This window comes from Coptis chinensis, chromosome 5 (assembly GCF_015680905.1).
Source record: "Coptis chinensis isolate HL-2020 chromosome 5, ASM1568090v1, whole genome shotgun sequence".
NCBI lineage: Eukaryota > Viridiplantae > Streptophyta > Magnoliopsida > Ranunculales > Ranunculaceae > Coptis > Coptis chinensis.
The window spans coordinates 89,107,297-89,178,932 of NC_141460.1; the positions used below are offsets into that span (position 1 = coordinate 89,107,297).

Sequence of the window (71,636 nt, forward strand, 5' to 3'; positions counted from 1 at the left end):
AAGTTTCGTATCAGGTAACTAAACGTTGCCACTACACTCTCCGAACAGGTTTTGTACCTGTCAAATCCTATTGGAATGTTATCTTCAATGAAAGCATAAGAACGTTCATTTGTGTGGTTGCTGTTGTTGTATATGTCTAGACAAGGAATAAGCTGGCCGACATTTTGGGTATTGTTGGTGCAATTGTAGAAGAAGACAATAGCACTGTAATATTCATCGAAGTAGCGCAAGTACCGTGTGGATTGTAACGAGAAATTTCTTCGTGGTTGAGGACAATCTTTGTCTACTATATCCACGTCCACTATTGTTACAAACTTCTGCCTGTAATTTATCTCTCGCACAAGATAGTGGTGGTTGGAGATATTAATGACCGGATGGGAGTCTAAACATTTTATCACTAATCCTGGATATCCAGTATCATTGAAAGTACGCGCGGGATAGATAAACCCGTCATTTGCCACCATCTGGTCACCTGGATTAAGTCGAAACGGGTATCCAACATATAAACCGGATGTACAATTCTCCGAAGTGACTAGAAGAATTCCATTCAGGCCGATGAGAACTAGGACGAAAGTGAGGTACTGAAGCAATTGAAACATTATGACAACTCCAATCTCACACACACACACTATACTTCTTTTCATCGATCACCAAAGCGCCATCTGTTTACAACTCTTGAGCAGCTCAGTGGAACAACAGGGACAAGATTTTTAATAACATAGCTCATCTCCATAGACGACTTTGGTACACTAAATAATTGAGCTATGTTCCGGGTCATAATTGTTCCGGGTCCACCTGACTTTGGTACACTAAATAATTTGGGCGCAACTACGGCCTAGCACCCTAAAAACTTAAGAAGTCCAACCTGGCTAAAAAAAAAGAATGACGTGGCGAGAACTAAAAAACAGCGAGAAATTAAGATAACCAAAGACCCCGAGAACAACACAAGTCCACTTCTTCTTCTTCCTGATTTCTTTATCTTAATTTTTTATACTATATTTCTCCTTCAGTCAAAGAAAAGGAAGATCTAGAAATTTGAAGGATTGAACTAATAATAGGGTAATGTAACTCTCTTCTCTCTGGAAACAATCTTTGTATATTTTCCAGGGTTGTTATTACACATTGAAACAGAAATACACTCAGTCTTTGGTTATCTCATTTCAAACTACACACTTTGTTCTCCACAACAAAAATCCAGAACCCCAGACCCTTGTTTCTACACTTAGTTCAAAAACATCTTCATTTGAATCAAAACTTGACTCACTTAGTCAACTCAATAGACTTTGTAAAAAAAAGTCCGGTTTTTCGACAGAGAGTAATGGAGTATGGAGTTGTTTCTGCTGTTTTGAGCTGTGTTGGTTCGGAGAATGCGAGTTTGAAGGAATTGGCATTAGCCCTTTTGTTGAATTTGAGTTTAGATGATGATAATAAGGTTAGGCTAGTTGCCGAAGGCGCGATTGGACGAGTCGTTGGAGCTTTACGAGGTGGGAATTCAAGCTGTAGAGCATATGCAGCAACAATGTTAACAAGTTTAGCTATGGCGGAAGTGAATAAAGGGACAATTGGTTTGTGATAAGTTTCTCAAGGTAATAACGTGATAAGATAGAGAAATCAGGAAGAAGAAGTGGACTTGTGTTGTTCTCGTTCTTTGGTTATCTCAATTTCTCACTGTTTTTTAGTTCTCGCCCCATCATTCTTTTTTAGCCAATCAGGTTGGGCTTCGTAAGTTTTTAGGGTGCTGGACCATGTGTTGTAGTCGCGCCCAAATAATTTAGCCTAACAGGCACATTTTCAATGTGTTAGCACTTAGCAGTTTCTGGAATGGGTTGACGAGGGAACAAAATGTCCGTACTATGAAGGCCTTGGCTACAACATTTGCGATGTATGTGAAGGGAAAACACATATGCGTGCCTGATTAATGACTACAAAGTACAAACATCTGTATACATGCTAGATTTTAATATATTAATTCACATGGGTGTTATTATGAGGATATTTTTGTTGGGGTTTATACCAATACCAATCGATTCTCCTACTACACAGATAATTTGTATTTAAACTCAATTTAATTCCAGACAAATTATAAATATCAACTACAACCTATACTAATATGCCTAATTCGATAAACAATTATTAACAACATATAATAATGTTAAACAGAATTAAACGCATACCACAACACAAAAAGATATCACCGTGTTTATTGCGATAGTCTCTACTTCCACAAGAGCTAGTTAACATAAAGTGGGAAGGAAGATTACAATCACTCTTTTCTGATCTCACCCTTACTAGATCACTCTTATCTCTTTACAGGGTTGTCTCTCTGTAAATGTTATCTCTCAATCTTGATAGCTTTCAAGATTGGGTTTTCTCTGACTTTTGTGCTGCCTCTCGTGTGTTTGGTTTTGCCAAAAACCCAAAATATATAAGCCAAAACTCGCGACTCCGGAAAAATAAAATCCTGCCAAAATAGGCATGGGCGCGGGTCGTGCTCGCGGTAAGGCAAAGTCGAGCGCAGGGTGCGCTCACTCTTCTGGAGGTTCATCAAGGCACGCGCGCAAGTCGCGCTCCGAGCAAGACAAAATTGGGCGCAGGGTGCGCTCAAGCTTTCCCACGCAGGCTGAAATCCTTTCCTCCTCATGTGAGGGATTAAACCAACAATCTTACCTTATCACAGTAATTATGGTGGCATAGGAACAGTAATCCATGCATTACAATAAGATTTCGGATAGAGAAAATGGATGTATTTTTCAATAAAAACCACACCAAAGATGCTCTTATTTTGAAGCATGGTTATGTCCCCGTTTTGTTTTCAAGAATGGGAAATGGATTTGATGGAACCTCTCCAAAAGAAAGATTATTGTAAACCTCCTCTATTTCATGAGCCAATTTTTTCGTTGATTTGTTATGACTCATGAGATTGAATCCTTTGAAGTTGCAGTTACAGACTTACAACTAAAGTTTACCATGGACAGTTTTTATTTTTAAGTTTTAACTACAGATTTATAGTTTTGCATTCTTAAAATCACAAACGAAATCAACTCAAAGTTTGTACATAAAGAGTATGATCAACTCAGAGTTTAATTATTACAATCCAATCATTCCTCTTCATTACTTTCTACTAGTTTCTACTTTCTAGTTTCTACCCAGTACCCAGACTCTGGTGTGTTTGTTATGATGAAAACACTATGGAAAGGAAAGGAAAATAAGAGTGGTCCACCTTTTCCATAGTTTTTAAGCCGTTTGTTTACCCATGGAAAGGAAATGGGCTTTTCCATATGGAAACAAATGGAAAAGGTTTTGTGTCTTTAAATAACCCCCCGAAAATTTTGTGGAAAGGAAAGGAAAGGAAATAGATAAATAGGGACTTACTACTAATACACTCCACTCAACAATACAATTATTCCTTTCCATACTTTTGCAAAACAAACACGATTATTCCTTTCCCCAGGTTCTTTCCTTTCCCCAGGTTCACCAAACACATACCATTTAAAATTATTTCATTTCCATTCCATTCCATAGTGGGATTTTATTTCATTTTATTTTAAAAAACAAACACCGAGGAGGCAATATATATTTGCCGTCTCCGTGGCTTGTGCCTTGTCGGCTGGCACATAAAAGTCAACTATGCCCTCCTAATCTAATCCCCCTAGTGATGGACTTAATAATTTTCACTCTTAATCAATCAGATATTTTCTTGAATAAATAAACTTGTATAGAATATTTGTCTTCAAAGGCACAGCTCAGTGAGCGCACCAAGAGTTACAGATAGAATAACAATCAGTGACATATTTCTAGAGTGTAAAATTAGTTGAAAGAAAAAATTAACTAAAATCATAGTACCATGGAGGCACTTCTAATAAGAACAACACACCCATCACTTCCCAAACTCAACTTCAAAATAACCCAAAGACAACTCAAACTCAACACAATTCCCCGAACTCAATTCACAATTCCCCCAACTCAATTTCCAGCTTCATCACTTTCAATATTCCATACTCCATCTCTTTTCACAAAATTACCCCATGCCCATTCTCAAATCCGTTCTTCTTCATCTACTAGTACTAGTACTACTTCGGAACCAGTCAAGTTCTTGGGTGTGGAACTTGTTACATTGAAAAAGGTTATACCATTAGGACTTATGTTCTTTTGTATTCTGTTCAACTACACTATTCTGAGAGACACCAAAGATGTTTTAGTTGTTACAGCTAAAGGTAGCAGTGCTGAGATTATACCCTTCTTGAAAACTTGGGTAAATTTGCCTACTGCTATTGGTTTTATGATTGTTTATAACAAGTTGTCCAATGTGCTTTCGAAAGAGGCGCTTTTTTATGCTTGTATGGTACCATTTATCGCGTTTTTTGGTGCGTTTGCGTTTGTTTTGTATCCGAATGTTAATTTGATTCATCCGATTGGGTTTGCGGATCGGCTTCTGGAAATTCTTGGTCCTAATTTTCTTGGTCCAATTGCTATTTTGAGGATATGGAGTTTCTGCGTTTTCTATGTCATGGCTGAACTCTGGGGAAGTGTGGTGGTTTCTTTGCTATTCTGGGGATATGCTAATCAGGTGAGATATTGTCAAAGTTGCGTAGCTTATATGAGTTTGGTGAATATATGATTAATGTATTTTACCTCAAAGTGTACAATATTGTACAAGTGTATAACTGGAACTTACTACCTTTATTATTGAAGCTCCGTTGTTGTTAGTTTGGGATTGTAAAGCTCATGTAGTTTGCAATGCAGTTAGGATTGACAATATCTGTTGGTTTTATTGATTAATTTGTGATTTTTATACCCTAACTGATTTGGAACTTCTATGGATAGTAATGTCAAGGTCTTGTTTTCCAGATTTTAGATATGTTTATTGCTTGTGACTTACATATAGACTTTCTAACAAAAGGACTCATATATAGAACTTCTGTCTTAGCATATCCCCTTTTTTGTGTGTATATACACTTTGTCACAGCTATATGTAATTGTTTAATTCAATAGCAAAATTGTCTGTTTGGGTGCAGATTACTACTGTAGATGAAGCTTCTCAGTTTTATCCACTGTTTGGGCTGGGAGCAAATGTTGCACTTGTTTTTTCAGGAAGAACTGTGAAATATTTCTCCAACTTAAGGAAGAATTTAGGACCAGGAGTTGATGGATGGGCTGTATCTCTCAAAGGAATGCTGAGTATTGTGGTGGGGTTAGGGATTGTTATTTGTGGAATCTATTGGGGAATGAATCGGGCTATCAAGCCAGAAGGTGGTCGGAAGCAGAAGAAGAAGGTTGGTTAAACAAAATGCTTCAAGGTCTTGTATTTATATGATGCTAGCCATTTTCAGTTTGTGATGTTGAATATCTTTTTGTTTTGTCTAATAGGAAAAGACAAAGATGGGAACAATGGAAAGTCTTAAGTTTTTATTATCTTCAAGGTACATAAGGGATCTTGCAACCTTGGTCGTTGCTTATGGTATCAGTATTAATCTTGTTGAAGTTACATGGAAATCAAAGCTCAAGGCACAGGTAAAAGAAAATCCTGTTATTCACCTTGTCTTTGATTCTGTTGTTTTCATGTGTCAAGCAATGATAATATCATTATCATGTTTACGATACTGATCACAGTGATAAAATTATCATACTGACAGAAAAATAGAAATTCCGTTTTGTAGTTTCCAAGTCCGAATGAGTACTCTGCTTTCATGGGTGATTTCTCTTCCCTCACTGGAATTGCTACATTTTCAATGATGCTTCTTAGTCGAGTCATCTTTCGCAAATTCGGATGGGGTGTAGCCGCTGCAATAACACCAAGTGTTCTGCTAGTCACAGGAGTCGCTTTCTTTTCATTGGTTTTATTTAGTGATCCTCTGGCCCCGGTGTTTGGGACACTCGGTGTAACACCTCTTCTAGCGGCAGTTTATGTTGGGGCTTTGCAGAATATTTTTAGCAAGAGTGCCAAATACAGCTTATTTGATCCCTGCAAAGAGATGGCCTACATTCCGTTGGATGAAGACACAAAGGTGAACATCCTTTCCTTTCATAAAAGTTAATGCTTCAGATACGCAAAATTTTGTGGGGATTTTTTTTTAATCTTTTTACGCCTGCAATCTGAACAAATAGAAATTGAAGGTTAATGTTTTGTTTTGTATGATCTTTTAAAAATTGAGATTGACTCTGGTAATGTAGCCTGCTAATTGATCATTCCTTAATGTACCAGTTAAAAGGAAAAGCAGCAATTGATGTGGTCTGCAATCCGTTAGGGAAGTCAGGAGGTGCTTTGATCCAACAGTTCCTCATTTTAACTTTTGGTTCCCTTGCAAATTCAACACCCTATCTTGGAGGCATTTTGCTTATAATTGTGCTAGCGTGGTTGGCCGCTGCCAGATCGTTGGACAATCAGTTCACTCCCATGATAAAGAAAGACCTTAAGGACAAACTAATTGAGGGGAAGGTTTCGGCCGTAAACCCCAAGCTCACTGGAAACCTCCAACCGAAGCAGGGTATTACATACCGTTTTGTCAGCACCTTAAACCCTATGGGATTCATCGAGGGTAAGTATGTCCCACTGGTTGAGGACCTATCCTCTTCTGGGGGACATGAGCGTCTCACTGTAAGGAAGCTCAACAGAAATGATCAAGTTGAGGAGCCAATACTGGCTGTTAAAAAGCAAACACTGACTAGTGAAGCAGAAGCCACTGAGCTTGAAGGAAGTGCTGACGTAGCTGCAAAGGAGAATGGATTGCCTGATAAAACTCTTTGAGCTACATTTAAAGAAAGCTCAGATTGGCCTTGCACAATCAAAGTATGCCAATCCTGTTAGTTAGGGCTGTGGCAGGTGGTGATCGTGATTGCTGATGATAGTATGAGATGTTGAAAATGGCAACAATAATGCGATTGATCGAGATTGAGCACGTAAGTTGGAATATGTGGTTGTTGTAGCCATGAAGTTGAGGCATGAATAATGTTTTGTGCGGTATTAGTATTTAGTAGTATCAGTTTATTCTCTCATCGGTTTTGGATTCGAATAATATGTGTACGAAAGAAGAGAAATATATGAATGTACGATTTATTTATTTTCAAAGTCTCATATCTGTAGATGTTTTTCACACTTTAATTCATGAAACCAGTTCTGCTCTTGAATTACTTGGTTTTCCCCAAAAAAACGAAAAAAAACATAATGTTTGGTTTTAGTTTAGATACCATGAATTTAATCATGGCTATCTTTCTTCACCATAAGCATACACGTAAAGTGACTGAGTTTTGCTTCCAAGTTCCAACCATCTCTTACAAGTTACAACCCATTTTTTTCTTTATGAAAGCTGTCATTTTCGACAAGGAAGCTCTTAGAAGTTAGAAGTCAAGGATCATCATACACATCTACTATCTACTATCGGATTTTCTCTCCTATGTGTCACTCCCAATATGAGAGTTAGATTTTTCTCCTATCCTATGTGGCACTATAATATGAAAGATAGTATTTTCTAATACAAATTTCCAATCCTACCTACATTGAACCTCTTTGGAGAGTTTGAGTGTATTTCTAATTCTTATATTTGGAGCTCTTTGGAGAGTTTGAGTGTATTTCTAATTCTTATATTTGGAGAGTTTGAGTGTATTGTCAATTCTTATATATTTGATAAAATAAAAAAAAAAAAAAAAAATTAAAAAAAATAGGTGATTTGTAGAATGTAATTTCATATTACGAATCAAACACTTTTATTGTTCTAATTTTTATATATTTGATCAAATAAAAAAATTGCTAAAAAATAAGTGATTTGTAGAAACTAATTCCATATTACAAATCATACAATTTTAGTGTCTATGAGACTATGATAAAACACCGACTTATTTCGAATATATCTTTAACGCGTAACAATTATACTAAAAATAATATCACAAAATATATAATAGAAAATGAAAAAAAAATAATAACGACAAAGCAATAATGACAAATATTTTAAAATATGTATAATATTGAATGAAACTAACGTAAAAAAACAATTAATGGGGAACCAAAAACTAGATGCAAATGTATCGAACTAACCTCAAATAATATTTAACGGAAAATCGGAAACTGGATGCAAATACAAGCATTAAACTAATCTTAAAAATTAATTAATAGAAAATCGGAATATGGTTACAACTACATTAAACTAACCTCAAAGAATAATTAACAGAAAATCAAAACTTGGATGGAAATACATCAAACTAACATTAAAAAATAATTGTCATAAAATCGGAAACTGGATGCAAATACATTGAGCTAACCCTCAAAGATTAAATTAACAGGAAATCGGAAATTGAATACAACTGCATTGAACTAACCTCAAAGAAAAATTAATTATAAATTAGAAACATAATGCAAATGCGTGGAACTAATCTTAAAAAATAATTAACAGGAAATCGGAAACTATATGCAAATACAACTTTATCAAATAATAAACGAGAAATCAGAAACTGGATGCAAATACATTAAATTAATCTCACAGAATAATTAACGGGAAATCAAAAACTGGATGCAAATACATCGAACTGACCTTGAAGAACAATTAACAGGAAATTGGAAATTGGATGCAAATGTATTAAACTAACAAAAAAAAAAAAAAACGATAAATCAGAAACTGGATGCAACGGCATTGAATTGATCTCAAAAAATAAATAACGAGAATTGGAAATTGGATGCAACTGCATTAAACTAACCTCAAAATATAAATAACGGAAAATCATAAACTGGATGCAAATGCATTGAACTAACCTCAAAACATAGTTGGGTTATATGTTGTGGGAATGTCTCGATAAATATAGTTTTGTATTTAAAATGGTGTTTATCTTATCTCTTTTCATATTCAAGTAGCTTCAATATATATGAACTTCGCTTTATTAGGCAATCTCACAAAACATCAATCAAACTTCTATTATTAAACAACAAAATGAAGTTGAAGGATTTTATCAAATGCAAGTTTTTTTTAATGGAGAGTGAGGTTTTCACGTTATAAGAAATTTGGTTTAGTGATAAATATAATATTAATATATAATAGTTCTACATATTTGCAAATATTTTTCAGAATAATTAATATAACAACACCCGTTAAGTAGATAATCTTTGAAGATCGATTCCATATAGTGAGTCATGCATAATTTAAAGAATAATTAACGGAAATCGAAAACTGAATAATCTTCGATGATCCCACATAGTAAATTAAGCATAATTTACTTTTTATGTCATGTTTGCAATGACACTACAGATGGATTAGTAGAACTTGGTATTACACACCACATTAGATAATTATAAGGAAATCGAAAACTGGATTCAAATACATAACTGAGCTCAAAGAGTAATTAACGGGAAATTAGAAACTTTATACAAATTGCATTAAACTAACGACAGAGAATAATTAATGGAAAATTAGAAATTGGATACAAATCTTTGAAAAATATTTAACGAAAAGTCGGAAATAGTATACAAATACATCAAACAAATCTCAAATAATAATTAATGGGAAACCAAAAACTTGATGCAAATGCATTGAACTAAACTCAAAAAATAATAAACAAAAAATAAAAAACTAAATGCAACTGCATTGAACTAACCTCATAGAATAATTGGTGGGAAATTAGAAACTAAATGCAAATGCATTGAAATAACCTCAAAGAATAGTTAACGGGAAATCAGAAACCGGATATAATTGTATCGAACTAACCTCAAAGCATAAATAATCATAAACTAGATGCAGATGCATTGAACTAACCTTAAAGAGTTATTAATGGGAAATTGAAAACTAGATCCAAATGCAATGAAGTAATCTCAAAGACTAATTAACGAAACATTGAAAAATGGATGAAACCGCACTGAACTAACTTTAATGAATAATTAACGGGAAATTATAAATTTGATGTAACTGCATTGAACTAACCTCAAAAAATAATTAATGGGAAATCGAAAACTTGATGCAAATGCATTGAACTAATCTCAAAAAACAATTAACATAAAATCGGAAATCGGATGCAACTGCATTGAACTAACCTCAAAGAATAATTAACGGAAAACCAACAACTGGATGCAATTGCATTAAACTAAAATCAGAGATTAACTAATGGAAAATAAAAAATTGGATGCAAATGCATTGAAATAACTTCAAAAAATAGTTAACTAGAAATCGGAAGTCGGATGTAACTGCATCGCACTGACCTCAAAGCATAAATGTCCACTTTTTTTAGCCTTCTCACATGAATAATTACGAGTAATTAGGAACCCAAAATGAAAGTTAATTTATAAAAACAGACCCTTACATATATGTAAACTGTATAGAAATTGTAAACTATTAAACTAACCTAGAAAAACAATTAAAAGGAAATCAGAAACTGGATACAGATGTATTAAACTAACATCAAAGAGTAATTAACGGGAGATTGGAACATGGATGCAAATACAATGAACTAATCTCAAAGACTAATTAACGAAACATCGAAAATTGGATGCAACTGTACTGAATTAACCTTAATGAATAACTAACTGGAAATCATAAAGTGAATACAATTGCACTGAACTAACCTCAAATAATAATTAACAGAAAATTGGAAACTTAATGCAACTGCATTGAACTAGCCTTAAAGAATAATTAATGAAAAATTAGAAACTGGATGCAACGTACTACATTAAACTAATCTCAAAGAATATATAATTAATGGAAAATCAAAAACTTGATGCAAATGCATTGAACTAATAACCCTAAAACATATTTGTATTATATGTAGAGAGAATAAATGTCTCGACAAATATAGTTTTGCATTTTAAATAGTATTTATTATAATTTTTTTTTATTGTGATTGGGAATGTCTTGCTATTCAAGCAGCTTCAATATTATTTTGGCCACATTGGACATTCTCACAAAACTTTAATCAAACTTATATTATTAAACCTAACAATAAAAAGAAGTCGATGAGTTTTATCAAGGTTTGGTGCTTCCTTTTTATAGAGAATGGTGCAAGAAATTTAAATGAGTAATTAATATAATTTTTATTTTTTCATAGTTATGCATAGTTGCTAATATTTTTTAGAATAATTTAATATAATGACACCCGTTCATAGGACACGTTCATGTGATAAATCTTTTCAAATGAGAGTAGTGTATTTTTTGATGATATGAAAATAATCAATCTGTTTTAGTGATTTGTACACATTAGTACATAAGCTGAATGGTGATGATTTACAGCTAAATCACCATAAATCTAATAAAACTATTATACAAGCTAGATTAAGTTTAAGATGATTCTATTTGAAAATTATGGATTAATATTCTAAACCATAAAGTGAAAAGGTTATCTCAATTTAATTCCTTAGTTTCCAAGTACTTATACACCATAATCGCTGCTCATTAACATATTTCGGTTTATTTTCAATAAAAATATATTCTGATTCGAAAATTTGCCGCTAAATCACTATAAATCTAAGAAAACTATTATACAAGCTAGACCGAGTTTAAGATAATTCTATTTAAAAATTACGGATTAATATCCTAAACCACAAAGTGAATATGCTATCTCAATTTGATCCCTTAGTTTCCAAGTACTTTATGCACCATAATCACGCATTAACGATTTTGATTTATTTTAATAAAAATATATTCTGATTCGAAAATTTGTGTGAGACATTTTGTAAAAGCTTTTTCAAAGACACAAAAATATTTAATAGATCCGGTATGCCCGGTCCAAAATCTAGTCTATATACTAAAGCAGAGACCTCTAATTGAGGATTTTCTCTTTCCTATGTGGCACTCTAATATGAGAGAGTTAGTTTTTTCTCTTTCCTATGTGGCACTCTAATATGAAAGATAGTCTTTTCTAATAGCCTACAATCTCACATACATAGAACCTCTTAGGAGAGTTTGAGTGTATTTCTAATTATTATATTTGGAGAGTTTGAGTGTATTTCCAATTCTTACATATTTGATCAAATAAAAAAAATTGCTAAAAAATAGGTAATTTGTAAAAGGTAATTTCCTATTATCAATCAAACACTTTTAGTGTTCCAATTCTTATATATTTGATCAAATAAAAAAAAAAAAATAGGTAATTTGTAGAATTCCTTATTACAAATCATACAATTTTAGTGTCTATGATAAAACATCGACTTATTTCGAATATATTCTTAACACGGCCTCAAAACATAGTTAAAAACAATTATACAAAAAATAACATCACAAAATATATAATAGAAAATGAAAAAAAAAAAAAATAACGGCAAAGCAATAATGACAAATATTTTTAAAAATTGCTAAAAAAATAGGTGATTTGTAAAAAGTAATTTTCTATTACTTAATCAAACACTTTTAGTGTTCCAATTCTTATATATTTGATCAAATAAAAAAATTGCTAAAAAATATGTAATTTGTATAAACTAATTCCTTACTACAAATCATACAATTTTAGTGTCTATGATAAAACACCGACTTATTTCGAATATATTCTTAACATAGCCTCAAAACATAGTTAAAAACAATTATATAAAAAATAACATCACAAAATATATAATAGAAAATTAAAAAAAAAAAAAAAAAAAAAAAAAAAAAAAAAAAAAACGGCAAAGAAATAATGGCAAATATTTTAAAATATATATAATACTGAATGAAACTAACGTAAAAAAACAATTAATGGGGAACCGAAAACTGGATGCAAATGTATCGAACTAACCTCAAATAATATTTAACGGAAAATCGAACCGGATGCAAATGCAAACATTAAACTAATCTTAAAAAGTAATTAATAGAAAATTGGAATATATATGGATACAACTGTATTAAACTAACCTCAAAGAATAATTAATGGAAAATCAAAACTTGGATGCAAATACATCAAACTAACATAAAAAAAATAATTGTCGGCAAATCGGAAACTGGATGCAAATGCATTGAGCTAACCTTCAAAGATTAAATTAATAGAAAATCAGAAACTGGATGCAATTGCATTGAATTAACATCAAAGAAAAATTAATTATTAATTGGAAACATGATGCAAATGCATGGAACTAATATTAAAAAATAATTAATAGGAAATCGGAAACCGGATGGAACTGCACTGAACTAATCTCAAAAAATAAACTGGATGCAAATGCATTGAACTAACCTCAAGAAATAATTAATGGTAAATAGGAAACTAGATGCAAATTCATTGAACTAATCTCAAACAATAATTAATGAGAAATCGGAAACTAGATGCAAATGTAACTTTATCAAATAATAAACGAAAAATCAGAAATTGGATGCAAATGCATTAAACTAATCTCACAGAATAATTAATGGGAAATCATAAACTGGATGCAAATGTATTAAACTGACCTCAAAGAATAATTAACAGGGAATTGGAAATTAGATGCAAATGTATTGAACTAATCAAAAAGAATAATTAACGAGAAATCAGAAACTGGATGCAACTGCATTGAACTGATCTCAAAAAAATAAATAACGGGAATTGGAAATTGGATGCAACTGTATTGAACTAACCTCAAAATATAAATAACGAAAAATCAGAAACCGGATGCAAATACATTAAACTAACCTCAAAACATAGTTGGGTTATATGTTGTGGGAATGTCTCGGTAAGTATAGTTTTGCATTTAAAATGATGTTTATCTTATCTCTTTCCGTATGATTGGGAACTCTTTGCTATTCAAGTAGCTACAATATATATGAACTTCACCTTATTAGGCAATCTCACAAAACTTCAATCAAACTTCTATTATTAAACAACAAAATGAACTTGAAGGGTTTTATTAAAGGTACATGAGTTATTTTTTTTAATGGAGAATAAGGTTTTCACGTTATAAGAAATTTGGTTGAGTGATTAATATAATATTAATATATAAAAGTTTTGCATATTTACAAATATTTTTCAAAATAATTAATATAACAACACCCGTTCGTAGATAATCTTTGAAGATTCTACATAGTAAGTCATGCATAATTTAAAGAATAATTAATGGGAAATCGGGAACTGGTAATCTTCAATGATCCCACATAGTAAATCAAACATAATTTACTTTTTATGTCATGTTTGCAAGGACACTACAGATGGATCAGTAGAAGTTGGTATTATACACCACATTGGATAATTAAAAGGAAATCGGAAATTGGATTCAAATGCATAACTGAGCTCAAAGAGTAATTAATGGGAAATTGGAAACTTTATGCAAATGCAATAAACTAAACTAAAAAAGTAATTAACTAGAAATTGAAAACTGAGTGCAATTGCATTAAACTAACGTCAGATAATAACTAAAGGGAAATTAGAAATTGTATACAAATCATTGAAAAATATTTAATGGGAAATCGGAAACGGTATGCAAATACATCAAACAAACCTCAGATAATAATTAATAGGCCAAGAAATCAGAAACTGGATGCAAATATATTGAACTAAACTCAAAAAATAATTAACATAAAATAAAAAATCGAATGCAACTGCATTAAACTAACCTCATAGAATAATTGGTGGGAAATCGGAAACTAAATGCAAATGCATTGAAATAATCTCAAAAAATAATTAACGGGAAATCAGAAACCAGATATAATTCCATCAAACTAACCTCAAAGCATAAATAATCAGAGACTAGATGCAGATGTATTGAACTAACCTTAAAGAGTTATTAACGGGAAATCGAAAACTAGATCCAAATGCAATGAACTAATCTCAAAGACTAATTAACGAAACATTGAAAAGTGGATGAAACTACACTGAACTAACCTAAATGAATAATTATAGGGAAATTATAAATGTGATGTAACTGTATTAAACTAACCTCAAAAAATAATTAACGAGAAATCGAAAACTTGATGCAAATGCATTGAACTAACCTCAAAGAACAATTAACATAAATTCGGAAATTGGATGCAACTGCATTGAACTAACCTCAAAGAATAATTAACAAAAAACCAAAAACTAGATGCAACTGCATTAAACTAAAATAAGATATTAATTAACGGAAATCGAAATGGATGCAAATGCATTGAAATATCCTCAAAAATAGTTAACCGAAAATCGAAAGTCGAATGTAACTGCATCGATCGACCTCAAAGCATAAATGTCGGTTTTTTTAGCCTTCTCACATGAGTAATTACGAGTAATTAGGAACCCAAAATGAAAGTGAGTTTAAAAAAAACAGACTCTTACATGTATGCAAACTGTATAGAAATTGTAAACTATCGAACTAACCTAGAAAAACAATTAACAGGAAATCAGAAATTGAATGCAGATGTATTGAACTAACCTCAAAGAGTAATTAACGAGAGATTAGAACCCCGGATGCAAATTCAATAAACTAATCTCAAATACTAATTAACTAAACATAAAAACTGGATGCAATCAGATCTTGAATTAACCTTAATGAATAAGTAACGGGATATCATAAAATGGATGCAATTGCACCAACTAACCTTAAATAATAATTGATGGAAATCGGAAACTTGATGCAATCGCATTGAACTAACCTCAAAGAATAATTAATGAGAATTTGGAACCTGGATGCAACGTGCTACATTAAACTAACCTCAAAGAATAATTAATGAAAAATCATAAACTTGATGCAAATGCATTCAACTAATAACCCTAAAATATATTTGTATTATATGTAGGGGAATAAATGTCTCGACAAATATAGTTTTGCATTTTAAGTAATGTTTATCATACTTCTTTTATTGTGATTGGGAATGCCTTGCTATTCAAGTAGCTTCAATATTATCTTCACCAAATTGGACATTCTCAAAAACTTCAATCAAACTTCTATTGTTAAAACTAACAATGAAAAGAAGTCGATGAGTTTTATCAAAGTTTGATGCTTCCTTTTATATAGAGTGGTGCAAGAAATTTAATTGAGTAATTAATATAATTTTCATATCTCATAGCTATGCATAGTTGCTAATATTTTTAGAATAATTTAATATAACGGCACCCTCGTTAAGTAGGACACGCCTATGTGATAAATCTTTTCAAGTGGGAGTAGTGTATTCTTTGAAGATATGAAAATAATCAATCTATTTTAGTGATTTGTACACATTAGTACGTAAGCTGAGCGGTGATGATTTACCGATAAATCACCATAAATCTAATAAAACTATTATACAAGCTAGATCGAGTTTAAGATAATTTTATTTGAAAATTACGGATTAATATCCTAAACTACAAAGTGAAGAGGCTATCTCAATTTGATCCCTTAGTTTCCAAGTACTTATACACCATAATCACTTTCGGCTATCTCAATTTGATCCCTTAGTTTCCAAGATTCTTATGCACCATAATCGGCTTGCTTTCATTAACGATTTTGGGTTTATTTTCAATAAAAATATATTTTGATTCAAAAATTTTCGCTAAATCACCATAAATCTAAAAAACTATTATACAAGCTAGATCGAGTTTAAGATAATTTTATTTGAAAATTATGGATTAATATCCTAAACCATAAAAGTGAAGATGCTATCTCAATTTGATCTCTTAATTTCTAAGACTTATGCACCATAATCACTTCATTAACATATTTCGATTTATTTTCAATAAAAATATATTCTCGATTCGAAAATTTGTGTGAGACATTTTATAAAGTCTTTTCAGCACACAAAATATTTAATAGATCCCGGGCGTATGCCCGGGTCCAAAATCTAGTCTCTATCTAATAAAAGAGGTTGGTGTGGACCCCATAGCCCCCAACGGCTACAAATCATCCTCACAAATTATGACATAGACTTATATGGTATGTGTAGTTTATTATTTGGGCACAAAATTACTTAATCATTATTGATTTGGTTGGCTGGGCTGGGTTTTTATTTTTCAGTGGGTTAGAGTTCTTTGGGGCCTAATTTGAAACAGCCCACAAGTATAGGCTATATATTAGTAATTAAAACAATAATTTTCTAGTTTTACCTCCAGAATTTAGGCCAATTAGTTTTACCCCACTTCTTTTATCTAGAGATTTACCCCAAACATCATCAGTAGATTACCAAAAACAAAATTTAGCAAAAACACATCATTGTGTTTTAATTGAAACTTTTTGGTTCTCTAATACGGACAAACAAATAGACAACATTGTGTTTTAATTGAAACTTTTTGGTTCTCTAAAACATCATTGTGTTTTAATTAAAACTTTTTGGTTCTAGCTTTACCCCATAATTTTTGTCCGTTATTCCAAATACTTCCGCCGTTGTATGATTCTATATGGTATTTTACTTATATGTCATTCCCTTCTATTCCAAAACATTTCTTTTTTACTGAGAGGCTAGATCACTATAACTACATAATTGTTAGCGAAAACAAACAGAAATGCTAGTCAATGTAATAACAAACTTGGATCTAAAATAAGAGTGTCTTTGAATTGATTGTACAGAATGAAGGACCAATGGGGAATTATTCACCGCCATCGAAAACTTTCACCGCGGCACAACAACTCCCAGCTGAGTTGGTCAAAGTGCAGAGGTCTCAAGTTTGAGCTTCCACGGTAGCAAAAACATTATAAAAAGAGAGAAATTCATCAGTAATCCAGATGCTCGAATGTGATTCAGGCCATGGACCATGGTATGTGATTCAGGTTGGGCTTGGATCACAAACATGGTTCTTCATGAACTTTGATCCAAAATCCAAACCCGTCCATCAACATTTCAGTGCTTTCTAGCCACCTTCACGTGTTATGTATGTACTTGCGTGACGATAAAAATGTACGAGTTTTAACATCAAAATCAAGAAGAGAATCTTTGTGATTTCCTCTAAAAAAGGACGCGTATCCCACTGGCACAGAACCACAGACCAATCACCAATGCACACATTAGAGTCACGGCCCTAAAATCTTTTCTTTTTTGTTTTCTAGCACCACACCATCCCACTGTAATCAAGGTCCGGATGCTTTATTGGCATCTTTCGTCAAACCATTGACATTACATGCTAAAAATACGACCCTACCCTCCTCTCTTTCTTTCTTTTTCTTTATTTTTTCTTAAAACTCAAAACATAGTAATTTACTTCAACATACATTTAATTTGACACCTTGATATGATTTCATGTTTATTAATCAAGTGAGCGGAGAGAACATTCTAGGCAGAGAGAAACTATACGGACAAAAAGTCATTTGATTGGTTTATGTCTGTTTGTTTGTTATCATTTTTCTTCTCTCTTCTTCGTTTTTCTATCTTTTCCTCTCCAGAAGCCTCTCAATCTTTCTCTCTCTGTTCACGCTACTACTTCATAACAGTATGCTATAATTGGGCACAGTAAGCATGATTTTGGGCTATGATTTTAGTTATCATCATAATATTCGGACACCCAAGTATAGGATGGAGATAAGGACCTGTTTATTTAAAACATCAAGATTTGCATATTATCTACTTGTAAAAATCAAGATATAATTTTTGGATAAGCTTAAAATTACTTATTGCCTTATTGGCTACTCCACCTAATTCATATTATCCAAAAAAAACTAAGGCTATTTTTGGTATTACACGTCTTTTATAAACGTCTATTTATAACTGCAACTACACTTTCTTCCTTGAAAGTTTTGCAAATCACATAAATTTTTTTGATCAAGAGTAAAAAATGCTTGCAATATTCGACAAAAGCGTTGCCAAAAGTCCTGAAGGTTTAAAAGGCCCAGAGTCAAATTCAGTTCCATCAACGAAAGATGGATTTTTGGCGGAAGAATTTTCTTCTGTTCATCCTGGTTCTATCACTATTAATCTTGGTGAAGCAGTAGTGGCTTATTCACCAGAAAAACAGAACCCACTTCTCCCAAGGTATAACAACAATCACCCAGATCTGTAAATGTTTTCTTTTTCATTGATATGATTTGGAAGTTTCATTTTTATTAATGAGGTATGATCAAGGTGTTTATGGTGTGATAAAACTCAAAACTTGATGAATAGATTGATACTTGTTGCAAATATCGACATTATTACTCGATTGAGATTCATTCTACTCTATATAGATCCATATATTAAAACTGTATGTTTGCTTCTGGTTGATAGATATGCAAAATTTGTGCGCTATCGTCACATTGTCTAGGCTTTGCTTATTAATCCAATCTTTTTGTTTTAGAATATATTTTTGCTATAATTTTTTTCCGTCTGGATTTTCCTTAGTACAAATTTTGATTGGTATATTGATCTACCAAGATCTGAAGCATTTTGTCTTTATTTTATTTTTAGAGAAACAATTTATGGCTGCAGCAGGTGTATCTAGTACATCTGCGGTTGGAAATAATTTTTGAATTCCTACATTGTATATATCTCTTGTTTTGATCTAGCAAGAGATTAGCTCTCTTCAGTTCATATGCTTACTAGGCTCAAACTTTTGTGTTTTTATTCGATGGATCACCACTGTCCTACCTGAACTCATATTTAAAATAACTTATGCTGATTTAAACGGATCCCTTCTTGGTTATTAGATTGTTTGCTGTTGTGGACGGGATATTCTGCTTGTTCCAAGGTCATATCGAGAATGTTGCTCTTTTGAAACAACAATATGGATTGGGCAAGACCGCAAATGAAGTCATCATTGTTATAGAAGCATACCGAACTTTAAGAGACAGAGGGCCTTATCCTGCTGACCAAGTTGTGAGAGATATTCATGGAAAGTTTGCTTTCATTCTCTATGATAGCTCTTTGAAAGCCACCTTCGTTGCTGCTGTGAGTAAACCCTTGAACTAATCATATCTGAGTTTCATCTACGTTGTCTTAAGTAGTTTTGTAATAACATTTTCCAACTGTTTTACTGTGGGAACACTGGTGAATGAAGTAGTGGAACTTTCATTCTGATATGATTTACTATGTTATAATCCAGGATGCTGATGTGAGTGTTCCCTTTTTTTGGGGAACCGATTCGGATGACAATCTTATATTCTCAGATGATCTTGTGGTTCTTAGCAAGGGTTGCGGAAAATCTTCCGCCCCATTTCCAAAAGGTATGTTCTGCAAAATCTGGTGTCTATACTGGATGGTTACATTGACGGTGTTTGATTTTTGTAAGTGTAATTCTTCATTCTCTTATTGCGCGATTGATCTTTTCAGGGTGCTTCTTTACAACCTCTGGTGGCTTGCGGAGTTTTGAGCACCCTTTGAATGAAGTGAAGGCAATGCCAAGGGTTGACAGCTCAGGGGAGGTCTGTGGTGCTACATACAAGGTTGATGTGGATTCTAAGAAGGAAGCAGGCATGCCTAGAGTTGGGAGTGCTGCAAACTGGTCTTCACACTACTGACCCAACTCTTCACTGTATTCTGACATTAGTCTACCTTCAGTATTTTTCGTGCTTTTATTTTCCCATCTGGATGACATTGCTTCATTGGTGGGGTAATAGTTGCAGATTACAATATCTTTTGAGCTGTAATCTGTAACACAAATGTTTGAAGTGTTTCAGTGATATGCGGAAACTCTTTTATACTGTTTGAATAATGAAATGAGACCATTTATAGCATCTGCACAGCTTGAAAAGAGTTTTTCTTCAAAGCAAACTGTTTTCTTGGGCACTTGCTCGTGGATATGTGAAACAAGTGGTCTCTTATTTGTCTATTCGGTTCTAAGATTAGTTCTCATCATTTGACACGGGGTGTTATTAGTTCTCATCATTTGACACGGGATTGTTACAAACTACTATTTGGTCAGATACTGTCTGGCATCTCCACCCAACTGCCTTGTATAGTTGTACGTCCCTCTTCTACATGCGGCTACTTCAGCCGTTTATACAATTATGCAACAAACATAGGACACCAGCTTCCCCAAACAACTTTTTTTTTTTTTTTTTCTGTCTTAACATAATAAGTATTGCCAACAAGTAAAAGTTGTTAACTTAGTTCTAAGTCCCAATGTCCGCAGCCAACTGACTGTACCTCATCCAGTAGCAACTATTTCGATTTGCTTTTGTTCTTACAAGTTACAATAACTACTCATACTTTTGACCTTGATTCATTGGCCTACAAAGGTGAAATTAAGTTGGGAAACATTGCTTACAAAGAAAACAAGGGTTTTGAGAAACCAAATCTTCAATTCCTTCTGGCCAAAATGTTCATCGACCCTACATGTGACGTCTGGATGGCCAGTCCTTAATGGCTAACTACTTACCAGAAATCCTTTGATGCAGTTCATTGGCTGTTTTACACATGACTAACCACTAGCTTGTAGTTTTTTTTTTTACTCGTGATAATGCTTGTAGTTATTCGCTACAGCTTAATACTGAATATAATGGGAGTTTGAAGTCATCATCTACCGTTCCCAGCAAAATGAGCAGTAAAGCAATTCTACAGATATCCATCTTTTGAGTGTATATAACAAAATCTAACTGCTTTTGTATCATCAAAGGTCTAAACACTAGCTTAGTAGAGAATGAACAACAAAACATTTGGTATGCCTACTGAGTTCCACAGTTATCAGGACTTCAAAACAACAAATATTCAAATACAAGTTCCATACTCAAACAATTAAACATAAATGGGAAAGAGGGATTCCCATATTTCTCTGCTCTATCTGCATATACAGAAGATGAACTCCTACTTTCAGTCCTTTGCATCTGCAATGCCTCCTGCTGTTATCTGAAAGACGTGCTTCTGGTCAAGAAAAACATATCACAGAAGAATTTTCAGCTATACCCTGCACTGTTTCAGTCATGCAAGCCAAGAAATGGTATATCGATACAATTGGAGGGTTGGGAGTTAGTCTGAGAAAGTTATTGAAGATTATTATGTAATATAACTCTTAATACGCATGGTTAGATCATCCAATAGGATCACCAAGGCCACCACCTCTGAGTATGATGATTTCAATTAATACTTGCACCTGGTGTTCCTATTGGTCTGGTCATGATGGTAAGCTTATAAAATTTAGGATGAATAATGCAGGTCTGAGGATATAGCTTCAGACTCGGGCAAATTTGGAGAGTCAAACACCTTGCAGACACGTTGTTCACCCTTGCCCTTTCTAAACATTAACCTAACTGTGGCAGCATGAGCTAGGACGTGCCCCCCTGCTGGTTTCTTTGGGTCAGATATGAACATGCCACCGCCTGGATCAGCAATGACTGTAACCATTCAAAATGTAACACAAAGTCAGTAAGCATGAATTCCTGCAAACTAAGTTTCATGTTATGGAATAAGTAACACTATAAACCTTCAAAAAGACAGATAAATTTTAAGTACTGGAGATCAATAGACATCAAAGTTTTAGATTGATAGTGTTACCTTGGTTAGTCATGTAGACTGCAACGTTGAACTCCTCAGCTATCTTTGTTAAACGGGAGAGCATCTGTGCTAGCTTTTGCTGCAAATTTACGTGTACACAGAATGTAGTTAGAATAATATGCCAGCAATAAGAAATTAGCTAAGCAATAGTGGTTTATAAGCTAACCTGACGCTCTGCAAGCTCACCACGACCAGTGAAATCCACTCGAAAGAGAGCAATGACTGAGTCAACAATCTAGCACATAACCAGTTGCGAAGAAAATGTGTTACTTGAGATCATGACACCCAGTCGGTTTAATACATAGGGAATGGTAATCACTCACCAGTATTCTGAAAGGTTCCTCAGACATCTTCGCTGCCAAACCAAGAAGCAAGTTGTACTGATGTTCATACGTGTAAGCACGCGCATAGATGATCTTTAGAATAACAAAAATAAAAGTATCAGTCACAATTTATCTATTTGACTTTTCATCACATAACGAATGAGCAGTAATCGTATCTCGATACATTATGTTAAGCTGAAATACAACACCTACCATTTAATGCAGCAATTGATAAACTATGCAACTGAAACATTAGACCACTGTAGTACATCTTGCTCAGGTCTTACAGATAACAGGTTTGATATATCCCACACAGATTATGTAAGATTGACATGGAAAAGAAAACAGGTTTAGAGAAGAATCCTCATATTATGATCAAATGGCTATGATATGTGGGCCTGCAACCAACCTCAGCAAAAATCTATTCTCAAAGAACAGGGTTGGCTTATGTTTAAAAAACCAATTATATGACATAATAGAGATGAGACTTTAAAAGCACCTGTGCAACATCACATTACCATTTAGGAGTCCACATGAGGCATAGTTACATGAATTAACATCCAATATTGTTTAAGAGTCAAAACTAGGTAATAGAAACAAGTCCTGAGTGCTTACATTGTCAAGGACAGCTCCAGCATCCATGCCAAATCTCTCAGCAATAGGTACAATACGATCTGGTCGACTGTTAACGACAAAGTTAGGGAAGCAAACACACACAGCACTCACAGAGAATACAAATACCAACTATCCTGGACGCAATCTTAAACAACGCCAAGACACACAGACACACATGCACACAACTATTAAACAAAATTGGCAATCATTTTTCATGTTATACCAAATGCTAGCAAACACAGATACACAGACACAAGTGGCAACCAATTCCCATATTATAAAAACTGTCAACAGATAAAGGATACAAGGTGCCTTCTGTATCAATATAAGCCACTTTCCCATTCCCTCCTTTCATATTAACAGGAAGCTGCAAATACAAGTACATCAACAAAATCAATTCCACTACTTAACATTCCCAAATAAACTTCTCAACAAGATCAGAAAAAAAAAAGGCACCTGTGTAGTTACACAGAGAGTATGGGCAAGCTGAGTTTTCCCAGATCTAAAACACACAGAATTAGAGACATGAGAAATATTTCCACAGAGATTTCACTGAACAGTTAAAACTATACTAGTTACAAGTTAACAATTACCGGAATTCTCCAAAAGCTTCAGTAATGCACATAGTTTCAATTCCACCTTTACAAAATTCAAACACAGAAAAACATTTCAATTCACAACCAACCACCAAAACATAAGCATAATCAATGAGTTTATAGTAAAATTACCACCCAACAGATCATCTAGAGCTTGACTTCCAGTTGTGATTCTAACAACAGACTTCCTCTATAAACACACACACATACAAACAATTTAATTTTCAGATCCTTACCCAAAATTCACAAAACTATCAAACTTTCAAGAGATGTAATAAATTTCCACTTACTTTAAGCAGAACATCACTTCCAGTAACATAACCAAAATTCTGACAAAATGGAAACACAAATGAGATGGAAACAAACACAGATAAGAAACAGTGAAACTGATAATTGAGAATCAAAGTTCTAACCACTAGTTTCTCAGCTGCTTCACAGATCTTCTCAACTTTAGCCTCAGATAATCCCTTAATACCAGTTAAACTCTACAAACAGAGAATAAATTATCATAAAAAGCACAAAACTTCAACAATAGCAGCAAATTCGAGTTGTGAAGTAGTTTCACCTTCTTAGTTTGCATCATCAAGCCATTGCAGGTGTAGATACCTGCATCTTGAAGCTTCTTAACATCTCCAGCATTGATTCCTTGTGAAATCACTACAAACAAACAGAAACGTCAAAATTAGGTTGAAATAGTATTGTTTCTGTTTCATTGAGAACAATCAACAAATATTCTCAGATCTGAAGTTAATCAAACACAAGTTTCACTCCAATTAACGATGAAAACTGAAAAAACACTCAGTTATGAAGTGAAAAACAGCTAGAAATGAAATCCACAACAAGTGAAATCGATTAACAGATCATTAGTCAAGTGAACGATCTGAACTCATGTTGAGTTTTGATCTAAACATGCAAAACGAAATGAAAACAACTATAACAGATCCAATTCACATGGTTTCTCATTAGATTACACTTGAAACACAATAAACTCGAAACCAAAGCTAAAAAACATCAAATAATGAACAACACTCACGCTTATCAATCGCTTCAAACAGATCTTCTTCATCATCGATATCTTCACGTTCAATGAGCTGCATATGACTCACATCTTCGGATCTAATCACCATCACAGAACAACAACAACAAAAAACGATTTCAGTTCAAATAAATAAACAAATAACAACGAAGATTAACAAATGAGAAAGATGAATCGAGTTGATTACTTCATGTCGATCATTGTTTTTCGATCAAGTATTGAAGAGAGGGAAAATTTAGCGGTGTTTTTGAGTTTTGGGTTTTGAGGAGAAGAGATTTTGAAATTTGAAAGTTTGTTAGAAATGAAATGAAGAGTGTAAAGAAAGGCGGGATAGTGTAGTGGTGTTTATATAGAGGTTGGTGCCTCGGTGGAATGGTGAAAATGAGGATTCGTCATTTGTTTTTTTCTTGTTGGTCAGACCCACCGCCACGTGTATGGTTGAAAATGTTTGTGAGGACTTGAAGATGGGCCGGGTTACTGCTATCGGGTCGTGGGTTTAGCTTAGGACCTATAGTAGTGAGTAGTGACTGGTGAATGGGTGTTGGGTAATGGGTATCATGAATTGGATTTGGATGAGATCACGTCATCAAGGTACTTATTTAATTATTTTAGTCCATGGACTTAAATATTTTAGTGATAACAATTTTTAGCTTGTGATTATCCACGGGAGAGAAAGTAACTCTTAAATGACACTTTTTTTTTAATCACTTACAAAGACTAGGTAGATGAAAGGTCAAGTATACTCTTGACGTGAAATTAAAAACAATTCAGATAGATGAAATGTCAAGTATACTCTTAATGCGAAATAATAAGCGACCCAACCCAACCGAAACAACTCAGTGTATATAGTATGAACAATCATTATTCATACTTCATCATAAGCTATGAACAATTATTGTTCATACCTCATCATGAGCTATGAGCAATCATTGTTCATACCTATTTAGGGTTTGAACAATCACTGTTTGTATGAACATTCATTGTTCATACCTATTTGGGGCATAAACAATCACTATCCATACCTCAAGATAATATATGATCATTAAGAACACCTATTAAAGTATGATTGATTGTTTATACTGATGTTAGCTCTTTTTATGGTCTAATGGTTAATCTATTCTAAAAGTATGTTGCGGAACTGGAGGTGACTACAACTTTAGTTTGATGAGTATGTGCGGGATGGAAGGAGTTTTTGCATGTTCTGATCCAGATCAATATATAAATTGGGATGGAGTTCACTTGACAGAAAAAGCATATCAGAGTATGGTTGATTGGCTTATTAAAAGTCAAGTGTTCAAGTGCTTTGTTTAGGACTTCAAGTTACAAAGATTTAGTCCTTTGTTTATGGTTTTAGACAATATTTAATTTACTGTCGTGTTAGGTTTTAAGTAGGAGCTCGTAGTAGTTTGCTTCTGATTTAGGCAATGATGTTTCAACTCCTGCCTACTGATTTGTTAAGGATATTTAAGACCTTCAAATTGTTTGATCTATTTTAAGAATTGGTTTTACTTTATTATTAGTGATTTATATGATTTACATGAATGCATTAGTAACTCTTTATGATCTAAGAGGGGTAATTTTAATTGAATTAAGGAGATGAACTTTATGTTAGCAAGATTTCACAGATTCAAGAACACATTTCTTGACCATTCTACACAAAAGACGTTACTGCTTGATGCTTGGTATGAAGTCGCCAAAAGAGGTTCTTTGGTCCAAGTAGATATAATTAAGATGACATGCCTGATTTCATTGGGTGTGTGAATTAAGTTGATCTGTTCTTTTTAATATGTTGTGAAGTTGTCATGCAAGGAGCCAAACTGGTTAGGATGTTGCTGCCTACACATGCAATTGATATTAGTACTTTTGTCAGTATGTTGTTCACTAGGCTTTCTTTAAGTCATTAGTATAAGGTTTGGAAGAACTTTAGCCCTAGCCCTGCACTAGAAGGCCTTAGGGTCGGGTCGGCCCTTTCCTAAATTCTGTGAGGGTTTTAGTTGTGAGGGTTTTATAGGGCTTAGGGTCGGGTCGATCAGGGCCAGGTTAGGGTCGTTAGGGCCAAATTCCCACCCTTATTCCCAATCATATACTTGTTGAGACATTTCCACTGCACATAAAACAACAATGTTTTGAGGTTAGTTCAATGCATTAGCATTTAATTTATGATTTTCCGTTAAATATTTTTTGAGATCAGTTCATTGCATTTGTATTCCGTTTTTTATTTTCTGTTAATTCATCTTTGAGGTTAGTTCAATGCAATTACATCCAGTTTCTGATTTCCCATTTTTCAATTTTTGTTAATTATTCTTTGAAGTTAGTTCCATGAATTTGCACTTAGTTTTGGATTTCGCGTTAATAATTAACTCTATGAGGTTAGATCAATGCATTTGCATCCAATTTCTTATTTCAAGTTAATTATCATTTGAGTTTAATTAGTTCAATGCATTTGCATCCAGTTTTCGATTTCCCGTTAATTATTTTTTAGGTTAGTTTAATGCATTTGCATCTAGTTTTCGATTTCCAATTAATTATTCTTTGACGTTAGTTTGATTCATTCGCATCCAGTTTTCGATTACATCTGAATTATTCTTTGAGATTAGTTACATGCATTGGCATCTTGTTTCCGATTTGTCGTTAATTATTCATTGAGGTTAGTTCCATTCATTTGCATCTAGTTTCTGATTTCCAGTTAATTATTCTTTAAAGTTACTTCTTTGCAGTTGCATCCATTTTTCAATTTTCCGTTAATTATTCTTTGAGGTTAGTTTGAAGCAATTGCATCAACTTTCCGATTTTTTGTTAATTTTTCTTTGGGGTTAGTTTGATGCAGTTTCATGTTGTTTCCGATTACCCGTTAATTATTCTTTGAGGTTAGTTTGATGCATTTGTATCCAGTTTTCGAGTTTCCGTTAATTATTCTTTGAGGTTTATTGAATGCATTTGTATCCAGTTTTCGATTGTCTATCAATTATTCTTTGAGGTTAATTAGGTCAATACACTTGTATCCAGTTCCTGGTTTATCGTTAATTATTCTTTGAGGTTAGTTCATTGCAGTGTTATATCCAGTTTTCGATTTCCCGTTAATTATTTTATGAGGTTAGTTCATTGCAGTGTTACATCTAGTTTCCGATTTACCGTTAATTATTCTTTGAGGTTAGTTTATTACATTTGTATCCAATTTTCAATTTTCATCCCACTAATTATTTTTTTGATATTAGCTCAATGCATTTGTATTAAATTTCTTATTTTTCGTTAATTATTCTTTGAGATTAGTCGATGCATTTGCATCCGGTTTCCGATTTCCCATTAATTATTCTTTGAGGTTAGTTAGCTGTATTTGCATCCAGTTTTCGATGTCATATTAATTATTCTTTGGTTCAGTGCAGTTGCATCCATTTTCTAATTTTTCGTTAATTGTTCTTTGAGGTTAGTTAAATTCATTTGGATCTAGTTTCCAAATTCACGTCAATTATTCTTTGAGGATAGTTTGATGCGTTTGCATCCAATTTTTTATTTTCCGTTAATTATTTCTTTGAGGTTAGTTTATGCAGTTGCATCTAGTTTTTTATTTCCCGTTAATTATTCTTTGAGGTTAGTTCAATGCATTTTTATCCAGTTTTTTTATTTCTTGTTAACTTTTCTTTGGCGTTAGTTCAATACAGTTAAATCCAATTTCCAATTTTCCACTAATTATTCTTTGAGGTTATTTCGATGCATTTGCATCAAATTTTCGATTTACCGTTAATTATTCTTTTAGGTTAGTTCAATGCAATGTTGCATCCAATTTCCGATTTTTCGTTAACTATTCTTTGAGGTTTCTTCAATGCATTTGCATTAAGTTTATGATTTTCCATTAATATTCTTTGACGTTGGTGGTTCAATGCATTTGCATTCAATTTTCCAATTTTGCATTAATAACTCTTTGAGATTAGTTCGATGCATTTACATCCATCTCCTATTTCCGGTTTACCCTTTAATTATTCTTTTGAGATTAGTTCATTGCAGCGTTGTTGCATCCAAATCTCCAGATTTTCCATTAATTATCTTTTTTTTTTTTTTTTTTTCCGTTAAAAACATGTCTATATTCATTCACAAAGAAAAGAGGTACAAAGATACTTTCTAACAAACAAGTAGGCGAGAGTTCGATCCGGCTTCTAGATGCCCACTTGGCCGGATCATGAGCTTCCACATTTACTTGTCGTCTAATCCAACCGAACTTACAAAAGTTAAAAAGACTAGCATAACTCCCGAATATTACATCGATAGCATCGAATTTCCAGTTTATCAACTGCTTTGTTCATTCAAGTTCTCAGGCCCAAAATAACTTGTTTGTTGTCTCCTTCAACCAAAATAGATGTGCTTCCCTGTAGTCCTAGCTAGTTTAACCGCCACTTCTAGAGCCACCATTTCGCCTCTTCTCCCGCTTTAAAGTATCTTGTAGTCTGCGCACCACCATTCCTCCTTCCCTATCCCAAGCCAATGTTCCAAATTTGCCACTCTTGTTTTCCCTACAACAAGAGGCGCATCAAAATGAATTAGTATAGTATCTACTTCTACTATAGGAAAAATAGTATTGTTATTCTCATCCAAATGGGTTAAAAAGGTAAGAGTTTTGAAGGACTACTCCCCGAGGTTCTTTATATGCTTCCATGCTTCTATTCCACTGCATAAAGCTCTTCTCAAAGAAGCTATCTCTATTGGGTAATTTGCCCTCAAACTTAGCCTTATTTCTAACCTCCCAAATATCCTCAGAATATGATGAGCTAAGCGGCCCTTTTTCTCTCAAAGTCCTTGATCAAATTGTTTGTGTCCACCCTAGGAAGACATTCAGCCAGTCTCTTATGGTATGTTCAGCATATACTTCAACTCTAGCCCCCAACTCAGAGGCATACCAAACCATTTTGGTCCACTCACATTGGAAGAAAAGGTGGGTGGGTTCTTCAGGCTCCAACCAACATAGGGGGCAAGTGTGATCCCCTTGGATTTTTTGTCTTTCCATCACATCCCCAGTGGGAAGCATGTTCATATACAACTTCCACAGGAACAACTGTGTGTTAGCTGGTATTTGCAACCTCCACAGAGTTTTGATACTCTTAGTATTGAAAGAGGAGGTACCTCCTTGCCACTTGGTACTAGTGACAAAATTATAGGTTGATTTAACTGTTAGGAGACCATTATGGGTGTGCACCCATCTGATCTCATCCGAAGCTCTACTGTTAGGTCTGATCACTACTTGTTTGATCATAGTTGCTATCTCAGGTGGGAATAAAGATTCCACCTTATGATAGTTCCAACTAGACTCATCCCTTAGCATCAGATCACTAACTCTTAGATCCTCTAGCTCAGGTCTGGTATCCAATATCTCTTTCAGAGTTATAGGAACATTGTTTTGGAGGAGCCAAGGTTGTTTCAGAGCTAACACCTTGTCTCCTTTTCCAATACTCCATATCAACCCTGGGAGAATGTCCCGTGCTGTCTTGTGCACCCCTTTCCAGAACCACGAGGCCCAGGGTGGAGGTTCCTCTTTGTTATCAAACCACTGTTTACCATACACAGCTATAAAGGTCTTAGCCCAGATAGATGTATTATCCTTGACAGCTTTCCAAACCAGCTTAGCAAGCATAGCTTTGTTCATGTCCCCAGCTCTCCTCAACCCTAAGCCTCCCAAGGCTTTAGGCTTACATATGCCATCCCACCCCATGGTGTGGGGGCTTTTGCTATTTCCAGTTCCATGCCACCAGAATTGCCTGTATGCTCTATCCAACTTGTTGCATATGGATTTAGGTACTTTGTATATTGCCATAGCATAGAGAGGGGTAGCTTGAGCCACAGCTTGGATAAGAGTGTTCCTCCCAAATTCAAAAAACTTTTTGCTCTCCAAATCTTATTTTTCCATGGACTTTGTCTACAAGGTAGTCAAAGTATTCTTTTTGCTCCTCGATAATAAGACAATAGGCACTCCCAAGTATTTATCTTTTTTGTTAAAGATTCTCATTTTCCAGAATCTTTTTAGCATCATTTTATGCATTCTATGTACATTTTTGCTATAATGGATGCTAGACTTGTCAAAGTTAATCCTCTGACCAGAGGCTGCACAATACTCATCCAGAATGTGTTTTACCTTGCCCTCGACTTCACCAAACCGCTTTTTTTAACAAGATAAGGTCATCTGCATAAAGAAGATGAGAGATAGGAGGGGCATTCCTCCTTATCTTGATACCATGTATCTCCCCATTATTTTCAGCCCTAGCTATCATTCTAGAGAGAGCTTCTGAGGCTATGATGAACAGGTAAGGGGAGAGAGGGTCTCCCTGTCTAAGACCTCTACCAGGGCTGAAACTTTCGAGGGGGGAGCCATTCAACAGAACTTTGTAAGAGACAGTAGATAAGCATTGGGAGATGAGTTGTCTCCACTTAGCACTAAACCCCAGCTTATTGAAAATATTATCTATAAAAGACCACTCTATCCTATCATAGGCTTTTGCCATATCCATTTTTAAAGCAACAAACCCATGTTTTGTTTTCATGCTCTTCATATTGTGAAAGATTTCACTAGCAAGCCCAATATTATCCCCTATGCTTCTCCCTTTTATGAAAGCTCCTTGAAAAGGGGAGACAATCTTATTAATATGAGACTTAAGTCTATTAGCTAGGATCTTAGCAATAATCTTATAACAGAAGTTACATAGACTAATAGGTCTAAACTTAGACATATGATCAGGGTTAGAAACTTTAGGAATTAAAGCTAGAAAAGTTTCATTAAAGCTAGGGTTCATACAATTATTTACAAAGAAATCTTTAACACCATCTATAATAGCAGGGCCAACCACATCCCAGCAATTTTGATAGAAAGTACCTTGAAAACCATCAGGGCCAGGGGATTTCAGAGCCCCCATCTTCTTAACCACACTTGCCGATGTCCTCGCCGAGGGGCAGGTCAAAGAATCTCATTTTCTCTATTAGTGATGTAGGGGGAAAACAAGTTAAAGATATAATCATTGCTAGCAGGATTTTCAGAGGCATAAATATCACCAAAGTATTCTCTTACAGCATGCCCCACCCCTTGTCTCCCTTCTTGCCACACACCCTCACTATCTTTAATTTTATCAATGTTATTCTTTCTTCTCCTGTACACAGTGGACATGTGAAAGAACTTGGTATTTCTACCCCCTCCTTGATCCAATGTTGACTTGACTTCTGTTTCCAGAAAACTTCCTCTTTGTCATACCAATCAAACAATCTCGTCTTGAGAAGCTTTGCTTTTTCATGGTTCTGATAAGAGAAAGGTTTCTGGAGCACTCTATCAAGTTCTTTTTGTGTTTTTTTTATATTGTAGAAAATGTTACCAAAAGTTTTCTTATTCCAGATTTTCAGGCAGTGTTCAACATTCTTAAGCTTATGCACCACTCTCCAATCAGGAAGATCATGGGTGACCTCCTTCCAAGCCTGATCAATTACAGGCTTGCAGGACTTATCCTTCAGCCACATATCAAAAAACCTGAAAGGCCTTTCAGTAATATCCACATTGGGATTAAGATTTATCATAAGGGACAGATGATCCGAGGTAGCATTAACCACATGTTTTACTAGCATATTAGGAAAGAGACTTAGCCAGCCAAATACCAGCCATATAGCCCGATCTAGGCCGAGAATATTGTCTTTAACTTTCCTATTATTATTCCATGTAAATTTAGGTCCCCTATACCCCAGATCAACCAGGCCAAGCTCATCTATCAGATTGTTAAAATCAACCATGCACTTATTGAAAATAGATCGGCCCCCAATTTTTTCATCCAGGGATCTAATAGCATTAAAATCCCCAAACAAAGAAGGGCCCCGAATGTAAGGGAGCTTTCTCTTAACTCATTCCAGAACCTATGTCTACTGTTAGCATTGGGTTCACCATATATGAAACTGAAGAACCAAGGATTATTACTAAGATAATTTGAAAGTTTACCAGTGATTTGGTTTGCCGTGGCTCCCAGCACCTCCAGTTCAACTCCTTCTTTCCAGAACATAGCTAATCCACCACTTTGACCAGCAGCAGGAACACAAAAACAATTATCAAACTTTAACACTTTGCTTAACATGCTAATCTTACTCTCTCCCACTTTAGTTTCAGATAAACAGATGATGTCCGGTTGATGTTGCCTTACTAGATCCTTTAGATTTTGAACTGCCGTGGAGGAACCCATTCCCCGGCAGTTCCAGGCGTGTATCATTTCTGATGAGGCAGCTGTTTGGGGACAGCTACCGCGAACCCTGGAGGAGAACCCCACAGACCTCCACTGCTTGTCGACTTCCCACTTTCATCATCAGAACTTCTGTCTCCCCTCATCCCACTTGGAGAAACACTCTTCTTCCTCAAGCTTACCTCAGGACCCAGATGCTTTCCTTTTTTTGTTTGCTGTTGTTTCACAACCATAGAATCATCAACAGCCAGGGGCTTGGGTTGTATCAGTTGCAAGCTACTTTCCTCATAATCATCCTCACCCCCCTATGACTTCCCTTGATGAGAGGTCCAATGGCGATTCCCCACCGATACTTCCCTCCTCGAGAGTCTCCAGATTAAAACCACCATGTCCAAGTCCTCTTCTTCGAAAGTTCATCCTCTTCCTCATCGCTGAATGCATCCGATGGGATATCCTCCTCCTCGTATCTCTGGTCCCCATTGATCCGAAAGTGATCACTTTCGAGTTTCTTGATTGACTTGATAACGTTGGTTCTACCGAGCTCCCGAGTCATCGGATATGGGATGACTCGAAGCTTCCTGAATCAAAGAAATGTCCCTGCACTTTGCCCTTAAGTCATCCGCCTCTCTCTTAGCTTTCTTTGACATTCTTTCAGCCACCCTCAAACTATTTCTTCGCCAGTCATCGTCATCCATCTTTGCCTGTGCTCCTCCTAAGCTCAGCTGTTTTCTCTTGTTTCCCACACTTAAACCTTTCTCTCTTAGAGATCTGTTCTTTGCTCTACTCCTTTTAGTTCCTCGAGAGGCCAGAGATTTATATCTCCTACCACGTGTTGGTAGCCCCAGGAATCGAAAATTGGGATTTTCTTCCCCACCTTGTAAATAAGATTTGAACCTCCCATCAGACTCGTTTTTTTCAAGAAAAGGTATGATAGTCTGGGAAGAGTGTGAGCCAAAATACGGCGAGGCGTGCTCCTTTACCAGATCTTCCCTAGTTCCCAAAAACCCACCTCCAACAGCTATAGTCTCTAGCTTGCCAGCTTTGTACTCCACTGTTTCCAATATCGAAACCACATCTAGTATTTGTGCGGGTCCTTTTTCAGTATCCCTTGGGCCCCCATCTAGTTCCATACTTGCAGCCCCCCAAACTGGGGTCCAGACCACTAAAGAATTTCCATGGGCCTCGAGCCCACCCCTGTTATCCATACACAGGCTTTGTGAAACCATTTCTTGGTCTTTTTCCTTTCCATCCCCATTCTGTACTTTTCCTGGGCCCAAGGCCCCATCCCCATTTGAACCCTCAACGGTCACTGACTCGCCTACTCCCTGTTCTTTACTAGCCGTTCTGACTTCTGACTCAGAGGCTTCTCTTTCTTCCATACCCCAATTCCTGCCATTAACCACTTTTCCGACCGACGTTGTTTTGTCCGGAGTGGACAACAAGCCTGTTCCAGCCCAAAGACCTCTTACCGGAGAGCCCCTTTTCCTAGCTTGTAATAGGTCCGATCTTAGTTGTTTTGGAGATCCAGATATAGTTACAGATGCTGGCCCTGAGTTAACCACTCCATTGAAACAAACTGTCGCTCGTAACATGAACGAGAAGTTATTTTTAATGTCTCTGGGTGATCCTCCATATTTGCGCAGATCCATACTGTATTGCTCTCTCTTTTTACAGTAATGGATGTCATGCCCAATGCAGCCACAGAAATAGCAGAAAATTTCCAGCTTCTCATATTTGAAAGTGATTGGGAAAACTTCCCCCATTTTAGTCCGGAGGTCTAGACCTTTCAGCAACCGCTCTTTAATATCCATACGAACTCTAACTCTAGCTACTGGGTTTCTGAACTCTCATCTACAGCAGAGATCAACCTCCTTGAGTTTTCCAAGGTTTTGCCCCACACTCCTAACATTTTCCTCATTTATTCGATCTCTCGGGAGACCATGGATCTGTATCCAGAAATCCACTAGATCAAACTTTTGTGATGTAGCCCAATTCTGTAGGTGTCGTCCTTTCTTAACTGAGAAGATGAACCCTTGTATTAACCAAGGGCCATTTGCTTTGACATGCCTCAACTCTTCCATGTTCTCAAACTTCAATTTATAAAAACCTTTTGACATCAGTTCTACCTTTGTATTACCCCTCGTCTGCCATCCCCTGTGTAGTTCGTCCGCAAGGTCTTGTAAGGAGATCAGTTTACCACCATACAGCTTCCCCAGCAGCGTAGTACTGTCTCCTATATCTTCCATCATATTTTTACAGCCAATATCCACCATTTTCCTCTCTTTAGAACAGAAAAGATTTTGCATTTCAAGCTGGAGTTCCTCAATCTTCTCTCTAGTTGTTCCTCCTTGTACAGAAAGACTCGCCATATTCCCTTGTAGAGAACCTAAACCCTTTGAAAAGACACAAACTTGAAGTGGGGAGACTGTGAAAGGGAAGAGAAGAGATCTGCTTTAAGCTGCAGTAGAGCTGCCTTCCATTTGAGGTTAGTTCGATGCACTCACATCCATTTTCCGGTTACCCATTAATTTATATATATATATATATCCTAATATTAAAGCTCCCACAAAATTCCACGTCATCTCCTATTAAAACGGGAATTCCTCTTCTATTATAACGATAATTTTTATCTTATTAAAACAAATTCTAACACTTCTAATTAAAGCGGGAGTCATTCTCCTATTAAAACAAAATCTCTTTTTCAATTGAAAAAACAGGTTTTTAAAACTTAATTAAAACTTAATTTAAAACAATTTGTTAAAAAATTAAAACGGGTTAGCGACTAAAACGGTAGTCAACGGGTTAGAAAAAAAATCTAAATGTTTTCAAAAGAGCCGGTGCGTATGCACGGGCCTACAAGCTAGTCTTAATATTAAAGCTCCCACAAGGGGTATTTTTCGAGCTCTATTAAAATTCCACGTCATCGACTTAATAGTTAACTTAAAATAGGAAACTTTTTTCCTTTAAGAATCCAACTTCAAACGGGAATCTCCTTTCCTTTTAAAACCAAAACTCAAATAGTAGTATAAAAACTATTTATTTCCAAATTAAAATGGTATCCCTCCCCCAATTAAAAAATACGGGTTTTTAAAACACAATTAAAACAATTTGTTAAGAAATTAAAATAGGTTTTAAGACTTGATTAAAACAATTTGTTACGAAATTAAAATAGGTTAGCGACGAAAACAGGAATCACGATTTATTATGATTGTTGAGCAAATTTTTAAAAGAGCTGGTGCGTATGCACGGGTCTACTTTCTAGTCTTAATATTAAAGCTCCCACAAGGGGTATTTTTCGAACTCTATTAAAATTCAACGTCATCTTCTATTAAAACGGGAATTCATCTCATAGTATAACATAAATTCCTCTCCTATTAAAACAAATTATAACACTTCTAATTAAAGCGGGAATTATTCTCCTATTAAAACGGGAATTTCTCCCCTATTGAAAAGAGAAAATCTAGTATATCTAATTAAAACGGGAATTATTCTCCTATTAAAACAAGATATCTCTCCCAATTGAAAACGGGTTTTCAAAATTTAATTAAAACTTCATTTGAAACAATTTATTAGAAAATTAAGACAAGTTAGCGACTAAAATGGTAGTCCCAATTTTATAAAAAATATCTAAATGTTTTCAAAAGAGCAACTAAAATATCTAATTTTTAACATTGGCAAAAGATAATTGCAAAAACTATACATTTTTGGACCTTTATATATATTTTCAAAAGTGGAAAACAATTTTATCTAAGTTAGAGTATATCAAACGAGTTGAATTTTTGTAGAGATGTTATTTATGGTTAGTAGATCATATGCACAAAATATTAGGTTATAAATCATTTTGTAGGTGAAGTTGTGGGTGTTTTAGATTTGGTACTTATTTAAGGTCCTTTTAGGAGCCGGGCTGTATATATACTAGGGTATGCCCGTGTCGTACGGCATTGATAGAGTCGCCTGCGACGCTAACTTTGTAGAAGCAGCCTGAACTTGAACACACTCCCTCCCTCGTTTTGATTCTATTATACTGGCTATTGTTCCATTTATGGTCAAGAATGATTATTAGGCTGAGAAACTCGACATCACACTAACTTGAATTGAACCACCTGAGAGGTAATTTGGATAGAACCTCCCCATTATTTTATGACTTTCCAATGTTTTGGATCATGTTAAAAGGCTGCAAAGACAATTCTCATTCAATACATCCGGTAGTGATTTGCCAGATGCTCTAGACTCATTCATCTAAATGGACTTAAACATAGAAGAACACCAATTAAACCAAATGAAATAAGAACAATATGAGAAACAGATACATAATCAGACTCCCACAAGTGGTTTGAATGAGGACATCAAAACAGTACCAAAAAGAGCACCCACAAAAGTACGCCAAGTACAAAAAAAAGTAGCAAAAGTACAGATAACATTGTTGACAATCATAACTCTTCAAGAAACCCCATCCTCATTCGCCAATGTCAAGGTCATTATCATAAATCCCAAGCCTTAAGGAAACTTCATCGAAGAAATATGTAATTATCTGTTTTAAATTCGTTAAATATGGTGAGTAGGAAATACTATATATACTGAAGGGAAGAAGAAATTGACAATTTTTAGAAGTGATAAAATGAATGATTGTATTCACCTCTAGATTATTTTCTAGTTTTGGAACAAGCAAATATGTAACGCCCCAAAACTCAAACAATTACAAACCTATGACACGTGGTTTTTATAGTAAAATTTCGGCAGCATCTCATCTGTATTTTTGACATTTCATAAATATAAACCTGTCATAACCTGAAAATTGCAATCATATATTTCTCATTGGTTAATCCAGTTACTTAACCGTCTCGACAGATGCCAGAGCAGTCAAATAACTGGCTTACAAAAATGAGACTACTTCAACATTATGACTTAGTGCGCCAAAAGTATTTGAATGTTTCACTAATGCCGATCATCAAAGCACCTCGCATAAAAGTCATTACCAAAACACAAGTAAAATACATACATTAGAGTCCCATAACTATCAAAAGGTCTACACCCTTAACAAATGATATTTACAAAGTATACATATACCATATTTCCTAAAGTTTCCATTGGGTAGTTCCATAAATGCGACTTTCTGAACAACACTAATAAATCAAAGAACAAACAATAGCCACCAAATGCTACCTGCACTAAAATACCTATAAAAAGCAAAGAAACCAAATCAAAGCTCAAATCAATCAAAATTAATACTTTTCGACAAACCCAAAATCAAAAAATTAGAACCCTTAATAAATAAGCAAATAAATATATGTAACAACACCAGAAGAAGCTCAGACTAAACCTTTACATAGAAGGAAACAAATAATTCATCTCTGGCTAAACGATTTTAAAATGAATTGAATATTTACATGGAAAATCAAAGAGATTGAGTTATAAGAGAAGAGATGTTACCTGTTTCACTTGACCTGAGAATCAGCAGAGATCACTAAGTTATAGTGATTGGCCAAGGTCCCATCACCACGTTCATGGATGAAAAAATTAAACAACACAATAAGTAGAGAAAGACCAAGGAAGGAAAAATGAAAAAATGAAAAGGAACATACTTGAGAATCAGCAGAGATCACTAAGTTTGAAGATATGAGAATTGAAATTTCTTCAGCTAAATACCATATAAACAGACGCACCATTTAGTAGGAATTGAAATAGATTTGTATAGAACTATAAATTCAGGTGTTGTAAGATCAAAAAGAAGAAATTAGGGGGAAAAAAACTAACCAAGGTTCGCAAAAAGTTCTTCAACGCAATACTGACAAAATGTAATTACACACCAATTTGCAAAACCTACATAATTTGAATGAAGCAAATTAACCAAGTAAGAGCAAATACAAATGTATCAATTTGATGACTATAAATTCAATGAGTAACTACTCAACACGTGACTATAAATGAAAAGAACTTACGGATTATAGTAAGACTTCTGGGTAAACAAAGTTTGGGGTGTGACTTTCCGAATTTGGAGGGAGGAGAATACTGATTCTGTCTGAAGAAGTGCACCTTGATAGTGCGACATATAATTGACCGTGGCTGAAAACTTCGCGAAGGCGAAGGTCAATCCCCACATACTTCACCAATTGTCCTTGTGACTTATTTATAGTCATTGCATAAGCAACACGCATTATGAAACCGTTTTTTGTCATATGAAAAGGAAAATCAGAAGACGACGGTGACAAAGATATTCTTGGAATAAATGCATGATTACCTGCTTTTTCACCAGTCAAAATTCTTGTGAAAAGAACGTGAGGTCGATAGTGGACCACCATCAATCGGGTTCCATTGCATAATCCATCTTTGGGAGCAATATTTCGCAACAACATTATAGGACAACCGACTTTTAGGTTGAGACGAAACGGTGGTAGACCAGTTGGATCAAGTGAGTTTAGGTACTCATTTGGGTATTGATTAATATTGGCTGAATTCGTTGCATCCTCGTCTGCCATCTTGTCTGTAGCTAGAAAGAGAATACTTTCCCCTGGGAACATATTTAAAGCTGTTGCATTAATATCATTGACATCGCCATTAGCGTCTGATAGAATTGTGCTTCAATTAAATATTCCTGTAACCGTGGTAGGTTGATTTAGTCGGGATATGTAGTAGAAATGAGATCCCTAAGATTTGCACATCGATGAATTGTTGATGGTAGTTCAACTGTCTCATTGGGTCACTTCCTATCTAATTAACCAGAAAATAGTAATGAATATTAGTACCGAATAAAAATAGTACAAAGAATGATGCAAATGAATATCAATATTAAACAAAATAGTACAAAGAAAAATACACGCTTTGGTACCTCTATTAAGAAATTTCTTGACGCATATTTGCAGAGTTTCCATTTTCCAATCGCATGTTTTGGGCAAGAGTTAGAACATGAATGTGACTCCGGAGGAAGGAAGACCGTAAGGAAGCACGCCTTAACTGTTCTTGAACCCTTTGGGTATAACTGGAAGCCATTGACGGAAGTCACCACCAAGTACAACTGTTATTCCACCAAAAGGTTTATTATTGTCGTGAGTATCCCGAAGTGTGCGATCAACTGCCTCCGACCCAATTTAAATTCCCATGCCATACGACACTGTTTCAAAACCCAGCCCATCCGACCCAATTTAAATTCCAGCCCAACAGAAGCCCAACTCATATAGCAGTTTTTGTTGACTTTTGTTGCTTTTTGATCAACTACTCTTGTTGCTTCTTAATAACCTGTTCACTCCCCACCATCTTTTGGATTTGCCAAGTCATATTTTAGATCCAAAGATAAATAGATGGGTGTAGGGAGCCCACACCGTTATGTTTTATTAGATATAGTATATGCCTGTGCCGTACAACACTGATAAGCTCGACACGCGCTACATACTACATAGTACGTACAATCTCTTCGTGCGGCGGCACTAACTCTCTTAAAGCCAAAAATTGAAAAATAACCACCCCCACCCACCCCCACCAATTTTGATTGTTTTATTGGTTATTGGTTCCTGTCCCAAACTTTAGAATATAAAATGTTGCATAAAATTACCAACTTGATCTTCTCAATACCATGTATCATGTGAATATAAATTGGAGAAGAAAAACAAACTTCGAATTGAACTGAAGTATTCAAAGTATTTTAAAATTTCAGGTTGCAGTTTACCAACTAAAGAAATGGCTAAATATGCTATGATCCAATACCAGGTGGTCTAATTATACATCATATATATACATAATGGAAATTTCAAAATGAAAACAAAACTTATCCATGTGTTAGTTACCAGTTTCTACTGATAATTACATATCTGAAAAAAAATATTAAAAATGTGAACAATTGAGGCCATCGCCACGGTCAACACTGCTGGAGGGAATGGATGATTGTGCTGCCTTCGAAGGCTTTTATCAGCATTGTTCGGTCTTATGCAGATTATTAAACCTATATGCAACAAAGGTGTCAGATTTTTATCAAGTAATTCAATCCAGTTCTAGGATGCAGATATTTTACTTGTTCACGAACATGACACAACGCCGCCATGGGTCACCAACTCCAGTTAGCCATCTTTGCCTCGGACTTCCTCCATTGACATCCGCCAATAACCTGAAATCCATTACTTTGGATTATTTAGATAACAATAATAACATACACAAATGAATTATTACTTGCCACCGTGCTTTATAATGGCTCTAACGTGGATTTGAGCCCCCCTCATGGTGTGCATTCTATTGATACTATTACTAGCAGATTATTATGTGTGATAGCTATGTAGCTAATTGCTAGGTAGGAAGTGAATGGAAAACAATCAACATGTGGTCCTAAACTCAGTAAATTGAGTGCAACCAGGAATAAGGAAATAAAATGCTAATACAAAATATTCCAAAAGCAATCATTCATCATCATATGGAGGTTTCATACTGCATACAAAAATATAATTAAACTTAAAGAAACAATACATCAATAATAACAGTGTAAATCAGAGTTTTCAAACTAATACAATGTATATGTGTAACTTATTAAAAAGAGTTCTAGTGGAGACTCGAGCCTTCCTTATGACAGCTTGATTTGCACCCTTTGCACCATTTCAACCTTGTGAGCCATGATCAAGGCTTTCTACCTATTAGCAGTGAGTTTGAGTGATCATGGTATCGAGCCAAAATGACCTCAAGGATGACTTTTCCAAAAATATCAAGAAACAGTCAATAATGAGAACCCAATCAAAGTAATGCATCCGTCTGTTTATAAAAATAACAACAAAAAAGACATTATTATTTTATTAGATCAAGACTCAACAAAAGACAACAATTTCTTTTATTCCTTAACGAATGGACCAAATAATTCATAGACGTAGACCATGTACTTGGAAGAAGAATATCATCAAACCCTAGTGAAAGTCATTACATTCAATTAAATGCACAGAAAAATAAACTCGAAAGTCGAAACATCAATACTGCTGAGAATCTAAAATTGAATATTTAGAATTTGTTAAAATCTTTAGTAACCAACCCAACTTGATTTTTTATCATTATCACCAAACGAAAAAAAATATCAAACTTGTATCCACATTAATAAAAGTCCTAAACCTATAGTGTACAGTCTAAACTTGAAGCCACAATTATAGTCTAAACCTGCAGCCTACAATCTAAACTTGAATCCAACGGAGACTCACAAAGTGGTTTACTCGACACTTTTACATTGTCAAATGATGATGTTAAATGATCACGACTTCTACTCTCCGGGGTCAGTGATGGCACATAAGTTTATTTTCTAATGTAAGCAGCAGGGCCTAAATCCATTAACTGTCTAGGTACAACTAAAATTCCACCAACTTAGTGTCTTTTGTCTTGGAAGTTCCACAACATACCACCAATCAGTTAATAGGCCTTACATTTAAAGTGTAACCTACTTATCAAAGTTCTTGCTACTAAGTTGTATTAGAAATATAAATTATATACAACCAGTGTAATTTACCTCATTATGTAATTTATTTGGGTCACCAATTGCATCTGTAAAGTGTTGTAGGCTTTGCTCACTTCATGGTTCATTGGAGATTTGGAGCATGCAAAACTGACAGATGAATTATCAATTAAAAAAAATGTGTATTCTAAAAATCATTGGAAAAACAATTCCAACTAAAAGAGTACTTCATAATTTCAAATCATAAAAAGAAAAACTCAAATATAAACAACCAAACAAAGCTCAAATCAACGAAAACCTAATTATAAAACAAATGAAATTACATGTAGCAACATGAGACACAACATTTGCACCAAACCGACATTTCTCAAGCAGATTGTAGGTGCATTCATACATATTAATTTCTCAATTTCCATTTATCAATGCACAACCCACTAACGAGATCTCCCAATGGTTTAACCAAATTGATAACTAAGCATCCTTAGAGTATATACCACACAAAGTACAAAGTAATATGAATATAACCTTTACAATTCAATTAGTGAGGATATACAACACAATTACCTTCTCGGGGAAGAACACGTAATAGTTGCCAAAATTCCAACCGGATTAAATCTTCTCGCTACAAACGAAAAACAAACACCAAAGAAGGAAAATAAAACTCGGGCACAAAACAATAAAAACAATCATACCTTTTACTGGTATTAATGAAATAAAAAACAATCTTTATAGTGTTAAGAAAATGAAGACCGAGATGTTAGTGAAAAAGAAGAGAAAGATAACATGGGAGAAAGTAGCTATTAGAGAGAATCATACCCGATAGAGAGAGAGAGGCAGATTTGATCTCGTGGAGAATGAAGGAAATTTATCTCTTTACCCTAAATTAGAGGAAAAAGATACAATGAAACCGTTTGCAACTTAGAGATGCATCACACTATTTGAGGTCACTTGAAAGTGCCCCAACACAATAATAGCCATCGGATGGAGTGCCTCATGCCCCCACACTATTGCTTTTTATTAGACTAGGGTTTGCCCGTGCCCTCCGGCACGCATGAACCGGCCACACCTGTGGCACATTCTTCGAGCTTCTGATAGAGGGCTAGTGTACCACAACGTATCAAGTATAAAAACTTTGTTGAAATCTTTTATCAATTTCCAGAATTTTGGAGACACCTAGAAATTTATAAACCTTTCAGAAGATATAAATTTGAAAGAAAATTTGTAAACAAAAAATTACTGATCAGTGCAATAAAAATGGGTCATACTTGATTCAAAACCTGACTAACCCACAATTAAAGTTTCACGGAAATGGGTCGTCCTTCAACTGAACCTAAGGCTGTGATTGTTAACTTTGTGAATTTATTTCAGCTAAAACAGGGGATAATGGAAGGGCTTGTAGGTGTTCTACAATCAAAACCTCAGATCAAAGTATAAGTATATATATCCAAAGGAAACTTTTGGTGTTTATCCGAATTTGCATCTTCTTTCTAGAGATCTCCTTGTGACCAAAGAATCTACAAAGACAATACAGAAGAATAAGTAATGAGTTGAAACAAATAAATGAGAACCTGTTATGATCAGAGTCATAAGAACGAAAATAGCAAGTTGTTTCATTTTACCTTCGTGAGGAGGCTCTTAGTTTCTTCATGATTGGTTCTCAACTTCTCTCAAACGACCACAAATCCTCGACACTAAAAGCTTGTCATATAAAGCAGAATGCCCGGATCTCCTTAGCAAACACCATTTCAACTAAGTCAATCGTGGACTCAAGAATGGCCATTCAATGATATGGAAATTCTCGATGTCTCTTTCAATGATAATTTTAAAAGCAACCCCAAAACCAAGCCGCATTGGGAGATGAAACCTCGTCCGAGTCCATGCAAAAATCCACGGGATAGCACGAAGTGATTCAATTCCACCAATTGGCTTTCTCTTTGATGGATCTTAACTCCCAATGTTCATCCGACCATATTCCAACTCATCGTTTAGGAAAATAAATAAATACTCTTGGTTATCAAAAGCAATATTGGCATCATTAAAAATATGAATAGATAGTTTGGTCCGTCCTTGCAATGCAATACTTACACGACGGCGTGTATTCGACGAATCTTGGTTCTTGGAAGAATGAACTCTAGAGTGATTTTGCTAGGATAGGGGCATACATAGTTTGTTTGAAGAATAAGATCCAATAGATCCCAAAGCAGGGCATAAGGGAGCATACTCTTTGGGATTGGCTTATTTTGCCATGTCACAACTTAGAAAAGACAATGGTAACCACTGGATGGAGGCCTTGCGGGCCCCACACCATTGTGTTTTATTAGATAGATATATATATATATATATCACTAAAACAATAAAGGCTTCTATGAAATCAAATTAGAATATTTTGTGGCATTTTGTAATGTTGGTCAAACACTTTAACTTGCATGAAAAGCGAAATCAAACCTATCCACATCTAGAACTTAACCCACTATATGTTTGAAGGGTTTTTAAGTTCAAGAAATTGGTCCTAAGGCCTATTTACGAGTCAAAATCACTCACAGAACTAGTGTTTTTTTAAGATCACTCTCAAGGACAATTTTCAGGTATAAATAACCATGAAAACCAATTTTCGAGTGAAAATAACTTGTAAGGACAAATAACCCGAATTTGAAATAAATATTTTTCGATTTTACCCTTTCAGTCGTTTTGCTATGAACAATAAGTGTCCATACCTTATATTGATGTATGAACATTGATTGTTCATACCCAAATAGATTAACGTACCTCATGCAATATATTGAGGTATGAACAATGATTGTTCATAACTCATATTCCCATGTTGAGATATAAACAATGATTGTTCATACTCCAATATGTATTCTTACTTATCATACATTATATCGAGGTATAAACATTGATTGTTCATACCCAGAGTAGGTGTGAACAATGATTGTTCATACTCCAAATAAGTATGAACAATGATTGTCCATACTCCAATAGGTGTTCTTACTGATCATACATTACGTTGATGTGTGAACAGTGATTGTTCATACTCCAAATAGGTATGAATAATGATTATTCATACTCAAATAAATGTTCTTACTAATCATATATTATGTTGATGTATGAACAGTATGAACAATGAGTGTTCATAACTCATGTTGAGGTATGAACAATCATCCCAATGGGTATGAACAATGATTGTCCATACTCCAATATATGTCCTTACTAATCATACATTATATTGAAGTATAAACATTAATTGTTCATACCTATTGGGGTATGGACAATGGTATATTGTTCATATGAACAATGAGAGTTCATAGCTCATGTTGAGGTATGAAGAGTGATTGTTTATACCCTAAATAAGTCATTGTTCATACTCCAATAAGTGTTCATATTGGTCATACATCACATAATGTATGATGATCAGTAAGAATAATGATTGTTTATAGCTGCGCTCATGTTGAGATATGAACAATGATTGCTCATACCCCAAATAGATATGAACAATGATTGTTCATACTCTAATAGATATTCTTACTGATTATACATTATATTGAGGCCAGTATGAACATTGATTGCTCATACCCCAAATAAATATTAACAATGACTGTTCATATAACTCATATTGAGGTATGAACAGTGATTGTTCATACCCCAAATAGGTATAAACAATGATTGTTCAGGTATTCATACTCCAATAAGTGTTCTTACTGATCATACAATTATGTTGAGGTATGAACAGTATGAACACTGATTGTTCATACTCCAATAGGTGTTTTTACTGATCATACATTATATTGAGGTATGAACAATGAGTGTTCATAGCTCATGCATGTTAAGATATGAACAATGATTGTTTATACTCCAATAGGTGTTCTTACTGATCATACACTATATTGAGGTATGAATATTGATTGTTCATACCCCAAATAGATATGAACAATGAATGTTCATAGCTCATATTGAGGTATGAACAGTCACTGACTGTTCATACTCCAATAAGTGGTCATACTAATCATACATTATGTTGAGGTATAAACAATATGAACAATGATAGATTGTTCATACTCCAATAGGTGTTTTTAAAGATCATACGTTATATTGAGATATGAATATTAATTGTTCATACCCCAAATAGGCATGAACAATGAATGTTAATATCTCATGTTAAAATATGTGATAAGTACCCAAAACTGTAATATTAAACCCCGTGAGACATAGCAAATTGGTTGATTATGTATTTAATAATCATAAAATAATTATATTTACATACTTTTGCAGGTTTTTGCAGTTAATGTAAAAATGATGATAAAACCTGTATTAAAGCACAGGAATAGTGTATATATATGAAGTCTTCTGATAAAACGGATTTTATTGTACGTTTATTAGTTTTCTTGATTAATTAAGTCCGAGGTCCACAGTCTGAAGTCCAAAGACCAAAGTCCCAAGTTCCAAGTCCGTATAGTCGTACGTTTTAGTCAAGTTACCTTACTCACGTGGGTTTGGTAGGATAGGTCGAATAAGGGATCGTCCAAACCTTAGGGCTCGGAAAAGGTTCACAACTGGAATTACAACTTTTGGTGAGTAGGATTTTAGGTTTTTTAGTTGGTTTTAATTAAATTAACGGTAATGCAAATAATGTAAATTACTACGGTGATTTTGATGTAGATAACCAAAGATAGTGAACAGGGAGAGAGTTAATCATACTCATGCAAGAATCATTTTTCAACAGTTTATATTATCACGTCACTACATCTCTAATTCGTCTCGTGTTCGGAGACGACGTCGAGTATTGATCCCTAGCGCATGCCCACATCTTTGAGCCGCATCGCACTAGCATAAGGAGTTGAAGTAATATTTCATCTATGGAATATCATTTCAGCTCCTGGCTCGATTTCACATCAACTGGACAAATTAGAGAGTCGGCTCGACATTATAGAGTCTTGCCAGACATTTTTTGATTCGCAAGACGAGACTGATCGAGCATCAACACTCCAAATTTGTATGCGGTCTCGACCATTTTGGGACCGGATGTCTAATCTATGCCTAATTCCTAAGTAGTGATTCTAGAATATTAAAAGAGTCAATCCGATTCTTACACGAAGCAAGATAACCCCTCCCCGGGGGGAGGGGATTAGCTCATGGTCATTGAAGGAATAATAAAACTTCTTTGTATACATTAAGTAAATAAATGCGGGGACATGAATTAAACTAGAAAAGAAATGATTATTAAGGGTAAAATGACTTACGATATTTAAAATTTCTTTGGAATGAAAATGACGAGAGTTTAGTCTTTGGAATGAAACTATAGACGTTAAAGTAAAACTAATGTATAGCTAAAGCATGAAAATGCTGAAGGAAAAATATCAAAGGCGACCCCCTCATATATATAGGCTAATGTCTCGTGAAGGATTTAATTGGTTTTTGTTTATTAGCTAATTGAAACGTTCAAAACTTTGAGAATCAAAGTTTTGTTTTTATCTGTTTTAAATTTTGTCTTTTACTTTATTAAGGTTTCGTCCTTTAGCCAATTTCAATTCAAACCACCTGATTTGAATTGGTACGTGTCTTCTATATTGCGAGGTGGCACCAAATTAAAACCATCACTTGCCACCTGCCTATGCTGACTCGTCATGCCTTTTAGGCCCAGAGTGGGTCCACTTAGTATGTCCATGGCGCTACCGATTTTTTTGTGTTTTACAACTTTACGTCTTTGGTAGAGTTTGTCGTCCTGGTCGCTCTGGCAGTTTACTAGCCAACGTCGGCACCCCGATTTATCAGATTTGAGCTTCGGAAGTTTGCTGCTTCTTTATATGTGGACCTGTTCTGCACTGGTTTGTTCTTTTGGAAACTTCGGCTCTAGTCAGGCTCTGTGGGGCTTCACTGGGGTTGAGTGGGAAACTTCAAATATTCTAGTATTCCCGTACTTCGATGCATGTTTTATCATTATATTCCTTTTAAATGAGGAAACCTGTAAAATTACGAAAATATAATTATTATATGATTATTAAACACATAATCGACCAAAATGCTATGTCTCTCGGGGTTTAATATTACAGTTTTGGGTGTTTATCATCTTCCTACTAAGTCCATGTGAAGCCCAACAAAGCTGGACTAAAGCTCGGAGACTCAAACAGGACATAATCAAGTCAGAACGGGATTGCGTGCACATAATCATCAAACTTCCGAATCCCATATCTCTTTAACCAAAACTCCGATTTTCGGTGAGCTTGAGCTACTCAGACGATCAGTGCGACGAGCTCTACGAAAAGGCAGAAAGTTGTAAAAATACCGAAATTCCCCAGCCCACCACTGAACGTAGCATGTGGACTCACTTTGCGGGCCCACAAAATTAGATGAGTCATCAATCATGGAGCAAGTCAAGACAAAACATGCAAATTATTGGCACAAATTAACACCTTGTATGTCTTTAAATGCATTGACTAGCCTTTTGTGCAAGAATAGTTTTAGTTTTGGCTTGATTGGTGTTGTGATAAGATGAAATTAATGAGACATAAATGAGGGAGGTGGTTTCACGTGGGCTAGAAGAGAATGCTCTTAATATGTGTGGAGGGAGGAAAGGAGAGCATGATTCACTTTCATGCATGTTTTATTTTATAGCTTTTAGTTGAGTTATTGTAATAGTGTTAATGGAGAAAAAAACTTAGTTCATAAAATAAAAAGCTTTATTCATTCAAGTAAAAAATCAGGTCTTTCATTTCTCTCCTTATACTTTTATCTGAATTTAGCATTACTCTTTTGCATAATCAAGTACTCCCATGATCATGAGCTAAAACCTTCCAAGGTAAAAGGTTAATGATGCTCATGTGGGGATCAGACTGTGTATTATTAGATTCCAGAATAACTACCTAGAAACTTAGGACTCATTCAATATCCTACCCCAAAATGGTAGTGTCTGGCCAAATAGATATCCTGGAGCTCGAGATGAACTCGTGTGCGGCACCTAGGTGACACTGGGGCTGGTTGCGCACGCGAGGTTCTGAGAATTCAGTATTCTCTGATTGACAGGTTAATGTAGGATGAGACCAGGAGTTGAGATGATATTTTAGAAATGAAATATCAGTTCAACTCTTTATGCTAGTAAGATGGACTCAGAGTACATCTTACTAGGGATCGATCATCAAGTTCGTTTTGGGTTTGTCAATGAACCCAATACATTAGATATAGTAGTAATTTGTTTTCTAAAGAAATATGTACGTAGTTAGACCTTGCATGAGTAGGATTAATCCTCTACCATTTTCCTCTCTCTAGTTTTCTTAATCAAGTGATTAAAATTTCATTTTTTTTCCTTTGTCTTGCACGTTAAACATATCGTAGGAAGTAACGACCAACAAATGTTCCCAATAAAATCCTTCTCACTAGTTCCCTCTAAAAGCTATATTAAGTTGTGATAATTGGCCTAGTCCTAATATTTGGACGAACACTTTTACTAAAATTATACACGCGAATCACGTGAGCAAGGTGGAATTGACCATTAGTATATTTTAAGGCTAAAATTCACAAAAAGAAACGAAGTTAATATTTGAATTAATTCATTAGTACTTGACATTGCTTAAGACATATTCAGTGTATAAACTTACCAAGTTGTGGAGCATTGGTAAGAACCCATTCAGAAGCTTGATAGTAATCAACATACAATATTGCCACATTAGGGTACTCTAACCTTAACTGTTGCAAGGCATTTTGTAGATACTGATTGTGATACATGGCAAAAGTGTTAAGACCATTCAAACAACCTTTGTCATCGTAAGAAGTTGAATCGTTGCGTAAGGTACATAGGTGAGCATCCAATTGGAAAATTCCTTAGGAACAATTAATCGAGTAGCTCCAAGGTCAATCAGTTTCGGCATCCAGCACCCAATATCAAAGCAATTTCAGTTAGTCTTTTGCATGCTAGCTTAAATTAATTATACGTAGTAAATCAGCAATACACAATGACATATATCTCCAAACAATATTATTGATATATATAACTAAATCTTACCTTGGCAACGTCTCTGATGTTGTTAACCACAAGAGGCACTAAAGCAGTGGCATCCTCGATGCTTTTACCTTGTAAAAAGGCATAGTTGTAATCATTACCTCCAGTTTCGCCCACCATGAAGAGAGACCAGTTTCGCCTCCAGTTATATATAAGACTAGTTATTTATAAATATTGTAAATTTTTAGCTTATACACCTTTAAAATGATGTTAACAATTACAAAAAAATAGGTTTTAAAAAACAACACCAAAAGTGATAACATGAAGTAAAAAATTGCAAAGCATTTGAAGAACATCTGTGGTAAGAACATGAAAAGAAACAAACCAGGTTATCCAAACGATCGTAGGAAGGTCTTCTAGGTTTGCGACAAACAAAACACATTTTTAATGCATACGTCTGTCCGTTGCCTGTCTTCAATTTTCCCCATCTTCCCTGCACCTTTTACTCAAAAACAGAACTCTCCATTTCCATCTCCCCGGTTCTTTGGGCCCTGGTTAATGGGCCTTCACCTGGGCCAGGGTATTTTGTTAGTATGCCAGAGAAGACGCAAACTTGTAAAATCAACATCCACATCCTAAAACCTTTAGCCGTTAAAGTCAGCGGCAAACATTATTATTATTTTTTTTATTTTTTTTTCCCAAGCGTCGACATATTCCGAGCATCTAGGGTTTCCACATACTCTACATCAGCGGCACTCTCTTTTTTCCTCTCTCCTTCTCCCGCTCCTCACTTCATTCAATTCCACCTTTATACCCTATAATTTATTCCAAAAAAACCCCACCTTTTTATAAATTAATCCCATCCATATCCCCAATGCAAAAATCAGAACCACCCCCAGTCGACGACGATGACTCACCCCCGCAAGACACCGAATCAGATACAGAGAAAAACAAAACAGTCGAAACAGAAGAAGAAATTATTGATGATGTATCAAATAAAACATGGGAGTTGTCCGTACTGGATAAAAACTCAAACTCATCAGTCAAAGGAATATATATGTACAAGAACACATTCAATTTGATTCCAAAGTCAATTGGTGAATATGAGAGGTTGAAAACGTTGAAGTTTTTTGCAAATGAGATAAATTTGTTTCCTATGGAGACAGGTAATTTAGTTGAGCTGGAATGTTTACAAGTTAAAGTATCTTCACCGGGGATATCGGGTTTGCCTTTACAGAAATTGAAAGCTTTGAAACAACTCGAGTTATTTAAAGTGCCACCTAGACCTTCTGCGTTTCCCATTTTGACTGAGATTGCTAATTTGAAGTGTTTGACTAAACTCGCTGTTTGTCATTTCGGTATCAGGTAATAATTTTATTTATTATGCAAAGTTAGTGTTATATGGTGTATGTCATTTTAGGTTATAGCATGGAATAGATTATTTTAAGATGTGCACTTTTGGTACTATGGTGTAACCATTTGACGGGTTGAACTCCTTGAATGCTGAAGGTGATTTTTTAGGGATTTCTCTGAAGTGAGCATCCTGGAATAGAAGCAAGTAGTTTGAAGTGCTATTCAAAACTTGAAGGATTGGCATATTGTTAGCAAAGCCATTCTCTATTCAACATTATATACTTTTCATCTTAACATAAGCAGAGACCTTGCAGCTAGCAGACGCAGTCATTATTGATCATTTCATTGGCTGCACTGATCGAGTTAAAAGTTAAACATAGTCGTAGTATTAAATTGGAAGGGGAGTTTTAACCAAACTTGCATGATAATTTCACATACTTACGTAGAACCTTGTGATATTGATGTACTTATTTCTTTTCCAGATACCTTCCTCCAGAAATTGCTTTTCTTGATAAGTTGGAGGATTTGGATCTTTCATTTAATAAACTGAAGAGTTTGCCTACTGAGATTACCCTTTTGGATGCTCTCAAATCGTTGAAAGTTGCCAATAATAAGTTGGAGGAACTTCCTGGAGGTTTATCAAGTCTAAGGAGCCTGGAAACTTTGGACCTTTCAAATAATAGACTAACATCACTGTGGCCTGTCAATCTTGTGTCTATGCAGACGCTGAAGAAATTGAACTTACAGGTAGAACACTTACAATTTTCATGCTTCAGTATCGAAATGGTTTATAATTTGTATGCTGAAGTTTACCTTCAGTTTGCAGTTTTGCCTAGCAGTCATGTTAGTTTATGACAATTTATTTTATTATATTATATTTTCCTTTGGTGTTAACGAGCACTACAGTTTCTATCTGTGACAAGTGATGATAAGGGATTGCACACTTCACACATTTTATCAGTAATCCATTCTTCTTATGCTTGATTTAGTGTTGTGATTATGCAACAGAATAATTAAGGAGGCTACAAACCCTATGCATAATAAACCACCTCCTTAAACCTAAGAAACTAGATACCTTAAACCACTCCAACTGTGCTTTATTATACGGGCCAACATGGCTAATGAAAATAAGTCGAGAAAACTCCTACTAAGGACACCTATTACATTATATAGCTTTCCCTTCGTTCTCTGGTATCTGTTGCAACGCCAGTATATCTTTTTGCCCAGAGGTCAAAATTTAGATATTCACTATTTATATCTTCATTTGTGTAGATTAATTGTCCTTCTTTACTATTAAAATAATCTGAGATGTTCTGATCCTAACATTGCCTGTCATCTTCATCACTATAGTACAATAAGCTTATCGACTGTTGTCAAATTCCTTCATGGATATGTTGCAATTTGGAAGGGAATGGCAAAGACACATCCAATGATGAATTCATCAGCTCTTCAATAGACGTTGATATAGAAGAATGTGATATGCCCATTCAGAAGCTTGACGCAGTCCGTTCTTGTAAAGGTCAGATCCCTTGGAGCTTTCTAACGATATAATATTAGATGCTGGTTTTCCCTTAAGATTATTTTGGCCAATGTTGGTATCTTTTTTTCTGATAAAATGTTATATGACTGAATTCAGGATCTCATGGTGTCTCATCCAGTCTTTCATCCGATACCTCAGCAAATAGATGTTCCGCAACAAGGAGGATTGGAAAGGGGTGGAGGCGGCGTGATTATTTGCAGCAGAGATCTCGTCAAGAGCGTTTGAACACCATTAGGAACCGAAGAAGTGAGGATCACCAACATATGAATGTGGATTCAAAATGCAAAAAGTGCAAGCTACTTGATGTTTCCTTTGAATCTCTAAGTGAGTTGGGTTCAGTTGAAGATGGTGAATCAAGCAGTGTAAAAGATTTCAATGACAATGACAAATATGCGCATGCTTTTGAGAATGATCCTCAGATTTTGATTAATAATGATGAAGATGAAAAACTCTTTTTTGATTCTGTTGGTCCTGATAAAGGGTGTGATAATGAATGTGATGGTGAAGATGAGACATCCCCAAGAAGTTCTTTAAGTAAGAGTGATGAGCAAAATGGGGACTCTAATAATGCATCTAAAAGTACTCCAAAGATGAAGAGGCAATTTGACGATGATCTTGAAAATCCCAAACCAAGCAAATCGCAGAAGCCATTCGACTGTCACTCATATTTATCAAACAAGTACAGCACTGAGTCATTCTGTAGCATTAATGATCGTCTACCGGATGGATTCTATGATGCTGGACGTGATCGTCCTTTTATGCCTTTACAGAGTTATGAGCAGAGTCTCTGCCTTGACTCGCGTGAGGTAATCCTTGTAGACAGGTTAGTATTGTATTCCATTTAAAAGTATTTGTAAGCATTAAAGTAAGAGATAAAGAGTTCTGATTGTCTGCAGTATAACAGCTGTAGCCATTTTATAGTGGCCATTAAATATGCTAAGGAGCTTGTGCCATATGGACATAGGTAATTTGGTTATTTTTTTTCAGGGAAATGGATGCCGAGTTAGATGTGGTTGCATCTTCTGCTAAAGCATTGGTGTCCCGTTTGAACCAGCGAAGTCTTCTAGACAAACATGGTGAAGAGTTGGCTGATGATGACTTGCAGAGGGCCTCTTTGCTTGCCCTATTTGTTTCAAATTGGTTTGGAGGCAGTGATAGAAGTAATCTTACTGTGAAGGCACGAAAAGCTTGGTCTGGTTCAAATTATCATAAGCCTTTTGTGTGTACTTGCCGAACTGGAAATGGTGTTAATGGGTCATCCTCTGAGCAGAATTTGAGTATGGCTGAGAGTTTCAACTTCGTCGATTTGTGTGAGAAATCTTTGCGTATTATCAAACAAGCGCGGAATTCTAATATTGTACCTATTGGGACTTTGCGGTGGGGTGTATGTAGGCACAGAGCAGTGCTTATGAAGGTAATTCTTCTGCTGAGCGTGTACCTAACTGTGAACTCATTTAGTTCTGTTATTTAAGTTCCATGGGATGCTGTATATGCTCAATTTAAGCTGTATATGCTGACCACTTTTCATACTTTGCAGTATTTATGTGATAGGATGGTTCCTCCAATTCCTTGTGAGCTTGTGAGGGGATATCTGGATTTCTTACCCCATGCGTGGAACATTGTACCGGTCCAGAGAGATGACTCATGGGTACGCATGGTTGTTGATGCATGTTGTCCAACTGATATAAGAGAAGAAACAGAGACAGAGTATTTCTGCAGGTCAACCCTTTATTCCATTTCTTTTTATTCTCTATGCTACCTGTTACTACAGGTGCACATTATCTATATATTTGTAAAGAGGTGTGGGGAGCTAGCCGGATAAGCGGTGCCAAATTATGTCCGCACCTCATTTTTCCCCTCCTAAAAAGGGCCCCACTAATCTAACTATCTATCCGTGTCACTCACAAGAATACTATTTTCACACAATGTGCGATGCATGTGCATACATACTAGTGTTGATGAAATTCTCATTGGATTTTCATCACAATACAGTACGTTTGACTTAATAAATGAACTTATCTTTTCAGGTATGTTCCGTCGAGTCGCATTCATGCTTCCATTATAACTGAAGATATTGAGAAACAAAGTTCATTTCCTTCTTTATCACTATGTGAGAAAGTTGAAACAGCAGCAAGTTCTCTAATGCGTTACAGTTTTGGATCTGTTGAAGCTGTGGCAAAGGTGAGCTTTATTTTTTAGTGTGCTGAATATGATTCGAGCCTTTTGAGGTGCTACTTTTTAATTTTGGCAACATTTCTTTGCTGTTGTCAAATTATTTGACCTCATAGTTCATAGTTCATACTATACTTTCTCAGTTCATTTTATTATTATTATTTTTTTGGAACGTCTGTACTTTTCCTATTTACCATTTATAACTGGAAGTCTTTGTATCCAGTTTATCATGTTGGTCATAGGCATTTTATGTTAATATATTTTTACTGATGTAGTTAGTAATGCATGCTGCAGGTCCGTAGTTTAAATACAAATGAGGTCACAGATGAGGAAATGAAGAAGTTTGAATATACTTGTTTAGGTGAAGTGAGATTATTAGGGGCTTTAATGAAACACTCCTGCATTGTAGAAATTTATGGGCATCAGATATCTTCTAAGTGGGTTCCTCCTGTAGATGGAAATAGAGAATATCGTATATTGCAGTCTGCAATATGGATGGAATACATTGAAGGAGGTTGCTTGAAGGTAATCATATTTTAAATGTTAATGTCCTTTACTTCATCGCCTCTCTTGAAATTGGTCCTTAGCATTTGCATCACTTTTTACTCTACAGAAGTACATGGAGAAGGTTTTGAAAAATGGTGAGAAAAGTTTGCAGTTGGATCTGGCATTGTTTATTGCAAGAGATGTTGTATGTGCGTTGGTGGAGTTGCACTCTAAGGACATAATTCATCGAGATGTCAAAAGCGAAAATGTTTTGATTGATTTGGATAAAAAAAGGTCTGATGGAACTCCAGTCGTCAAACTCTGTGATTTTGACAGAGCAATACCTCTTCGATCTTTTTCACACAATTGTTGTATTGCTCATCGTGGAATACCTCCACCGGATGTTTGTGTTGGAACGCCTCGCTGGATGGCTCCAGAGGTGCTTCAGACCGTGCACAGGCGCAAGACTTATGGACTGGTAAGTTAATTTTGTTGTTGGTTATAAGCGTGCATTATTCCATCTCTGTAAGACTTCAAAGGCTGTCAGAACTTAATATGCAATTGTTAGTGTGGAAGTTGTCCTAAATATGTGTTTGCAACAAATGGAATGCATTTATGTCTTCTTTTACCTGAACGATTAAGTGCTTGTTTTTGTTTTCTTTTGACTCGTTATATTCTATCTATATCAAAACAATTTGCACATTTAAAAATTATGACATTTTTGTTCTTGCCTTAGACTTCCTACAATAATTGATTTTAGTAGCATTGCTAGCCTGCTAGGTGTCTTCTTGTTACATGTTTCTCATTACCACTTCTCTGTTTTTGGTTTTACCGTTTTTTTTTATGTTATTTTTTCCAGCATTGTTATCTTTTCGCAACAGTTCTTCTCTTTTTTTCGGTTTTACCAGTCAAATCATTATTTAAACATTGTTATAGTTTCTTTGCTCATACATTAATATGAATTCAACCTTTCCAATGGAGTTGTTTAGGTTGTCACTCTCAGATTCGGATTGTCATTTGTAAGTCAATTGACGATGTAAGGGCCATGAAGTGCTATATTTTGGCCTTTCATTTTTCTCATTCTGCTGCATTGGCGCATCCACTTCTAGCTTCCTTTTGGTTCACCTCCTTTTCTCATTCTTTCTTCTCTTTCTCTACTTACTACTACTTTGTTTTTGTTTTTGGGTTTGGGTTTGGGTTTGGTGTATTTTATGTTTTTAGCAATTACACACCGATGTGGATGCGACTATGAGTTTCGATTGAGCAATGCATCACTGTGTCATCTAATGAACGTCTATATTCAGAATTTAATTTGTGGCTCCTCTTGTCAAATTATTTTTTATTATCAGAAATAAAAAAAATCTTATGTTACATATGCCAATGCTCATTTATTTGGTGGTTCTGGCTGTTGCAGGAAGTGGATATTTGGTCTTATGGGTGCTTACTCCTGGAGTTACTCACGCTACAAGTCCCTTATGCAGCTTTACCAGAATCAGATATTCATGATCTACTTCAGGTGATTGATTTTATGGATTTAATCTTTCTATTTGAATGTGTCGTGGTCATTATGACAATCCTTATTGTTAGACTGTTAGTGTACTGTTGCTGGGGTTAGTACATTTTCTTTTACTGATTGTTAGTAGCACTTTACTTGATATCAGTGTTTGGTATCGATATTTAGTTAATAGTTTCTTGTCTGATTAGTCAATGTATTAACACATGCAGTCGGGACAGCGGCCGCCTCTCACAGATGAACTGGAAGCATTAGTGTCATCAGATGAGACTGCAACGGCCAAATTATATACTAAACTGGTTGGAGTGGAAGCTGAGACCGAAACTTTGAGATTCCTGGTTTACCTGTTCCGTCAGTGTACTGAAAGGAACCCAAAAGATCGCCCAACAGCAGCACACCTATATGAAATGTTGAATGCACGCATCGACTCATTGGCCAGTTCAACAAGATAGAGAAATCAGGCTGCTTGTGGGAGTAGAGCCTCTCAGCTCTGCAAGCCTAGGGATGCATGGTGTCGCTAGGTTACATCCAGCGCCTGGGTCTTTAACTGCACAATCATTTCTTATTGTAATTTAAGTTTTGCCAAAATTTTGTAGCTTCTAGTTTGTTGAGCGTTGTTTTATTGTTAGTCCTTGGAGTTGGACCTGATGTTTGCTGATCTTCTTTGGTGTTATTTGCAAAATCAGTTAGAAACTTAGAATAGGCTCACTGAGTTGTGTCATCTGTGAGGAGTTGTATCCGAATCAGTCAACTCACTGCACATGTGTGTCATGTTGTAACAGTCATTAACTTTTATCTTTAAGTTAACTTTAATTCAATGAAGGAGCAACTTCTGCCCTATTACTTCTCACAGCTGTACTTTATGTTTCTCTAGTATTTCTCAGGTATGGCCCCGCTAGCATTTCTCGTGATGGAATTATGGACTGTGTGGTTCAGATTTACACTGTTTTTGAGAAACCTATTTGATTGGTGAGGTTATTTATATGCTGCTCATTGCAGTAACATGGGACCACAAGATTGATCTTTTTAGATTGCATTATAGTTTTAGACTTGTAGGTCAAACACTAGGTCCATGAACTGACAGCCTAGTGAAGTATTATATATTGATTTTGTTTGCGTACTCATTGGATGATGTAAAAATGTATTCGTATTAGCAAATAGTTGGAATTTTGGTCGAACAATTTCTAGCTGTGTCAGTGTGTCTGTGTGTGTAGCTCAGATTTTGCACTTGGAATAACAAAGAAAGATATTTAACAAGGGACTTTTTGTGTGTGTGTTTTTTCCCCTCGCAATGGCGTTGGGTGCTCTATTTGTAGACGCTGTTCCGGAGAAAGCCAGCATTTTCTGGACTAGCCCATTGCAAAACTGTATAGTTCGAAAATTCTGACTCTATTTCAACCTCAATGAATATTTTGTCAAGTATTTTTCACCATGTACGTTTTCATTAGTTATTGTTACTTATGCACTTTACGGCTTTACCATGTTTACTCGGTGTTCACGAGCCTCCCTAGGTCATAATGAATGATAAGCTAATTTCTCTTTGAACAATATAATTGAACCTTGCTGAAAATTTAGTCTAATATATTTTTTTTGGTCGCCATGTACGTTTTCATTGGTTATTGTTATTATGCACTTTACCCTGTTTTCTCAGTGTTCACGAGCTCCCTGTCATAATGAAGAATAAGCGGGTTGTTCAAAGTTCAAACCTTCAAATGAGTTTGAAAGGCTTTAGTCTTTACCAAATTACCCACTGTCGCAGAATAAGTTCACACATCAATGGGTGTGAATGTGTCATGCGTGTTTCTTATGTTCTGAGAGGGGTCAACAGCTACTAACTTTTATTGCATCGAAGAACTAAAAATTGAAGAAATTTGACTATGTTCTGCTCAGTGAAAGGAAAAGGCTTATGTGAAATTGTACTATCGCCACATCCTACACCAATCCTTTGGTGCACACCCACCTCCTCTTTCCTGTCAAGGCCGCCCTATGCTGTCCCTCTTATCACTCTAAATGCTTGTTACGAGTTTACAACTAAGTCTATAACCTTGTAGCTGTAGTACTGTTATACTGTTCATATCTTAAATACCATCACATGCTTAACTCTACTCATTTCTTGACGTCTGTTTTCTACTTCACTTCACTTGATTCATCTGATCATCCCAACCTCTATAAATACCCTAAAGTTCCTAACACACAATTACACAATAGAGATTTGATGTGCATCACTTGATCTGTGCTTTTTATCTTATTGCATTTGCTTCTTTTCTCATTGTAAGATTTATGGATTGTTCTTATGTTTAGGCTTGTGGGAGTTTCAATTTCCCCTCTCTTAAGTTGCACTTCGTCAACCAAATGTCCTATGTACCATGTTCCAATTTCCTACCTATATCGGATATAGATAGTCATAGTCTCATAGAGACATTTTACCAAAGGTTCTGAAATAAACTTCATAATTGTTTTTAGAGTGGAGTTGCACCAAGTCACAAAATCTATATCTTGATTTAATGAGCATACATGGCCACAATGCAAGGAAATCACTCTTACTGAATTTTTCTTCTTTAGAGTAGAGTTGCGTTATTTGATTCTTGTACCATTGGGAGTACATGTTGTCAAAAACCAGCTCCTTCCTCGTCTCTCATTGTTACATGTCGTAAGTGATTAGTACTAGTAAGATGCATTGCAATTGTTTTCCCTTCTTACCCCTTTTATTAGTGGAGCATGTCAACTAACTCTAGCTTCAAGTTTTTGGAACAAAATCACATAGGGAATAAGTGAAGCTGCCAGCATGATCTGGCTCTGAATAAGCTAAGTACTAAAAAGGAAAATTTGCAATTTTAGCTAGGTCATGCTCTGACAGCTTCACTCCTTCCCTTTTGTGGCTGCTCCTACGATGCTCATCTTTGCTTCTTCCCTTTTGTGGCTACTCCTACGATGCTCAGTCATCTTTGCTTCAAGTTGGTGCCTCTTACCAAAACGTGATACCGTGCTGTAAGTTCTTTCCCTCCATTTATTTAATTTCAAATCTACTATAGCATGTATTTCTTCATTCTACTGTGGCACTGTGTTGCTCTTACATTACAGGTTGTCAATGACCTACTTCTTTGACATTACATGCAAGAACATGCAAGAGGAGATACTTGGAGATCATCCCAGTTTCAGGCACTTGGAAAAACGTACATAATAAGATGTAATTTTCTTTTCGTAAATGTATAAGATGAAGGGTTTTGAGACTGTTTTTGCAAGTCATTCTTAAGTATTGCGACATTCACTTTTACATGAGTCATTTCACGTGGACGAGTTTGAAGGTTGTATTATTTTGTGTGAACAACCTTATCCATGAAATGTAGGTTGAGCTTGCTATTGAATAGTATATTTTGCCATTATTAATGTGTCTGTCGGTGATTTACCGAGTGGGACCTGTCCAATAAAAGGCAACCCCATCGGATCTTTGGAAGTCGAAACCTCGATGGCATATATTTGTTCTCACGCAAAAAGGAGAATTCAGTTGTGTCGTCCTCTATGCTGCCAGCCGTTGGGAAACATACTTAATTGCAGACATGCCCTTTCACACCGCAGTATTAGGTGCAACTTTTATCTTGGGATATTGTATATGTGAAGTGCATAGTAGAATAGATTATAGAACGACAAACAAAATGATGAAGAAAAAAGAAAAGAAAATCTCTCAATGCTCAAGTTATTTGCGATTTGAAAATTTTATTACTACAAAAGGTTTAAACTTATAACAACCACAAAATTGTTCAACCTAATTTAAAACTTGAATTGTATGCTTGTAGCTATAAAAGCTTATGCCATCTTAGGTTTGCTTCTTGAACCATCCAGGGCAATGACTACCTCATCTTAATTGGTTTTGGAATTTTAGTAGACTAATCTTATATATTTGTCAATTTTAGGAATTTTAGTGATCTATGTTTTCAAAAACCATGGTTATGAAAAAATATAACTTTACCCGAAAAAAGAACAGGTGTAGTGACCTATCCTCAATCCGTGGGAGAGCTGGAGGTTTCTTGTAAATGATCACTCCCTGAAATAAAACCGACCTCCAGCTCCCCACGGCGATTGGCAAAGCTTAAATCCTTGTCCACCCAAACAACAGTGCCGAGAATTGGTGCAGGAAACACTCAACTTGGATGCTAGTTTCGGATAAGTTGATTCTACAGCAACAGATGGAATTGTACTTGTAAAAGTGTTAATTTATTTGGGTTTTATAAATGTGATCAAGGTGGAGGAGAAGAAGGGGTTTATGGATGGGAAAGACCGAGTTCGTTCGGAGTGAACTGTGTACGTATCTATCTCTCACTTTTGGGGAGAGAATAGAATAAGGTCTAGCGTAGTTCATGCACGGGGGGTATTTATAATTGCTGAACATGAGGATCCACACAATATGTGTACTGACAGGCACATATGTATGGTTGAGATTGAAAAGTGAGGAGGAGTATGAATAGTGTTGGTAGGAATTTCGTAATGATGGGGAGTGGTTTGTAATTTGGGATAATGAATTGTATAAGTATGATTTTGGTAATGATTTTATCTAGATGATGGATGATGTCATGAGATGAAGCGTTTTGCTTGAGCTCGTCCGTTCGGCCTACATCACCCTGGAGCGAGCTAGTAGGATGAACATCTTAGATTGGGTAATGATGTCACTGTTTGTAGTATGAGTTGAAGTGGACCATTTACATGAGACGAGTTGCTTATGAGGCGAGCTCGGAGGATGAGGACATGAGATCGGAAGGATATTTCTGCTTATGCTGGACGCGCGCCTGATATTCATTAGATGTGAATATTACTCCCTCACAGCCCCATCTCAGTAGGTCGCTTTATACGGAGAAGTGATATGCTGAGAAAGAACGGTGACACATGTCTAGCATATGTGAGAAGGTGAACATTTGTGAACAGAAATATCCACCGTGCTGGAGAGCTCATTCCGTGTCATATAATGAACTGGTGCTGGACTGTAGCAGGCATGTGATTGGCACGTGGGAGAATCTGAGCAGTTGAGGAGGAAAAAATCACTGCCTCGTTTTTCGGGATTTTGAAAAGACAGCTTTGTAGGAGGCGTGTTGTGTAGAGTATAGGGTGCAATCATGATATGCATCGGGAACTGAGGGGTCGGCTGTATAAAACCAAATTTGGAGATCTGAAAAATCATTTTTTGTTTCTCCTTCAACAAAAACGCAAGGCTAGAGTTTCTCGGTTGGTGCTTCTGCCATTGTTGCTTGTCATTTTTCTTCTGCCCTTGCTTTTTGCATTCAGTTGGTAGGTCGGTTGTAGTTTTACTTGTTTAGGATTGGTACTTGCTAAGAAAAAAAAGGAAATGTCTGACTCCGATGATACTCGATCTGAGGAGATTCGAGAAGTATCGATGAGTTGTGGTGAGTATGAGGAAGAGAGAGAGAAGTCAGTGAGGTGTGAGAGTGAGGATGAGGATGAGGGTGAGGATGATGCCCGATCTGATTATGTGGTTGCTGTAGCTAGCACTTCAGGTTGTGACGAGTGGTCGTCTTCTAGTGGGTTGCCCCCTAGGGTTGTAGATAAACGTGTGGTGAAGGCTTTCCTCGATATGAGGAAAGCTTATGGGATAAATGTAAGCGACCTGGAGATACACGAACTGAGAGAGAAAGCAAACATGTTTAGTGAGAGGTACACGCCGACGAACTACGGGGTAGTAGTCTGCGAGGGGCAGCTGAGAGCTGGTATGAGTATACCGTTCTCGAAGTTGGCTTGTGAATTTTTAAACTTTTGTGGGAAAGCGCTTTGCCAATTCATGGATAATATATACCTGGCGGCTGCTTAGGGTGTTCGACCTGTTGAATGTGAGTGGTGAATATCGCATAGGGTCGCTGAAATTGCTGAGCACTTCTCTGTGAAGCGATCTCGGGCTCGTAACTTTAGCTTGCAAACACGAACAAGAAATTCTAGCGTGCTGGATGGTGTGAGCAATGAGGCTTGAGAGAGAAGGCCGTTGTTGGTAGCTGGGAATTATTGTGCCACCGGATTTGGTGTGAACACTAGGGTTTGTAACTTTTTGGGTGGGTATTTGTGTATTGTCTTATTGGTTTGATGTTCTAATTGTTGAGTTTGTATATGAACTGTTTCTTTGCTGTTTTTGCAGAGGTCGTTATAAAAAAATGAACCAAACGTGGGGTGATAGAGTCATTTGCGAAGCTCACTCAAGTTCAGAAGCAGGGGAAACTGCCCGAAGTAGCGAGCTATTTTGTGGAAGAGGAGGTTGTATGATCAGGGAGAAGAGGAAAAGTTAGAAGAAAAGGGCTCGGGGCCTAGTTATCTGTGAATCTTCCAGTAAATCAGTGATGGATAGGGGCAATACTGAGTTGGTGACTAGGGAGGAAAGAAATCGAAACCGTCCTGGTAGCACAAGAATCCCGCAGGTGGGGCGGGAGCCTTTGGGGCAGGTGGGTTGAGTAGGCGATTTGAAGGGGGGAGGGTCTCCAAGTAGTGCTCCCTTTGATTTGGAGGAGATCACCTTCAGGCCTCGTGAGAGAAGCAGCTCATTGAAGAGGAAGGCTGATGTGGCTGAGCCGAGGGTTGCTAAGGTTGCGAGGGCGGAGGAGCTTATTATTGGGGGCAGCTTCGGTGCTGGAGGGGCGTCTGGTGGTGAACGAGTTAGGGGTAAGACCTCTCGTAGTTCCAGGTCGAGGGCGGCGCCCGACCTAAGCATCTTGGATCTGGAGACCTTTAGGGTCAGTCAGAGCTAGCCACAAACGCCTCGAAACCCCAGTTCGAGGGCGAGGTTGAAGGTCCCGAGTAAGGCGAGTGGTAAGTCTGTCGTGGCTGAGGATGACTTGGACCGCCAAGTGGTATATGTGGATGATCATGGGGTGTAACAAATGGTGAAACGAACTGACATCAGCTACAAGTTGAGTAAGATTGCGGCCTGCATGATTGATCACATGGCGCTGGATGGCAACCGTAGGGAGCTGGATTCCAAGGACCTAGCAGAAAATCTGAGGCGAATGGATCTTGCTCACTGTTTGGTAAGTGACGCTCTACAGGGCTTACTCATTAATTCTTTACTTGAATTTCGAAGATCAACTGCTGTTGTATTTTTGCTTGTGTAGCTTGTGAGTGGATACCAGAAGTTGAAGGAGATCGCTCAGATCGCTGAATTAGAGAAGGAGTTCGTAACCAAACTGAAGGATGAGTTGAGGAATGTCCAGGACGTGCATGCCATTGATCTTAAGGAGCTCAAGGAACTGAAGACACAACACCAAAATGTTTGTTTGGAGAAGATCTTGATGAGCACCGAGCTGGAAGGAGTGAAGTTGGAGCTTAGTGTTGCGAGGGTGGAGCTTGACAGGGTGACAAGTTATGCCTAGCATTGTAAGGACGTCGCTTGGAAGGCTACTGAGGCTTACAAAGCTCTGGATGCTGATTATCTCGAGCTGGAGGCAGAGTACAAAGCTTTTAAAGAGGAGCATGAACGTGGGGCTTCCAGTACACCAGTGTTACACATACTGGGAGATGCATGTGATGCTCCTATCTTACCTGCAACTGCTCTGGAGGTCATTGAGTCCCATATTGATGAGGTCGCTCCTGGTGTGCCTGTGGAAGTGAATGCTACTGGTACCTCAGCTGTTGTTGGTGACGAGAACACCGCGGAAGGCGACCTAGAGCCCTTGTCCACTGAGAATTTGTCTGTTATTTCATGAATTGGGGAGTTGTCAGTGTTTTTTGCTTGTTCTGATCTTGTAAGTTATGATACATTAGAGCTGGTTTCCTGGGGAAACATGGGCAACTCGCTTTAGATAGTGGTTTGTCTTTGTTGTTCGTTAAATGCTGGCTAACCGAGTTGGATTTTCTAGGATGTCCCAGCAGCTCGGTTAGTAGACGAACTGGTGCCTAAGTTTGTTCGGTCAGTTCGTTCTTTTGCCTTTTTGAAATGCATCCTTCTTCTTCTTGCGTATTTTTGTGATATTCTGAATGCAACTTTCATGATGTTATTCCACCTGCGTAGCTTTGTAGGCTTCCCCGGTAAGAGTTGGTGAGGCTAAATAACCTATGAGCCTGACTGAGTGTCCTGCTCTTTAATCGGTCCTAGCGTTGTGCTGAGAGAGGACCTTAGCACGCACGTGGTACGTGTGGGGATATGAATAGTTGGACAGCCAAAAAATGGTAACTGTCCGGGTTGTTTGGAATTTGAAGAGGCGATAAGCCATGTGGCGGGTTGGTTTTAGAGTTTCAATATATTTATGATATGTCTTGGGAAGGGACACAATGGAACATAAAATGAACTTTGGTAAGAAGTTCAGGGGTATTGGTTCTGCATTCTCTTCAAGCTGCTTTTCCAAGGTTCTTGTGAAAACATTTTGATCATTCCAGGTTGGTTTCGTGAATTGCTTTTCCTTTCTTTTTAATAATAAGAGTTGGTCTTCTTGTTAACTTGCTGAATGTTGGGTAGTCTTTAGAGTGCATGATGGCCAGGCGACCTGGAAATGCTCATGAAGATGGAAGGGTGAGAGAGGTCTCCCCCCTTGTGATGGATGAGGTTGAATTTGTGCCATGTCGTCGGTGTGATCATGGTAAGCGGAAGGTGGTTACTGCTGGCTCGAGGAGTGCCAAATGGTCCAAAGCTGAGGGTCACTTTACTGCTGGTTCGCGCGAGCGAACTGGTGTAGTGTTCGGTAGGAGCGACTTGAACATGGAGGACCATGGTGTGTTGGGCAAGGGAAAAGGTGTTGCTGGTGAGAGCGATGTGACTGGGTCCTTGGAGAAGTGTGCTGGTGACCTGGGAGGCGAGTTCTTCTATATTGGGAAGACGGGGAAGAATCGTATGATTAAACGTTCTGACTATAGCTTTCACTCGGCACCCATAACGACTTGTCTTCTGGAGGGGATTGTTCTGGATGGTGACAAATAAGAGCTTGGAGACGAAGACTTTGGGACAACTCTGGAGACCATGGACATGGCGTGTTGCTTGGTAAACTCTTCACCTTGTTTGATTTCTTATTGTTTTAATGGTGAACGTAACGTTGATTGTTCTACTTGTAGTTCCTTGCTGGGTATGACAAGTTGAAGCATACCGTCCAACGTGTTGATAATGTTGAAAGTAATGTGGGCAATGCCAAGGAAGAACTGGTGAGCATGCGAGCTACGTGGGAGGCTGATAGAAAGGAACTGATGGCTTTGAGGAAAAAACATCAGAACGCTGTAGATGAGAGGTCGTTGTTGGTCAACTCGATGATTGATTTGCGGGAGAAGCTTGGTGTAGTGACGGAGTACGCTAAACATTGTCAGTCAGTTGCACGAAAGGCTCAGGGGGTGTAAGACCGAGTGTGTGGAGACTATGCAATATTGGAGGAGATGTACTTTTAGTTGAAAGAGGAGCGTGATCGTAGGGCTCTGGGTATAAGTGTGCTTGTCGTACCAGGAGATGCGAGTAATGCTCCTTCGACTAGTGCTGCTCCTGCTGTGCCTGTTGATGATAAGCACATTACTCTTGGTACTTGACCATGGTTGCTGGATGTCTTTGTCTTTGATGTAAGTTGTGAAGTATTTTGAATATTTTGTGTGTTTTCAGCTTTGTAAGAGATTGTATAACAATAGAACTGATGTCCTAGGCTTGCCTGGGCAGTTCACCTTTCTTTATAGTTGCAAAGATACAGAACGAACTGGTTTCCACGTAGGTGGCAGTTCGATAGTTTCAAGACTTGTAACTGGACCGATTTGGATTTCTGGGTAGACCCAGCAGATCGGTTGATTTATGAACTGGTTTCCTGAGTTTGTTCAGGCAGTTCGTTGATTTTGTTATGGAATGCATGTATTTTGCTTACGTCCAACTGGTTTCACATATTGTTTGGTCATAACATCGTTGCCACCTAGGGTTGTAGGTCTACAACAAATAAGAAATGTAGAGGCTAAGAAGCCTACGAGCTTGAGTGAGCTTGTTAGCTTAAAAAGTGTGTGTGGCGTTCTTGCTGAGTTGAGCCTAGAGTTGTATGTCATCAACTCGTAAGAACTGTAGAGGCTAAGAAGCCTAGGAGCTCGAGTGAGCGTGTTAGCTTAAGAAAGCGTGTTGCTCGCGAAGAGCGTTCTTGCTCTGCTGAGTTAACCCTAGAGTTGTAGGTCATCAACAAGTAAGAATTGTAGAGAGCGAGCTGTGCGTATGTTTGGAGATTGTAATTACCAGCTTTGATACTGAAGAGTCGTGTATACATGGTAACAACAATAATACTAAAAACTCAACAGAAAGGAAAAAGAAACTTTATTGATAAACTTCTTTAAAGAGTAAGTGTTCCATGGACGTGGTAATGCTTGACCGTCCTATGTTTTGATCCAATAGGCTCCATTACCAATAACCCGTTCTACTATGTATGGGCCTTCCCATGTTGGTGGCAGTTTGGAATCATCCTTAGTCTTTTTCAGGAATAAGTCACCAGGCTGAAAAGATCGAGGATTGACTCGTTTATTGTATGCATTCTTTAGAGTCTGATGATAAGATGCCACTCTGATGGTTGCTAGGTCGCATCGTTCTTCCAGTAAGTCGATCTCTCGAGCGAGAACGAGTCATTCTACCCAGATTCGACAAGCTCTGATCGAGTCGTGGTGACTGTTAGTTCGGTAGGGATGATGACCTCTGTGCCATAGCATAGTGAGAACGGTGATTCACCTGTGCTGGAATGAGTTGTAGTTCGGTGAGCCCATAGGATGTTCTCCAACTGATTCGGCCATTGGCTCTTGTTCTTTTCAATCTTCTTCTTCAAATTTTCCAAAATTGCTTTGTTGCTGGGCTCTGCTTGACCATTGCTTTGGGCGTACTGGGGAGTGGAGAATGCATGAATAATCTTCCACTTTGCTAGAAACTCTTTGACTGTTTTTCCCTTGAATTGGGAGCCATTGTCCATCACAAGTGTATGGGGTAGACCAAATCTGGTAATGATGTGTGTCCAGATGAAATTTCTGACGTGTGACTCTTTGACATGAGCTAAGGGGACCGCTTCCACCCACTTAGTGAAATAATTAGTGGCAACAAGGACGAATCGAAATCCGGTGCTTTTCTGTGGGATGAATGGTCCCATGATATCCAATCCCCACATGTGAAATGGCTAAGGGCTGGCGATGTTGATTAATTCACGAGCGGGCTAGATGATATTGTGGCCAAATGTTTGGCATTTGAGGCATTTAAGTACGTACTTCTTGGCATTGACCTGCATTCGTGGCCATAAGTACCCTTGGGAGATCGCTTTGTGAACCAAGGAGCGACCTTTAGCATGGTTCCCGCATTCGCCTTGATGGATTTCTGCAAAAATCAGCTGACCTTGTTTTGGGCCTATGCACCTCAAGTGAGGTCCGCCAGCAAACTTTTGGAATAGTTTGTTGTTTACCAGGCAGTAGCAACGTGACTGATATTGGATTTTTCTGGCTTTGGTACGGTCTTATGGGGTTGTACCATGTTAGATGTACTCTATGATGGGTTGCATCCATGTTTGACTCATCTGAATGTCAGAAAGTGGGCATAGGTCACTGATTTCTAAGATGTGCTCAGCTTAGTATGCAGGTCGGTCAATTACTTTGATGAGTAATTGTCTAGGGGCGCAGTTTGGTGTTTGAATAGTAAGATAAGTTAAACTGTCTGCGTGGCGATTCTCATCATGCAAGAAGTGGTGTATGGTGGCTTTCTTGAAAGAGGGAAGTAATTGATAAACAACATGAAGGTATTTAGAAAGGTTACCTTAATGGGTAGTGTACTCTTTAGCAATCTGGCGAACAACCAGTTGCGAGTCACTAAAGACTTGAAGCTCTTGGACACCGAGCTGGAGCGCCATTCTGAGTCCCATGATTAGAGCTTCGTACTCCGCCTTGTTGTTAGAGGTCGCGAAGTCGATGCGAACTGATTTCTCGACCATAGTGCCATCTGAGGACACTAAGACGACTCCGATTCCACTTCCTCCGGGGTTGCTAGAACCATCCACAAAGAGTGACTAGGTTTACTTGTCCTACTATTTAGTGGATGGGATATCTGTTTCTGGTTCTTAGTTCAGGTTGTCGACAGGAAAGTCTGCAACGACCTGTCCTTTCTGAGAAGTGCGCGGAACGAACTCGATGTGATGTTCACCAAGCTTTTTTGCCCATACAGCCATGCGAGTTGTCTTGTTATCTTTAAGAAGGATCTTCTTCACTGGGAGGTCGGTGAGTTCTTTGAGTGGATGTGCTTGAAAGTAAGGCCTAAACTTCCTTGCAGAGTACAGCAATGCGAGTACTGCTTTTCAATGTAGGAGTAGTTCTTTTCAGCTGGTGTTAGCGTCTTGCTTGTGAGGTAGATCGACTTTTCTGAGCTGTTGTCTTCTTTGAAGAAAACCGAGATGATGGCGAAGTCAGATACTGCGAGGTATAGCCCCAACATTTCACCCTTTGTTGGTTTGGCCAGGATGGGTGGCATTATTAGGTATTCTTTGAGAGTAGAGAACGCTTGCTGGCACTGCTCGCTCCATGAAAACTATTTGCCCTTTTTAAGAATATGTAGGAATGGTCGGCATTTATCTGACTCTCTCGATATGAAGCGGTTTAGAGCTGCCACCATTCCTGACAACTTATGTATTTGCTTATTTGTCGTTTGATTGGGCATATCCAAGAACGCTCGGATCTGGTATGGATTAGCATCGATTCCTCGCTCTGAGACTTGATAACCCAGGAATTTCTCGAAGGATGCACCAAAGAGGCATTTCTCCGGGTTGAGTTTCATTTAAGTTCAGTGTAATCTAGAGAACGCCTGCTCAAGGTGATCTAAGTGGTCAACCGCTTTCTTACTTTTGACCACCATATCGTCTATGTAGACTTCCATGGTGTTGCCTAACATGTCAGCAACGAGCAGTGGTAGGTCGCTCCCGTGTTCTTGAAGCCAAATGGGAGGACGTTGTAGCAGTAGATCCCTTACTCTATGATGAATGACGTTTTCTCTTAGTCTTCTTCTGCGAGTGGGATCTGGTTGTACCCACTGTATGCATCCATAAATGACAAGAGCTCGTGGCCGCAGGTCTGGTCCACGAGTCGGTTGATTCTTGGCAGGGGGAAACTATCTTTGGGTGTTTCTTGGTTGAGATTGGTGAAGTCTATGCAGAGGCGAATTGTACTATTCTTTTTTGGGACTGCTACTATGTTAGCGATCCACTCTGGGTATTCTACTTTTCTGATGAAGCCTACTTTTTTGAGTTTGTCGACCTCATCATTAATTGCTGTCTAAAATCTCAGGGATAGTTTCCTAGGTCGCTGACGAACTGGTTTAGCATTAGGGTTGACATTTAAGGTATGACATGCAATACTAGGATCTATACCAGGGACATCGATGTACGACCAAGCAAAAATATCTTTATTCAATGATAAAAAGCTTACAAGTTGTGCTTTTAAAGTAGGATCAAGGTTAGCTCCTACATAAAAAAAACTTAGGATCGTCCTCTGTTCCTAGGTTCACTCGCTCCTTTTCCTCAGTCTGAACTGCTGCTTTAGAAGCTGAAGCGACCTCCGTGGAGCTGGTCGTGGGTGGTGTTTTCTTTACCTGAGGAATGGAGATCTTGGCAACATGAGTTAGTGCGACCTCTGTGGTTATGATAACAGGAGCTGGTGCAACCTCTGTGGTCATGACAACAGGGGCAGGGACAACCTTTGGGGTCCTGACTGGTGGAGTGACCTTTTTGACAAAGCCCCTAGCGTTCTCCTTTGGCGTTTTGGTTTTGACCTCAGCGATGAAGTCTTTGGCCATCGTGGTGCTGGCGAGCTCGCTTTTGGTTCGGATGGAATCCCCAGCGGGCTTGTTCGCTGAGAGGATCTGATTGCAGTGGTAAGCCTCGAGCTGGTTGCTGCGAAGTTCCATCATACCTTTGGGGTTGGGAAAGCGGAGTACCTGATAGAGTGTTGATGGTATTGCTTGTATTTGATGGATCCAACGACGTCCTTGGATGGCATTATAGGACGAGTGGACGTCTAGAACGCTGAATCACATGGTGATGTTGACCTTGTCCTCTCAGGATTCAACGGAGACGGGGAGTATGATGTCGCCAATTGGATCAGCTCGACAGCCATTGAATCCATAAAGAGGGGCTATTAGATCTATGAAGACCGATTTGGGCAGGTTCATCTCTTTGATGGTCTAATAGAACAAGATGTCACATGAACTACTTGGGCTTACCAGGACGCGCTTGACTGTCCAGTCGCTAATTTTGAGCGTGGACAACTAGGGCATCATAATGGGGGAGGCAAACCTTGTTGAGGTCGGCCTCTGTGAAAGTTATGTCACCTGAACTGCGACCTGAACTGCATG

At 36.7% G+C, this 71,636-nt stretch overlaps 7 protein-coding genes and 1 long non-coding RNA gene across 8 annotated transcripts in view; 3 read left to right on the forward strand and 5 right to left on the reverse strand.

The window, feature by feature from the left end:
• The window catches only part of LOC147499857 (LEAF RUST 10 DISEASE-RESISTANCE LOCUS RECEPTOR-LIKE PROTEIN KINASE-like 2.1), a 20,339-nt gene extending 18,402 nt beyond the window's left edge, over nt 1-1,937 (reverse strand). The window contains exon 1 of the mRNA XM_086561624.1: nt 1-1,937. This exon is cut by the window's left edge and continues 149 nt beyond it. Coding sequence (XP_086417750.1) covers nt 1-644 — 644 coding nt within the window. The 5' untranslated portion in view covers nt 645-1,937.
• A 1,759-nt stretch (nt 1,938-3,696) lies between these two features.
• Nucleotides 3,697-7,066, forward strand: LOC147499858 (ADP,ATP carrier protein 2, chloroplastic-like). The gene is made up of 5 exons (XM_086561625.1): nt 3,697-4,567; nt 5,016-5,273; nt 5,368-5,511; nt 5,658-6,005; nt 6,203-7,066. The coding sequence occupies exons 1-5, from the start codon at nt 3,845-3,847 to the stop codon at nt 6,743-6,745; spliced, it is 2,016 nt and encodes a 671-aa protein (XP_086417751.1). The 5' UTR covers nt 3,697-3,844; the 3' UTR covers nt 6,746-7,066.
• An 11,229-nt stretch (nt 7,067-18,295) lies between these two features.
• On the forward strand, nt 18,296-20,425 carry LOC147499859 (aluminum induced protein with YGL and LRDR motifs). The gene is made up of 4 exons (XM_086561626.1): nt 18,296-18,749; nt 19,400-19,640; nt 19,795-19,915; nt 20,022-20,425. The coding sequence occupies exons 1-4, from the start codon at nt 18,553-18,555 to the stop codon at nt 20,207-20,209; spliced, it is 747 nt and encodes a 248-aa protein (XP_086417752.1). The 5' UTR covers nt 18,296-18,552; the 3' UTR covers nt 20,210-20,425.
• An 810-nt stretch (nt 20,426-21,235) lies between these two features.
• DMC1 (DNA repair (Rad51) family protein) lies at nt 21,236-25,122 on the reverse strand. The gene is made up of 15 exons (XM_086559215.1): nt 24,939-25,122; nt 24,749-24,831; nt 24,281-24,372; nt 24,129-24,200; nt 24,006-24,044; nt 23,848-23,905; nt 23,713-23,758; nt 23,576-23,621; nt 23,425-23,486; nt 23,120-23,186; nt 22,505-22,597; nt 22,348-22,416; nt 22,182-22,260; nt 21,855-22,021; nt 21,236-21,545 (listed from the first exon to the last, which is right to left on the reverse strand). The coding sequence occupies exons 1-15, from the start codon at nt 24,950-24,952 to the stop codon at nt 21,501-21,503; spliced, it is 1,032 nt and encodes a 343-aa protein (XP_086415341.1). The 5' UTR covers nt 24,953-25,122; the 3' UTR covers nt 21,236-21,500.
• A 6,670-nt stretch (nt 25,123-31,792) lies between these two features.
• LOC147499861 (uncharacterized) lies at nt 31,793-32,503 on the reverse strand. The gene has a single exon (XM_086563552.1). The coding sequence runs from the start codon at nt 32,501-32,503 to the stop codon at nt 31,793-31,795; it is 711 nt and encodes a 236-aa protein (XP_086419678.1).
• A 2,284-nt stretch (nt 32,504-34,787) lies between these two features.
• Nucleotides 34,788-35,309, reverse strand: LOC147499862 (uncharacterized). The gene has a single exon (XM_086563553.1). The coding sequence runs from the start codon at nt 35,307-35,309 to the stop codon at nt 34,788-34,790; it is 522 nt and encodes a 173-aa protein (XP_086419679.1).
• A 5,286-nt stretch (nt 35,310-40,595) lies between these two features.
• LOC147499863 (uncharacterized) lies at nt 40,596-42,614 on the reverse strand. Its single transcript, XR_015194552.1, has 3 exons — nt 42,404-42,614; nt 40,943-41,035; nt 40,596-40,873 (listed from the first exon to the last, which is right to left on the reverse strand). It is a non-coding gene; the product is annotated as an uncharacterized LOC147499863 (long non-coding RNA).
• Nucleotides 42,615-50,938: 8,324 nt separating this feature from the next.
• LOC147499864 (Leucine-rich repeat protein kinase family protein) lies at nt 50,939-58,181 on the forward strand. Its single transcript, XM_086561627.1, has 11 exons — nt 50,939-51,644; nt 52,115-52,379; nt 52,983-53,151; nt 53,269-53,995; nt 54,160-54,586; nt 54,710-54,891; nt 55,200-55,353; nt 55,639-55,869; nt 55,958-56,308; nt 57,245-57,346; nt 57,556-58,181. Exons 1-11 carry the CDS (start codon nt 51,154-51,156, stop codon nt 57,793-57,795), a joined length of 3,339 nt encoding a protein of 1,112 aa, XP_086417753.1. The 5' UTR covers nt 50,939-51,153; the 3' UTR covers nt 57,796-58,181.
• The last annotated feature ends 13,455 nt before the right edge of the window (nt 58,182-71,636 follow it).

Bases quoted from the DNA above. Each gene is read 5' to 3' on its own strand.
- LOC147499864 (XM_086561627.1), top strand. From the start codon at position 51,154: ATGCAAAAATCAGAACCACCCCCAGTCGACGACGATGACTCACCCCCG. The intron at 54,587-54,709 runs GTAATTCTTCTG...CATACTTTGCAG, and splicing joins ACAGAGCAGTGCTTATGAAG to TATTTATGTGATAGGATGGT. The intron at 56,309-57,244 runs GTAAGTTAATTT...TGGCTGTTGCAG, and splicing joins GGCGCAAGACTTATGGACTG to GAAGTGGATATTTGGTCTTA.
- LOC147499859 (XM_086561626.1), top strand. From the start codon at position 18,553: ATGCTTGCAATATTCGACAAAAGCGTTGCCAAAAGTCCTGAAGGTTTA. The intron at 18,750-19,399 runs GTATAACAACAA...CTTGGTTATTAG, and splicing joins CAGAACCCACTTCTCCCAAG to ATTGTTTGCTGTTGTGGACG. The intron at 19,641-19,794 runs GTGAGTAAACCC...GTTATAATCCAG, and splicing joins AAGCCACCTTCGTTGCTGCT to GATGCTGATGTGAGTGTTCC.
- LOC147499861 (XM_086563552.1), bottom strand. From the start codon at position 32,503: ATGGTTGATTTTAACAATCTGATAGATGAGCTTGGCCTGGTTGATCTG.
- LOC147499862 (XM_086563553.1), bottom strand. From the start codon at position 35,309: ATGGCGAGTCTTTCTGTACAAGGAGGAACAACTAGAGAGAAGATTGAG.
- LOC147499858 (XM_086561625.1), top strand. From the start codon at position 3,845: ATGGAGGCACTTCTAATAAGAACAACACACCCATCACTTCCCAAACTC. The intron at 5,274-5,367 runs GTTGGTTAAACA...TTTGTCTAATAG, and splicing joins GTCGGAAGCAGAAGAAGAAG to GAAAAGACAAAGATGGGAAC. The intron at 6,006-6,202 runs GTGAACATCCTT...TTAATGTACCAG, and splicing joins CGTTGGATGAAGACACAAAG to TTAAAAGGAAAAGCAGCAAT.
- DMC1 (XM_086559215.1), bottom strand. The intron at 23,622-23,712 runs GTAATTGTTAAC...TGTGTGTTTTAG, and splicing joins GAAGCTTTTGGAGAATTCCG to ATCTGGGAAAACTCAGCTTG. The intron at 22,417-22,504 runs GTGAGTGATTAC...GTTATGTGCTAG, and splicing joins AGGAACCTTTCAGAATACTG to ATTGTTGACTCAGTCATTGC.